General features: G+C 31.8%; 2 protein-coding genes, 1 long non-coding RNA gene and 1 pseudogene across 4 annotated transcripts; 3 read left to right on the top strand and 1 right to left on the bottom strand.

Moving 5' to 3' along the window:
• Nucleotides 1–7,549: 7,549 nt before the first annotated feature.
• Nucleotides 7,550–31,757, top strand: LOC128177505 (uncharacterized). Of its 2 annotated transcripts, XM_052844227.1 has the most exons (25): nt 7,550–7,669; nt 8,094–8,174; nt 10,148–10,233; nt 10,322–10,411; nt 10,587–10,679; nt 10,917–11,012; nt 11,729–11,824; nt 12,461–12,556; nt 12,814–12,924; nt 24,388–24,681; nt 24,788–24,929; nt 25,175–25,373; nt 25,491–26,329; nt 26,866–26,983; nt 27,893–28,075; nt 28,188–28,224; nt 28,345–28,665; nt 28,846–28,988; nt 29,334–29,532; nt 29,637–29,756; nt 29,884–30,038; nt 30,265–30,399; nt 30,679–30,793; nt 30,929–31,022; nt 31,178–31,757. In XM_052844227.1, the coding sequence occupies exons 1-25, from the start codon at nt 7,611–7,613 to the stop codon at nt 31,311–31,313; spliced, it is 4,038 nt and encodes a 1,345-aa protein (XP_052700187.1). In that variant the 5' UTR covers nt 7,550–7,610; the 3' UTR covers nt 31,314–31,757. The 2 variants fall into 2 exon arrangements, with proteins under 2 accessions (XP_052700187.1, XP_052700188.1); XM_052844228.1 differs by lacking the exon at nt 8,094–8,174 and having other exon boundaries at nt 7,602–7,669.
• LOC128177506 (uncharacterized) lies at nt 13,028–24,160 on the bottom strand. Its single transcript, XR_008242840.1, has 4 exons — nt 23,817–24,160; nt 15,592–16,034; nt 14,793–15,011; nt 13,028–14,663 (listed from the first exon to the last, which is right to left on the bottom strand). It is a non-coding gene; the product is annotated as an uncharacterized LOC128177506 (long non-coding RNA).
• A 4,087-nt stretch (nt 31,758–35,844) lies between the features above and the next one.
• LOC128179086 (uncharacterized) lies at nt 35,845–39,234 on the top strand. The gene is made up of 4 exons (XM_052846580.1): nt 35,845–35,987; nt 36,213–36,293; nt 36,703–36,788; nt 39,110–39,234. Exons 1-4 carry the CDS (start codon nt 35,845–35,847, stop codon nt 39,139–39,141), a joined length of 342 nt encoding a protein of 113 aa, XP_052702540.1. The 3' UTR covers nt 39,142–39,234.
• An 8,212-nt stretch (nt 39,235–47,446) lies between these two features.
• On the top strand, nt 47,447–48,947 carry LOC128175782 (uncharacterized; annotated as a pseudogene).
• The last annotated feature ends 4,796 nt before the right edge of the window (nt 48,948–53,743 follow it).

Genomic DNA, 53,743 nt, shown 5'->3' with positions numbered 1-53,743 from the left:
GACGCAGTGATAAGTCAACTGCGCGTGCACGGAGACCTCTCGGGGTCCTTCGGGATCTCACTGCGTGTCTATCGCGCTCACACTGCGCATTCACAGCGTTTGAACAAGTTGTTTTTCATTTGGCTGCGTTCACACAGCGACCCAAAAGAGCTGTTGCTGCGTTCATAGCGCTCTCTTGACGTTTCTTCTGCGTTCATTAGCGTTTGTACGGCGCTCCAACGGCGTTTCTAGTGCGTTGTCTTCCAGACCACGAAAACCCAAACAATGGCTGTTGTACAATAGCAAGCGATGTAGTAATTATCAAACGGGATGTGGATGACTCTGTAAAAAGTAATATTCAAGGACCTATCAAAGAACATAGATGAAATTCATGCCATTTGGTTCTGATGTTTTCACATCTTTTGTATGTTGTCTAACAACTTATAACGGATCTTTTTGTAGACCTGAGTACTAAGAGTTCTGTCCTATTCCTTCACAAATTATTTAGAAGTTACGTTTCAATTGCAATGTACTTATTCATTATAATTATTGAAAATAAAAGTTTGAAAAAAATCAAACTTTATCTGATTTAAAATGTGTATCCCTTGTATAAAGCTTTATCTATTTTAGGAAAAAAGTTTGCTTACTTTTTTACCTAATGAAATAAATATTCAGAGAAGTTTTAATTTAATCTTTGATTCACTGTAGTGTGAAAATAACCTGTTAGAATTTATAAGAGTAATCGATGTTTAAATATGAAAATCTTTTGACAACGACTTGTCAATATAAAATCCTGTTCAAATGATATTTTTTCGTAATCACACAAAAATCCAATAATATATCATTAAGTGACAAATATAATCCAGACATGAAAAAAAAAAGAAAATTAAAAATTGGGACGTTAGATGATCTCTTCCTCGTTCAGACAAATACATGTGATTACTAGGGTATCTCAGTGTGCTAAATTAAAAAAGAAAATCCCATCGCAAATACTTTTCATAATATACCATATCCCCTGTCGTCGCAAACCACGGTCAATATGTACATGTATGATCCCCTTCCAACGGAGAGCTTTGTGGACTCCAGACCGTTCTTTGAGACTATGCATATACCCATATGTTGATCACAACACTGTTCGACTGCAGATATTCATCGATAAGAAAAGCTCCGCTTTGCGGACGCCCTATAGTGAACAGTCTGTCCCCAACCGTCGTGTCGTTGATCAAAGGGTGTAAGGTTACATTGAATAAAGTTTCTAGGTCAAGGTCAAATGAGACACGGACATTTTTTAAGTGTGTATATACTCTTCCTTTAGCCCTATCTGGTTTATACTTCACGTCAACAGAGCTTTTTTAAAGGGTTTGCAGAGACCTTGAAACTTTGTTCAAAGGCTTTCAATGTTAAATGTGAAGGTCATAGCAGATCTCTTTAAAATTCATTGTAAACTATAATTTGTTTCACATTGATTTAGTCCTGCTCAGATTAGCCCAAAAGAATGCTTTAAGGTAAGGTTGGATGGGCTTGAATTAAAATTCTATGCCAACTGGAAATTTCTAAGTCATAGGCCAAGGTCAAATCAAAATTCTATAAAATATATTTGATCATATTGTCCAAAATTTCAGCGGGACATTCGAGATGGTCACCATCGCAATTATGACTTGTACATTTAACATTTTCTATTCAACATGTAATTAATGTTCTAATTATATTGGCAAACACTAATAAAATTTATTAAGTTATTTAAGTGGGTCATTGGTGATTGATGCAAAATTCCAAAGTTTATTTATATAGCTTGAAATTAATTACTTTAACTCTTGGTGGGCTTTCATTTGAGCCAATGAACACGTTATGTTGTAGGATTCAGATAACATCATTATTTATAAAGCGTTAAAGTTTTAAACAGACGATCACGATTCAGACACCTAAACACGGGTATTCCCCGTCAGGTTTCTTTAAAATGTTTGCAAACACTCCAAATTGGCATGTTAGCAAGAGAAAGACAAGGACCAGGAAAAACCGTGTTATAGAGTAAGAAAACCATGCAGTGTTAATATTTTCCGCAAAAATTAAAAATGCCGTTTAAAAATATGGTTTTATCATTCATAAATAATAGGCTGTTATGTTGAATTTCATGTAACAATTCTGCTTTTTCTTAGAACCACTGAGCTGTGCAAGAACGTAAATTTATATTTGAGAACTCGTAAAATGTCATTTTCCAAAAATAATAATAACAAATACAATCGCTAATAAGCACATTTAAATTATTATTTCTTATGTGTAAAAATTTAAAATTTATTTTTAAAAAGAGTAAAAGGTTCATACAGGGTAATTTATCATAAATAGCTTTTAACAATTGATTTGCTTAGAGATACACTTACATAAAAATATAGCATCACGTTTTTGAATTTGTTTTAAATATTTCTAATATTCTATAGATATTAAATTTTAAAATACGATAACATTATCTAAAGACCTCAGAAATTGTGCAATTAAAAACTGGCAACGTAGCAGAGAGAACTTTATGGAGAAGACTAGTTCATGAAAGTCAACATATTGCTTATTAAATTAAAACAACATGTGTCCTTTCCGACATATTTCATTTTATCAAATGAAATATATCTTGAATATTTTATTTGTTAAAATGAAATATATCGAAAAGGACAATTGTTTCGTGTCCACTCTGACAAGGCCATTTGTGAAAATTTGTTGCATGCAGGCGATTTTGTCAAGAAGCTTTAACAGAAAAGTACAACAACTCTCGAAATATACTTCAGGTATTCAACGTTTCAAAATAAAAACCAGCAATTTCCCAAAAAGTATTGTTCATGCGTTACTTTGGTGTTGACATAGGTCGATCATTCTTTAAATCTGGTAAAATAACTTACATCATTTTATGTAACCTGGGTTCATTGTCATGCGTTGTCCATTACACGTCGTCCATTAACAATTTTACCTTCCTCTTGAAAACTATCAGTCCATTTTTTTGGTTTGAAGCATCTCTCGGATATGAGTTTAGATTGTTAAACAGATGACCATGTCATCCCCAGGACCCCATTGGCGGAGCCAAAGAAGTAAAAAGTCGCCAAATCTTCTTTTCTACTCCCACTTGTGCTGGAAAAAAACTGAATGCATGGTTAATGACCTATACTACAATTATGAATTCATGGCCCTTGGTACAGGGAGTCATTCCCTATGTTAGAACCAATATGAACATATAGTGAATATGTATTAAATTTTAGATAAATCTCTCTCTAATCCCATATGTTTAAAAACAATAAATGCATGATTACTCGTCCATGAGGCCGTATACTAATATTTTGAAATTCTTGGTCATGTGTCAAGGATCAGGCCCTAATATTTATACGTAAAATTTGAAATTCATGTATCTTGGGTCAGAGGTTATTTTCATTTGGCCATGGTGCGGGGGTTGGTGCTTTTTTATTGCCCGGGGGGGGGGGGGGGGGGGTTGTTGTGTTACAAGTTTGGCCGTATCGTTAATTTGCAAGGTATTTTCGATTACTCGAGTCAATTAGTTAATCTATTGCGGTCATTTTTTTTTAATGGAAATGTTCTTTAATTTCCTATGCATCGGATGCTTTAAAAATAAAATGTATGCATATTTGTGCATTATATTAAAAAAAAAAATTAATATAAAAGACTGGCCATTGAAGGCCTGTAGGTTTTTTTTTTTTACCAAAACCTTTTGCACCTGAAATTATCCGAGATTCTTTTGACCCCCCCCCCCCCTTTTTAGAGCTGAACACCGCTCGTAAGTAGGCATCGTCACTCAGATACCTGGTATATAAACCCTTCAATTCCGTTACACCCGATTTCATATCTGATACTCGTGGCCGACGTGTAGTTGTATTCCTTTCGTGGTTTTTCGGTTTTATGCATTTTATTTTATTCTATGTGCATATTTTGTTTGTACATAATGCATTGACCAACTTATTTGATGTTAGTATTCTCTTGGCTTGAAAAAAAGTGCGTAAAATTTGATAATTTCATCGCTACCGAGTAACACAGCGAGGCGAGATGTACGTCCACACAGGTGAGACCTTTACATCAAAGCACTTTGAACTGTTTAGAGTTAATATTTTCCGCGGTACGGAGATTAGCGGAAAATAATTGTCTTGTTGATTCGAGTAGAAAATTGTAGCCAATGAAATTCATAGTTACGAGTCCCGTGGTGACGAGTGTATGATTGGTGTTCGATTAGCACGAGAAATCAGTTCTAGCCCGTCTTCTTACAAAGACGCATCAAATTTTCATCAATTAATTTTTTTATTTTTTATTATACTATAATTTAGAAGCTTAAAATTTTCATATTTTTGTTGCAAAGTCCCTGCACTACCCTGGAGACGGCGCGCATTTGCGACTTTAACATGGTTTGGGACACAGGTTTCCAGAGATTTTTCTATTTAATAGTTTTTTATTTCTGTTTTTTTCTGGCACGTCACGTCGTCGATGAAAGGTTCAAATATTTGTTAAAAAAGTGTGAGGCAGTTATTTTTTTTATATTGTATGTACATGATACTTTTTTACATTGTTTACAGTTTAATATAAACTTCCGGCTCCCCTGTATGCATTCTGGGCTAGTCGGCAAATATATATTTGCTTGTCATTTTTGTAAGAATAGATAGGACTTCTGCCTTATATAGGGGTTGTAGGGACAGCAGTGATGGAAGAGAAATATGGCGGACAGTGCCTGCTTACGAGCGGTGTTCAGCTTTAATGAATGTTTTTAACAACACATTTGGATAGGGGCTTAGACTTCAAATGAAGCTTAAAATGCAAAAATGAGACTCTCTAACAGGCCAATCTAAGGGCTATGGTAATCAGGTTACCATCAATGCATGTAGGCCTCACTTTTATATACAATTTGATTATTAAATTTAAAAAAAAATGAATTGAATTGTATCAATTTTATATACAGCATTATCTATTACATCCAAAAAATATTGTTGATTTGAGGCATTCGTGTTATAAAATGAATCTAAATTGTGAAATTTATCAACTAACCATCCCGTGAGTAATTTATTTTTCTTTTCCCACACTTGGAGGAAAAAAACCTTTTAAAACTGCTGTCTTTTAAAAAAAGGACTGCAATACGTGGACCATATGCATTTTTTTCAAACGGAAAACATGAAAACCTTTAAATGATCAGAGATTCCACCGACTCTTGCCTCCTGCTTTTATATGAAGACATCTACAGAGGAGACCTCTAACTGCAAATTAAAGTGTTATGATACATATTATAGTAGCAAGCCTGGATTAAGTGCCTTTAAGCACTAAATTTGTATATTGTATATTTCACGTATAACGCTGACTTTTACTTCAGAATTGAACATAATAATGAACTATATTAATGAAGAATGCATGTTTAGTATTTTAGCATTCGGCAAAAATACTATTTGCACACAGATTACGCTTCGCACTACCTTAACTACATGTATGCAGCTTCTTTAAATTGATTTCATTTTTCAGTGCATTTCTCTTGAAATGTACACTTTTATACAGTGAAATAAATAATTATTTTTCAATGATGTGTTATATAAAGTAACATAATAATTTAATCATGCTTAAATGCGTTAAAAGTTAAATCGGGAGGTACACAAAGTACAGTAACTATAAAATTTAGGTAAGCAAATTCGGAAAACAACAAAACAACACAAATATAAGCTATTTGATGCATGAAGTGCAGGACATTAACGTATTCCATGAAGCTGTCAGCCCATATCACGTGCCGATCATTTCTTTAAAAGGAATATTTTTTTTTTCTGCACTGTTCACCTACAATTTTACAAGTACAGCGCCTTTGAACATGTGCATATGTCATGGAATCACAATTAAGATTAGCGTGTGCTAGTCTGGTTCTCTTAGCTATCCGGAGGAATAAGTCCAGCTCATGTGCAAGCTGAATTTCCCCCCACAGCATCCGGTTTAACCTTGCTTATATATTTCCTACGTGAACCCCAGTGTCCACACAAATAAATCGGCATAAAGTCCATTAAACACTCAATCAAAAAAGTGAACTCCATGGCCTATGGACAAGAGATTCATGTCCTAATACAAGAGTTTACAGTCAGAAGAGTCTTAAATTGAGATTAAGACTCCAAAATGAAGATTAAAATACAATGCAATCATGAGATTCCCTGCCATGCCCATTTCTGGGAATGGTACATAGGTGACTAAAAAGGCACGTGGGCCTCTTGTAAAGTAGAGGTACTGTGAGCGAGTTCTGAAATGATACCCCCGCTAAAAATATAAAAACTTGCGTATTTCTCTATTGGAAAGTAACGGACGCACCATTTTTTAAAGACCTTGAACTTGCAAAAATGACCAAAGCTCACGATCATGACATATTTACAAGCCACAAGCAATCTTTGTGTCAGAATTTAGCTTCTAATAATTTTTCATTACAAGTTATAGCCTAGACAGGAATAATGCATTATTTTCATGATGGTATTGAATTTGCACAACTTAACCTGGGTCAAGTTCATGAAACGCTCTCAGGACATAAGCGATCTTTATGTGAAGCAGGAACTCCAATGTCTCTCAATAAGAACGGTATAGACCGGGCACAAATTTTTGCACTTTTCCTGCCTGTGACCTTGAACATTCGCAAATGACCCTCGGTCAAAATCATCACACACCCTCAGGTTATAAGCGATCTTTGTGTGAAGTAAGATTTTATAATGTTTCTCTATAAGAAAGATATAGATTGGACAAGAATTTTTCACTTCTTCTTCTACTTACCTTGAACTTGCCCAAATTGCCAAAACAACGACACATCCTTAGGTCATAATATATGTTTCTCCATAAAAAATGTAGACCTGACAAGATTGCACAGACAGACGGACGGACAGACAGAAAAAGATGATTCCTATATACCCCTAAACTTTTTTTTCGGGTTGTGGGGGTGGGGTGTAATAAAACCTCGGTATTTTACAGAAATCAAAGAAACTACATATATTAAAAAATAAAAAGGTGACAGTGACTCACTAGAACTGCATTTATAAAATCTTTATTTATTCAAAATATTTTTGTTACTGCAAAACAAGATTTTGTTTCTTATGTTGTTTTTTCGTATTATTTAGTTGCTTTTACCCTTAATAATTCTTTTTTATATTTTTCGTGTGGCCTAAAATCATTGATATTGTTATACTAAGAACACTGAAATAATAAATAAATATATAATCATTTCGATTGTAATGTTTTATTTGAAATGGGTTTTCCGTTTACAAATTTCCAAAAAACTCGTGAACCATAAAATGTTTTCTTAAACTTACAGGATATTATGCCTTACTTAAAGTTAGATATATTACAATAAGATGCATCAAAATGATTCGTGTCTTGTTGATGAATGCTCCAAGAGTTCTCGTGGTTCCATTTGAGGATCCTTGTCACGTCGTGAGGGAGCTCTGTGCGTGAATACATTACTATTTATTTTCAAATTTCATATCAATGCATATATAGGTTACATTGTTAAACAACAACTGATAAGATTGTTTTCGCTTATCTCATTGGGTCCAAATTTAAACTTCCTCTTTGGTTAAGCAATATAAATATTCAACCAAAATGTTTTGCTTCAATTCTGATTTTTTTGGAGGTAGTTCTGATTTTTAAAAATGACATCACTTTTATTGTTCTATATATTTGGGTTTGTCTGCTTATTAGAAAACCGATAGTAAGTATTTTTAAGTATACTTTAGTACCTAAATAAACTATTTTTAAAGTGTGTTATAATCCATTCTGAATTTTACGCACATGAAGAATGAATAACTCAGTGAATATCTTAAATCAAAATTTTCATTTTTTTAGAGATCGAAAAAATATTTGCTTTATCAAATGATGTGGTTAGACCAATGTTTTATTTTTCATTTCATTATATAAGTATATTTCGTTGTAAAAGGCAAATAAGTAGTTATTATTTTGTGCAATCCTGATTTAAACGGTTGTCAACATTAGTGATAAATGTTATATGTTTTAATTCAAATTAAATATAAGATGCAAATTAATCACGTTTGAGCGGTTTAAGTTGAGAATATTATTCCTTTTGATTTCTGTATGGCTATTAATGTACTGACGATAAATATGTATACAATTTTTAGTGTTTCTCCATGCTCTACTGAAGTGACATCCGTCTCTTACACACAACAAAGCAGATGTATTTGCAGAATTTGGGGCCATTGGTAAGTGTCGACATTTATTTATTTTAACATAACTATCTAGAAACAAAAGTGTTTAATTTTTGTAAATTATTGGGTAGGAGCGATATTATGTGAAAATACATACTAATATGATCTATATAAATATGTTCTTTTTCTACACCAAAATGCCGTATTATGTCTTTAAACATTACAGCGGTGTCATATACCTATACATGTTCTTAACCGTTTCACCAGTGTGCATGTTCTATGATGCTAATAACGTTAACGAAAAAAAAAACCAAAAACGTAGCACATGTATTTGTACAATACATTGTATATACATGTATCAGAATTATTTAAAAGCTATTAATGAAAATGTATTATATTTAAGTACATTTTACAGTAACATTTAGACGATCAGTAAGTGATAACGAGATGTTTTAAATGATAAATTCATTTTCACCATCAGACCTAACAACCCTCCTATCACCAAAACATTTGACCCTGTGATAAGAGATTTACATTCCAGTAGAGTCCCCCTGCTTATCTTTCTTGTATACTCAATTTATCTGCGGCTAGAATTTCAGAATAAGGGAAAAGATATGGGGGATTTTTTAACCGGGTTTTCCAACGGAAAAATTCGGTTATTTGAAATAATGATAATGGCGGGCGGGCGGGCGGCTGCCAGAGGAGTACCTCTATTGTACGGATAACTCCTCCTACAGTTTTCAAAGTAGGAAGTTGTTCTTTTACAGATCAATTGTACATTTATCAGAGGTGTGGATACTGCTAGGATTTTGATTTCTGATAAGTTATATTAAAAAAATACTAGCTGTTGAACGTTTTTGCAAAATTTTACTTATGCATGCAGGATACCCCTATTGTACGGATAATCCTCAAAAAAGCTTTCAAGATAGGAACTTTTTCTTTTGCAAATCAATTGTACATATATCAAAGGTTTGCGTATTACTAGAAATTTGATTTCAATTTATTTATGGAAAAAATATCCGACCTTTGAACTTTGCCATTTTTTGGCAGAATATTGCATATAGGTTGCAGCTGTTGTACTAAAAATTCCTTCTACAGTTTTCAAAAAAGAAATTTGTGCTTTTGTAGATCAATTGTACAGATATCGTAGGTGTGTATATTGCTATGAATTTGATTTCTAATCATTCATGAAAAAATACCAGCTGTTGAACCTAGTTATTATTTGGCAAAATATTACTTATGGCGTACTTCAATTTTCTCTATAGGTAGTGTTCATCAATTCAAGGTTGACAAACAGATTATGGATATTGTTCACCAAAAAAAAACCCACAAAAAACCCCCGGTTTGCTGTCACATTGACAGCTTTTCTCTTATATAGAAATTCAAACCCTTAAGAGGAGTTATATCTTAAATTAAATAAATTTTACAAAATTAAAACCTTTAATGGGGTTATAATGACGACAAAAGGTGGCGGAAATAAAACGGGGGCGAATATTAAAGGGGCATGGTCACGATTTTAGTCAATTTCTATTTTTTTTTTTTATTATTTACAATGCTTTAGAAATGCTTTTCTAATGATAATATGAAATTTGAGAGCCATTTGTGGAGTTATAAGCAATATATAGCGCTCTTAATTCTTTGTCATGTAAACAAGGCTCGTGCCAAGTTTTTGTTTACATAGGTTCAATATACCAGTAAAAAATCTTTTTCAACCTGATTTGTCTATCTTTTTATTCATTATAAGCATAATTAAACAGTTCCTTATGATTAACGCATCTATTTTAGGTCTAAAATTAGAATTTTCACTTTAAAATTCAAATTGTAAACAAACGCTTTGTTTACATAGCAAAGAATTTCAAGCTGTGTAATTTGCTTATAACTCAACGAATAACACTAAAATTGTGGATGCCTATTAAGAATGCCTTACTGAAGCATGGTAAAAATTAAAATCGGAAATACTAGCTTTGACCAAAATCGTAACCATGCCCCTTTAACCTGTATACAGTAAATTGTTGTTGATATCATAGTACAATGTGGAGAAGTTGGACCGTCAGCACTTACTACCGGTCTAAACGATGCTGCTCAGGATATCACGGCTGGGACTGCTCAACGCGTAAGTACCGGGTCACTTCTTAATATATCGTTGTATAGAACAGTGGGAATATTTGGTAAAGTAACTCTTCATTTTGTTCTTGATTTAGCAATATGCAACTGCCAACATGGTGGGACCTGTGTAGCACCAGGTGTGTGTAGATGTCCTAACGGTTACTCAGGAAATAGCTGTGAAAAACGTAAGTGTCGATCGAAGTTTTTTTTCAAAGATATATTTTCCTAAGACTACGATTTGATTATATTATGCATATTAGAATTCTTTTGAGCTAAAATCAATGTTGTAAAACAAAAATAGGAATTTAATCAGATGCTTGTATTCATATTTAATTTAATTGTCTCTGTTTTTAAATGAAGCAATTTGTTTCCCGCCATGTCAACATGGATACTGTCGCCGACCACAACAATGCTCCTGTTACAGAGGTTACTCGGGAGGTCGATGTGAAACACGTTAGTATGTTTGGGAGTATTTGATAACCTTTATATTAAACCTTATTTATTTATGAAAAATTTCACGACGTGTTTCATGCCATTGGTTAAAATGCATTTCACTGAATGGGAAAGCCTTTCTTGTTTTTGTTCTGAAATGTTCTTTGAATTATCGTTTGAAATAGATAATTGAAATGAATAAACGCTATTTTATATACAAAGATGAAAATCAGGTTGTGGAACTGCTTTCTGTTACAGCTGTCTGTAACCCATCTTGTCAGCACGGCGGGAGGTGCGTGAGTCCTAACACCTGTCACTGTCCCAATGGCTACTCTGGACACAGTTGTAATATACGTATGTTAATCAATACCATCATATACTTCTACTCTAAATTGTTACAAGTATTCTAATGCATTCACAAAATTTTGTACAGGTTGAAATTAATTATTCATTTGGATATTAAAAGTAAGCTTGTTAATATTTAGATAAAAAAACATTGTAGCAACTTACGTATGTAGTTAACACAAACTACATTCAGATGGTATTTTTAAGTACAAACTTCATTATACTAATGTAGGCATAAGTGTTTACTAATCAATATACACGTAGAACTATGGACATTGTATACCATAAATCATAATGCATAGCTCCATGAATTCTATATCAAATAATTAAAATGCTAAATAATAAAAACATGTACGACGGGTCTTGAAAAAGAGAAATAAGCGGCATTACTTGAAGTACCTTTTCCTTATCGAATGACAATGATCAGCTGTGGTACCGCCAAATAGTTATTGATTCCTTATTATCTCAATTATATCTGCTCTAAACATCGTTCATTAACCAGTATTGTACACCATATGAAACTAATTGATTTTCAACCTATTGCGATTTTCAAAATATAAAAATAAATTTTTTTTATTAATATAATTATCTAATTGTAAGCTATAAGCCAAACTACATAACTACATAACTTTGTGAACATGCAGACCCTTATGCTGTGGTCAAAAAGATATAATTACGCTAGAGTATAAAGTGTTTCATTTTGATTTATTGTTTCATCTGTGAAGCTATTTGTCGACCCTCCTGCATGAATGGAGGAACTTGTGATGGAAACCGAAGATGTCAATGTACTCCTCAATACACAGGTTCAACATGCACAATACGTATGTATAATATTATACAATAAATTCACGGAATGTCAAAACTTGTATATTTCTTATTCTAATAGTTCAATAAATGAAAACAAAAGCCGATGTTCCCGTCTTCTTAAGTTCAAGTATTTTCAAAAACAGACTTTTTATTTCAATTAATAACATGATGAGACATAATTATGAAATGTATTCAATTTGGTGTTTTGATTCAGTGTGCACAATTAAAACTAATATATTTCGCTTCTTATCAAATGAAAAGGTACTTATAATTATATTGCATATTAAAGAGCAAATTCATATCCTTAATTTTGGATGGTAGTAAATCAAAATCAACTAAGAAATATTAATTTCAATATTGATTCATTTTTTGTGCAAAATATCAATTTTGAAAAATGAGGGAAAATGATTATTGTCGAGAAAACCCATACTACTAATAGAATCTCAACTAATATTTCTGTACTTTTATTTCTTGAATTCTTGAAGTTTCTCCAACTCATTCTCTATCTAAGGTTCGTAGTCGTTACCACGCATTCAGTTGTCGGAATAAAATATGTACCATGATACATATGTTTTAGACAATTTAGATGTTAATAATCCTTTTAATTCTTTTCTAAATTCTATTAGATAATAAAAAATTGTTTTTTTCAGCGGTTTGCCAACCTAGTTGTCAGAATGGCGGTACATGTATAGCACCAAATCAATGTGTTTGTGACGTAACATACACTGGTCCAACTTGTGCAGTTCGTGAGTTTTCTATACAAATCTGTTAATTGTGATATAACATAAACAATAAGAAACATATTGGCTATCATCTAATATCATTTAAAACTGGTTTTATGCTCCAAAAATACATACATTTTTTATTGTGGTATATTTCTGCCCCTAAATGCAAGTTATTGCTACTGAATATGTCCACATGCTAATTATGATAATGAAATTTATCATACATGTTACACAATTTTCCCTATTCATCAACAAATAATTTTCAAATTATTTTTCAGCGCTTTGTTCCTACCATTCGCCGTGTTTCCCTGGTAGCTGTTCTGATTTTATACATTGTCAATGCAATTCTGGATTCACTGGATCATACGGACTAAATCGTTGCAAAACAAGTATGTTTGTGAATACCAGCATATGTGCATTTAAAATCAAAGTACTGAAAGTACTGAAAGCCGGGCTTTAAGGTTACAAATTACACTTCAATGAAATGTTTAATTTGTAGAGGGTATCAAAACGGTTGTAAAAGAGACTTTTAACAATAATGTGTGCTTGGTGCAACACAAGGGAAATAAATATTAAGAGACTTTTTGTTCAAGTAGAGAACACACTTAGCTACAGCTGTAGATCTTGTACTAATTATTCAACTTGACATACTGCATTTAATAATTGCCAAGAGAGGTAAGTTTTCCATATTATTACTTTTAACCTTGCAACAAGGAGAAAAACTACAACAAAGGATTTTTTAAACAGTTTATTTACAAAATTATCTTCATAGTAATCTTTGGTCTCCTCATTATCAATACTGAGCAAAATTCATCTGGCACCATACAAAAGACACTGTATACTCAAAGAGCCAAGTAACTAAATTTTAAAAATGTTCACTAAAATGACATTAGAAAACCAAAACTAATGTTTGTCTTTCTTCAACATCTGAGCTATGTATCTACTCAATGACCCCCTCCTCCCAAAAAAATGACATAAAAAAAAAATAAAACACATATACAAGAACAAATATATACAGATAATGACTGTGGTCTCATCATTAGCAATACCGGTAGCACCATACAAAACACATTGTACAAATTTACCATCTAAAAAAATTAAAAAAATTATTGAAAATTTTTACCAAAATTCCACAGTCATTAAACAAAAATCCAATAAAAGCAAGATGAAAAGCATTTCAATACAAGGAAACATTAATGGTAGTTTCAATATCTCGAATCTAAGAAAGGGTTACTAAGTTATCCTTGTTGAATGTACAAAGAATGTCTAAATTCTAACAAATACATAATTATCATGAAAAGGCACATGCATTGTATTGTTATGAAAAAACAATGCTTAGTTCAAAATACAAGGACTTAAATGTTGGTTTTTTTCCAAATGCACACCACATGTACAAATCTTACACAATCAGTTTAGGTTGGGCATTGAAAAGTTAATGTTTTAGCAATTGTTACAAGAATTTTAAGTATTTCAATTAAATGAAATGAAAACTTCAACACAGATCAAAATAATATTCAATGTTTGGCACATTAATATTATGCAAAAATGATTTGAATAGAGAACATGTAAAAAAAAAATTAGCATCATTAGAATAAAAATACAATGTTAATCATTGAAAGGGTGTTGACAATAATCTGAAAAAATGAGAAACAAGTTAAGGCTTGAAAATAGTGCCAAAACATTTCATCAAGACATGCAAAAGAAAATGTGTCTGAAAAACAAGTGAACACAAAGCAAAATACAAAACAGACCTCTTGTATAAACAAACAAGATGGGATGTTGTGATGATACAAGCAGTAACATGAATTGTTGCAAATAGTATGGGAATGTATGGCACATTCTGAACACACAAAAAAATAAAATCCCATGTATATTCATGAACCTAAAATTTCATGGCAATCAAATCACTGCCCTTAAATGTACACTGTACTACTAAAGTTGGGCTACAAAGGGAAAGTAGATACTTTTCAAGGTCCTTTTCTTCACACTCAGGAAAGGCATCCAGGAGGGACTTCACCGGTGCTGTCACAACTCTGTCATCTTTCAGCAACAGGGTGGCAGTGTTCTTGTCCTCAATGCACACAGATTCTATCTCCCATTTAACATTTTCTTCTGGGCACTCTGTTTTCTGTTTGAAAAATGAAATAATTTTTATTGAACTTTATTATTTACTACAGATTTAAAGATTTGTAGGACATCAGGCAACATTTATATAATGAAAAGTAACATAAATGTATAGAAAGAGAGGCAAACTTACAGTGATTGTTGTCCTGGACGTGGTAGATAAGGATACCTCATTTCTGAAGGTGTTTGTAATGCAGTCAGAGACCTCCACGTAGTCACCTGGTCTGATGGTCTGATCAGCTAGATTTCTCCACAATGCTATCTTGCATTTTTTGGTGGAATCCTCCAAGAAGATGTTTTTCACCTTTACATTTTCTTCATTTTTGACTGTTACCAAACGTGTAGCTTCCTCCTATAATACATTACAAACAGATATTGAACAATTGAATTTATTGCAAGCTTAAAATTTTTAATGCTTTTAAGCATATTTAATAATAATTATGTGAATGTATTTTATACATAATTGAATAATTATATCCTTTTATAAGAGTTTACATCTCAAGAAAATGCATCAAAATATGATATTTACATGTAAGCTGTCATTGCATAATTAACAAAGAAGTGTGGAATGTGTGCACATAAAGTAAAATGCTAATACTGTACATGAAATCCTAATTAGTATAATTCATAGGTTTGTCAGAAGTATGAAGCCTTTAAATTCGGAGTTAGGTTAGAAAATTAAGGCTATTACACATGCATATGGTTTAAGTATTGTACAGTAGTCCTTTTTAAAATGACAGCAATTTGTCACATTATATATGTATTTCATGGGCAATGTTAGATGATAGTGTGAATACAGGTTATTATTAAGAAATGGATGCAACATTGAATATTTATGCATAAAACTCTGAACCATTACTAGGAAATAATTCGAGAAGGTAAAGTTATTGAAAAAACACAGGTGTCTTTCTTACTACTGTTTCGATACAAACCTGAATGATTTTCCCACGGACGGACACTTTGGTTTTGGTGGGAGATGCCAAAGCTTCTTCCACAGTTTTCACATCAGCAGGGGGGGATGCAAAATAGCCATCCCTTCCTTCTCCATATATGGTGGGAGGTTGAGGGTTTTTGGTGCAGGAAATATAACTGTCGCACTTGTTACAGCTATCCCATCTGGCTTGCGAATGATGTTTCTCAGAATAATGGTGGTGCCAGCTTTAAACCTGTGAAATTTTTTAGCATCATAAACCACACATTTGACCACTTTGGAACTGTCTGCAATAACAGTGTTCATCAGCTCTCTCTTTTCCTTCTTGTCATTGATATAAGTTGTTGCTGGGTCACTACAAAGGACTTTCACAGTCAATTTCTTTGGATAGGGAGAGTGTCCCACAACTGCTTTCATTATTGTAGCAAGGTCTGTGTCAGAACTCTGTTGATGTAAAAAAAAATGTACTATGCAAGTTTAAGTTATATGCACAAATATCAATGAGTTAGCTTTGAATATATATAAAAAGATTAAGTAAACACAAGTATTGACATATTTCTTTTTAAAAATGATTTGAATATATTACATGCAGTATTGAAAGTTGATTTTTTACCATATTATAATATCATATCTAATATTTAACACTGAATGAAGATGATAAATTAGTAATACTGTTTCATAATTTCAGTCTTATTGCAATAAAAAAAATATTATTGATAATGTGAAAGGTAAGGTATAAAACATACTATCTATAATTCACTATTTTAAAATACCGGTAGATTAACAACACATGGTAAGTACCACATCAGATGTAATATTTTTGTTTGCTAGTGTATAACTTATGCTTATAATGTAATTGCATTTTCATTAATTATGGCATAAACTGGCTTGTGATCAGAGAAGTAAGACTCTAATGTACCATATGCAAGAAGATCTGACTTTGAAAAATTGATGTAAATATGGTCAAGACAAGAGTCATAGTCTGTTGTAACAGAATTCAAAAGCTGAATGAAGCCAAAGGACTCACAAATATATTGTGCAATTTGACTACCTTCCAAAACATTTTGATTGAAATCTCCCATAATAACTGTGCAGTCTTTCAAACACACTTTTTTTACTATTTCTTGGAAAAGCTCTTTGCAAACTTTGAGAGTAGAAGATTTGGGGGGAAAGTAAATAAAAATGATATTGATATGCTGTACTTGCATTAAAATCAACTCAACCCCAGCTATACAATGACCTGAGAGACTTGCAACATTGCATTTGCTGTAGACTGCCATTCCATGGGGACATTTTTCAGAAACAAAGAAGGAATTGTACATATCTAAATTGTATAAATCTTTGTTTTGTAAAACTCGTGTTTCACACAATCCCAATATATCAGCCTTGGTGATATATCTGTCTTTTCGTATGTCTTCAATATGCTTCTGTAGAGATCTGCAGTTTTGAAAACAGATGGTAATACTTCTTGATATTCCGAGTTGTTCTACATTAGGGATGCTTAATTTTGTTCCACATTTTTGTCTAAGACGAACCATTTCCTCTTGTACTTCGCTTGAAACACAGATTTTTTTTTCATTCAAGTTGAGAATATATGCAGAATTCAGGTTTTGCACTCTACTCAAACCAACATAATGAATATGTTCTGTTTTTCTGCCTTCAAAGTTTATCACAACTCCCTTTAAAGTTGAGCCTTGTGATTTGTGAATTGTCTTCCCTGCAGCAACTTGAAGTGGAAATTGGCGTCGAGTAACATAGTAAGTTTTATAGTGCTGTAAGGTAAAACTTCTTGTTGTTTCTAAAATAGGTGTCCAATGTGAAGGAATGCATTCAATAAATAAATGAGCATATTTTTCACGCCAAAGCTTTCCAGTTGATTTGTTTTCAAACTTAACCCAAATGATACTGCATCTTGTGGAGTTTTCAACTCTGAAATCTAATAATTGAACAATACAAGGAGAACCGTTTGTCATTCCATCTTCAACATTTATATTTACACATAATTCATATTGTATACCAACACCCACTTGCAAATTTTTTTTTAGTCCCATTGTTTTTGATGGATCATCAGGCACTTTATCTAGAATTTTTCTTCTAAGGTCTGTAGAAATTTCACCAGAAATACTGTCTATGGCATCAACTGATGTTTTCTGTGCTTCTGAAACACTTGCAAGTACTTCCATGTTATGTTCTGTTGATGCAGCACGGGTAGTATATAAATGAGGCAATTTCTGAGCAGATGCAGAGAGATTCTCTTTTACAGTAATTCTTGTTTTGAGTTTATCTATGTCTTCTGGAATCAAATGATTTCCTTCCCTAAGTCTGTTCAAGAGCTGTGCAAATTCTAAATCATCCCTCTGTCTCATTATTTTTTCAAGTTCATAGAAAGAAAACAGGTCTTTCCATAAATTTGTTCCAAGAACTTGAAGTCCATCACACCTTTGTTTAAATATCCAAGAATCCATCACTGGTTTCAGTTGGAAAAGATCTCCAACAGCTACTACACTAATCCCTCCAAATGGTTTTGTACATCCTCTAATTTCTTGAAGTCTTAAATTAATAAAATTGAACATACCACTACCAACCATAGAAATCTCATCAATGAAAATCACCTTGACATAATGGTATTTACATCTCATTGTGTCCAATTGCTGCATATCTAAAGGTTTAAATTTAAATCCCCTACCAACTGGAATGCTAAATGTGTTGTGTATTGTGTTTCCTCCAATGTTATGAGCAGCTTTTCCTGTTGGAGCACAAAGTAAAATTTTAAGATGGTCAGGGTTTTCTCCTGGGCGATGATTGTAATATTTTAGTAAAGCCTGATACAAAGCTCGCAGTACTACACTTTTTCCTACTCCTGCGCCTCCAGAGAGGAAAATGTACAAAGGATCAGTCTCTGTCTTCAACCAATGATATACATGGTAGAAAAATTCTTTTTGTTGAAGATTTAGATTTTGAGCAAGTGTTCTAAATGCATCATCACTCATTTCATTCAAGGGTAAACAGGAATCATCTAATTGCTTTCTTGTGATACCAATGTCTTGACCAAGATCATATGAACACGGTTGCTCACAGGAATTGGAAACCTCATTTACAGATGGATCAAAACAACCATACATCCTTGATGGATGGTGGCCTTCAATATTATCAATGAGTTCTTGGTGATCAATTTGAGGCAAAACAGGATCTCTTATAGAATTTTCAAAATCCTCAGAATATTCGGTAATTGCTGTTTCTAGCAATTGTTGGTCAATTTTTTCATATTTCTGTTGATTTAGCAATATAACATCTTCCATTTTATGATAACTTTCATAAAAAGAATTGCATTTATTCATTAAGTCACACTCCTCATTTCTCCATGATGTAAACAACATTAACAGCTGTCTATAATGTTCTTCATTGTTTTCATTTTCTGATACCTTGTTGTAACGCAGAACCTTTTGCTTACTTCTTTTTCTTAATAATGTCCCATCTTTAAATTCTATAATTTCTGTTTTATTTTCTTCTTCACTTTCACTTTCACTAATAGTGTCATCATTATTTTCAACATCATCTTCAGGCAATTCACTCTCTGCAGATGCATATTTATTTTGTCTAGCAGAATAAATTGTGTCAAACCAGGACACAAAATCAGCATATATACAGTCATTCAATTTTTTAGGTCTTCGCTTGTATTTCTTCAAAACACTATCTGCCTCAATGTTGGTTGAATTCTTTGGTAAATGTTGCAAGTCTGTGAAAGATTTTAATAAAGCAACTCTCTTTTCTGCTGAATTTGTGTCTATGAATACAACAGACCTTGTGCATTTCCTTAAAGGCATTTGCAGGACTAGATATACAGCTTCTTGAGCTCCAATTTCTACATGAGAAAGAAACTGATTTCCTATTTTTCTAACCTGTTGCCTGATATCACTCTCACTTGATCTAGCCTCTTTACATGCTTGATGTAATAAATTTGACAATCCCCTTTGTCCTTTTGAGATGTATGACACTATGTAAGATACGCATGCATATGGATCAAGAATAAATTGAATATCCATGTTTGCTTCCCAACATTTTAATGCAATAGTGTTATAATTGTTGACTCTTGTTTCACAAGGTAAGCGTTTGAGAAAAATTTTGGGACTACATAATGATGACCTCACAGCCAATAAATAAGTATGAAGATCCATTTCTAATTCTTTCAAGAAGTCGGAGAAACTCATAACATCAACATTATTCATTTCGTTCATTAAAGTAGCTACCTTCATAAAATTTTTCTCTGCAAGCTTCTTGTCATCATCATTCAATGGCTCTAAAATAACAGTTGATGGCATAGGAGGGATAGGGAAATTGAACCTGCAAATTGCTTTACCTTTTTTCCTACAAGTTCTTGCATGTCTGTGTGTCTGATAATTAACAAGACTTGGAATTGTTATGTCTTTTTTGCAGGTGACATATTTATCAATGAAACTGATAACATCTGATAAATGAGACTGACCATATACAGGAGCATCTTTTATCCATATGAGAAGGTGGATGTGAGGTGATCCTCTTTGCTGAAACTCTATTCTACCAAAATAGTCAGCAATTTCTCCAATTGGTTGAGAGTGGCTTTTCAAGACAGAATTTAAGAAACACTGGATTCTATTGTCAAAGTATCTGGCACAGGTTACAGGATCAGACTTTATTAATTCACACTTCTCTTGCCATGTCATTTCAATGGTCTCTTGTTCTGTCAATTCTTTTTGTTTAACTAGTTTAGCCAAACACTGAAGTAAAGGTACCCATCTAGTCTCCGCAGCTGAGAAAGAACAGAACCAAGTTGGTACACCAAGTTGTTTGATCATTGCAAAAACATCTTTTTTTGCACTCTCCCAGTATGGTGGGGAACCTCGAAGTTTTCGTAACACTCTAAATCCTTCATCATGCATAGCAACATCATCAATGAAACCTGGGGACAAGACCTGTTCAACTGTAATTCTTTTCCCATTTGTTTTGCATTTTCTCATTGCCAAAGAAACTTTGTCCTTTATCTGCTTGATTTGTAATTTCTTTAACTTGTAGAATATATTTGGGAGATTCATAGCAACTCTTCTGTCAACATTTCTTAACTCCCATTTACAAATTGTGCTGTAGTGCAATGGTACAGTCCTACAAGTGTTATCTTGTCTAGATGTGCCACAGTAAATTGTTGGGAAAGCCAAGAATTCTGAAAAAATGTCCTGAAATAGTCCCAAGGGAGTTTTGCCTTCTCCAGGTGCTAAAGAAAGAATTTGGTTAAATTCTCTAAAATCTGCTGGATGAAGCAAAGTGTCAAAATTTCCAGTTGGTCTGTTATCAAAATGTTCATCCTCTGTCCACTGATCTGTTTCATCTTCACCAGGACTATCCTCTTTCTGTATTCCAGCATCTACTCTTAACAAATTATCATCCTCAGTTAATTGTTGGTAGTTGTTCATCCAATTCTCATCAACTTGTATTCCTTCATTTCTGAACAACAAGCTGTTGTTAACCAACCACTTTGCTGCTTCAAAAACCTTGTTAGGTCTGATCTTTTCAAATGACATATGATGTTTATAAGACATTTTCCGTTTAAATTTCAGAAGAATGGTATCTTCATCACACTGCATCCTTGGTAATATTTTAACAGTGGTGTTTACATCTGCTGGAACATTAACAACATTTCCTTTTAAACTCAACTGTCCTCCACGTGGCATTTCTCTGATTTGCATAAATGCCAATCTAGGAGCAACTAATCGCTCTTCCAATTGAGTTAGCTTAAGTTCATCAGGAATTTCAGGAAATTTTAAACCATTTGCAACTGAACATGCTGGAATTTTCCCAGATGCAAGAGCACCAACACAAGTCTTACAAACCCATTCTTTATTACCAACACTTTTGTAACCTGTAAGGCAAGCTAGCATTAGATCTTTATGTTTGAATTTTGTCCTATCTACTCTCTGAACAGAGTGTTTGAAGTAAGTCTGTGTGCATGATGAACAAATGTATAAAGGACCATCTTTAATACTATCATGAAAGCTATTTCTAATAGCATTTGGATTGCACACTTGATCATTAAGATGCATTCTTTGATTTATGACAGTGCTAAGATTTTCCAGAATTCCTGTCTTAAATTGCTTTGTCTTTGTGTGATCATCCATGTTTGTATTAGCTGAAGATCTTTTTCTTTTGAAAGTATGTGATAACTTAAAAACATGCAAATCAAACTGCAGCTCCTCAAATGGCAAAGAACATGAAGACTTTACTACATCTCGTAAGTGAAAACATAAATCTGCAAGACAGGAACTTTCGCCTAAAATGCATGATCCATCTGAACAACTTCTGCCATTTTCATCTCTGGCATGAGAATCAAACACAAAAAACTTTTGCCCATTATAAAATATGCCTATTGCACTTCCTTGAACAAGCAAAATGTAATATGCAAAGCCACTGCCACTATACGAAGAGAGTATGGCATTTTCAAGAGAAAAAACTGACATATTCCCCACAAATTGTCCGCAAATTACACCACTAAAAGTTTGCAACACTTTCACTCGAAATTCATAATTAAAATTATGATCTTCAAACACGACCTTCTCTGGTAGTTCACTTGGATGCAAATATTCATTTGGACTTAAAGTTTCCTTCTGTATTTTCCTATACAGTCCATCCCCTTGCTTCAACACATCATATAAATCCTGTTTAGTCCAATCATAAACATCTAATGTACGAGTTTTTAATAAAAATATCAAGCAAATGGAAACGCATTGTTTACCTCTTGATAGCAATGGGAAAATATTGGAACCTTGATGTAAATCACCTTTGCACAGGATTTTAAACTCCATTGTATTTCAATCAATCTCAAACTAATATTTCAAACAATTCTCTTTAAATTTTAAATAAATTCATTTCACTTTTTCCAGTCTTACAATATTACAGAAAATCTTCAGACATTGGATGTTATTAAAAAATATTTTTCTTTACGATGGCATTTTTTTAAAAAAATAATTAACTCTACTAATACATTGGACAGTATATAAATTGTTTTTTATGTAATTTACAAGAACTTCTGATATGCTTTAGCCTCAAACACTTTGAATATTTTGAACATAGTTTTCTCATACATACAAGTATATTCAAGCTTGAATGTTCAACTCCAAGAATACTGACAATCTGAGAAATCTTGCATCTTTTAAATTGTTCAACTCCAAGAATATTCACACTCTGAGAAATCTAACATCTTTCAAATTGTTCAACTCCAAGAATATTCATTCTCCAAGATTTTTTACATCTTTCAAATTGTTCAACTCCAAGAAAATTCATTCTTCAAGAAATATTACATCTTTCAAATTGTTCAACTCCAAGAATATTCATTCTCCAAGAAATTGTACCTCGTTCAAATTGTTTGACTCCCAAGAACATTCAATTTCAAGTTGTAATTTCAATTCAAACTCCAATATTTCTCACAATATAAGTTTGTTCACCTCCAACTCTATTCAGTTACCTTGTTCATTTATGAAATGTTCAAACCAACCCCACTTCTCAGAACACATTCACATGAAGACATGCCATTTCTTATAGCTGTGAAATTTTATAGCATTCTATGATCCGTGTCATTTCAAAATAAACTATACACAATGCTGATATTTTCTTCACTCTGATTTTTTTTTTAAATACGAAACAAATTAAGATAATTAATTTCAATCATTGTCATGGCGAATTTTTGATTTACAAGCATTTCAGCATGGCGGTAGGCGCTCACTTATAGCGTCAATGGTTCTAAATATTTTCGCTTACAGAAAACAAATTTAATACATAAAATTTTTACTGGATGAAACTGATGGTAGTCAAATATCAATACTACAGTTCACGACTGACAGATAAACGGGAACTCATTATGGCGGTACGTGCCCACTAGTCGAAGCGCACAGTCGTTTCGTTCACAGAAAGAGTATCAATGTGTTATGAACGAAAGAATAAGAATAAAATTAATAACACTATATGAACAACATAACTTCGTTACATTAAAATTGTGAAAATTATGGTTATAATCATGTTCAGCTAATAAACACTATAATTTACGAATGAGGGATTGACGGGTTCTAAATTGACCTATAGCCTATATATTCATGCAATCGGTAAAAAAACATACATTTTTCTGCACTCTGTCAAATTTCCTATCAGCTTTGGAGAAACAATATATCAAGTATTTACATAAATAGCTAATTACATGATACTTACCATGTTTAGTATTTCTTTCTCAATCGAATATGCCGCTGTTTGTTTTGTTTTTCTTCTTCCCACGCTTCGGAAAGTAGTTCGCGATATCCCTGCGCAGAATGTTTATGTGTCCAAATATTCAATCTCGTGTGTATAGCGTTGATAAAGATTTGGCAATTATAAATAAAACGATTTTTGCTTGATTTCTCAAAAATAAAACAAAATAGCACTTTTATTACATAGCTTGGAGAATATAAGGATAACTATTTTGTATATCGGAGGTTTTCTTCTTGAAGGCTATTAGGTTTTTTGTTTACTTTGCTATTTATAGTAAGAACGGCGATTGGGACGCCTACAGCCAGGGCTTTTAGCAAAGCCCGGCTAAAAACCATTCCTCCTTATGTTTATGAATTCAATGCCTTTTTAAGCATTAATATGATACATAATAATAAGATATTTAATTATACTCATAATTAACTTTACCTTGTAATTGAAGCATCTTTGTTGCCTCATGAAATAGCAATCTTGGCCGGTGCATTTTTAACACAATATTACTCGTGATCTGATTTCTGAGAGGATACTTTTTTTAAAGTGACAACAGACATGGTACCTATCATTACAAAATGTTCATCATATCTGGCATTCATAGAAAGGACTGGAAAAAGGAGAGAAATGTACAGGTTTGCAACAGATTCCTCGAAACCGAACTCTACCGAGATCGACACGCTGTGGATTAACCAAAAAAGATACAACTTTTTCAACGTTCGTTTTTCTGCAATGTTTACTCCACCTGGAAATATGATGCGTCCAAATTATGTTCAGGAGTTCAAATTAGGCATTGTCTCGGGCCAGATTCAAGTAGATTTAACAAAAGTGGACAGAAATGGTACGGCTTTTTGACCGTTATTTTTACTTTAACGAAATGAATTATTATCTAGTCTCATTTTAATTCATTATACATGTACAGTTAATGAGTAACTTATAATTTGTAGATCCATCAAAGCAGTTTGTGAGTATAAACAAAACGACACTCAATTGTCCTTACAACCCTGGATCGTTAAACCCAGACACATCTGTGTATTGGTGTAATTTTACAGACAGCAACTTTGACAGACTTTTAGAGCACGGAGATAAGTAAGTATTGTTCGATTTACAATTTATTATGCATACGCTAATTTAAAAACAAACCTAGAAGTAGATTTCATCTGACTAATCAAATATCGGAGGCATTTTTTAAATGACCCATTCTTTTGATACCATGGATTTCTTTAATTTCATTTCGAACCTTTGAAACATCGTTTGAAATTAAATGGTTTTATTAACAAATGAAAGCAATAGTGAATGAAATTCTTAGAATACTTTGTTTATTGTATTTGAAGTTTAACTATATCTGTGATTGCAACAAATGGAGGCTTCCGAAAACTAAATAAACCAAACTCGCCAGTGCAAGACACATTTATTGGACAAAAATCAACAAAGGCTACAAGGTTTAGGTTTGATTTTGTGAAACCTCAGCATTGTATAACTGACGGTAAATGTAACCAGACACCATTCACAGTTCTGCAGGATATCACAAAGGTACATGTATTTTATAATTATTGAAATCTGTTATATTCATTTCTATGTTTAGGTATTATTTAAACAGCGAAATATGATTTTACTCTTTACTATCAATTTTTAAAAACCTTTATGCAGAGTCAGCTATCTTTCTCCTGGGATGGATGGTCAGATGATATGTCTGGTGTCCATGGTTTTTCCATTCAAGAGTTTTTATTAAAACCTAATGGAAATGTACAACCTAATCTAACTGAGCCTGACCCATGGCATGCCAAAAACACGTTCCAACTAGACGTGGACGCTAGATCGTTTCATCACACTCCTTCAGAACCAGGAATGTATTCATACATTTTAAATGTGATGGACACTGCAAATAATACTGAATTCGCTAGAAGTCTTGTTTTATACGACCCGGACTCAACAATTACACTTGCCAATAATTCATCAAGTTTTACGGTTGCAAGTGGGGTTAAAGAAACAAACTACACGTGGCAAGATAACCTTGACAGAAGCATAAATGCTGTATGGAATGGCCATTTTAGAAATAAATTCCAAGAAGACAATAAGCTCTTGATCCCTGTAAGCACTTATATGAACTATGATTTCTATACAATGAAGGCTAGATACGTTTTACCTTTACTGGATGATATGGACGGTAATAGGACTTTAAAAGGAATCAAAAACGTCCATGGCATCGTACGTTTTGAATATGCTCACAGAAACGCTAACCAGGGAACAAACAACCCGTCTGTTTGGTCTGCCGTCGACGACATTTTTTCTGAGACGCAAACGTTTAACTTGAGCCGAAGAGATGGAGATGGCATTAACATTTGGGTTAAGGCAACTGATGTAATGGGAAACACAAAAATAGATAAAACCCAAATTTATTTCGATTCAACGCCTCCACGGCCTTTGACTAAAACGGATGTTTTATTTACTCCAAATACAAATGTTTCGAAGTACCCGTTTTCAAGTCGGTAAGTGTTTAAAAGCTAATCCACTCATAAGTGGGGTTTTGCGGAAATGTCGACGGTTATTTTGTTATAAAATTTTATAAACAACATGTACATACCGTAGTAGAAAATTAATCGAAAAGTAATCCATTTATTTCCATTAAAATCCATATTATACCAGTACTTTACAAGCATGGATATCTACTAAAAATGAATATACTTTGTATTATGCAACTTATATCATTTAAATTTCTTTCATAATCAATTGCTGATGAAATTTCATGTTTATAGATGTTAAAAAATTGACTTAAATGTTGACTTACTATGGCATGAAAGACCCAATACGTATTATTATACATTTAAACAAATCCTTTGATCGTAGAATGATTTCTAAAATCTATTTTTTACATCCCAAAAGAAGAGTGTTCTCCCTCAGTTGTCTAAATGATCGTCGTTGATAGTTAAAGTCAGACATTGTTTGCAAAAATTCAAAATCATTGAATAATTGGAACTTCTTATGATATACATGTACAATTGCATACTTTATTTTGATGATATAGTCTTAAAGTGTTGACCCGTGACGAAGATAGTGGAATATATAGAGTGCACTGGAGGCTGATCTCAAACAACAGCGGAGTTGTGTTTAAATCAGGATACATTGAAGGAAACAAATCTAAGGTTTGTCTAAAATTATAAATGCTTCACCAATTCTACAACCAGTTTAATATTGCACTAAGCAAATGTTTTGTTTTGACGAAAACCGAACCTACCCACAAATTTACATCCCCACGAGCTATATATACAAGGATTTGTTTAATATTTTTTAAAATTATCCCAATTACACTAGTTCTTTGTGTCGTAAAATGACTGATACATTTTAATCTGTCTTTTCAAGTTTAAAAGAGACAATCGATGTACTTATTTGAACAGAAAAATAAATAACTTTATTAACTAGTATCAAAAGATAACTATTACTATATACAATGAATTGTAACGTATTGAATATTTGAGCAGTAACAAACTGTTAATTAAGCTTTTGACTGTATACATTGTCCGGATATCACAATCCAACACGATGAAATGCTCCTTTAATTAAGTCATGTTCCTGGGCGATTTTGGTGTTTGTTAATTGGCTTGTTAATTAGCCAAGTGGGCACTTATCACTATCGCTAGCAGCAGATCTGTAGCATTTGAGTTCCAAAGTTATGTATCTCGTGTTAAGTAAAGTTGGTGGAGGTATCCTTTTTTGTTGTAACTTTAAAAAAAACAAAATAGAACTTGCTACCAACGAAATTACGTCCCCACGAACCAGGAAAATTTTGGCGAAAATTGACCCTTATGAATGAAAATGATTCCACAGTAATAGGTTTTGCAATCTAAATAAATTCATTTTATACTAACGAAGAAAATAGGTAAATATTGTGTGAAATCTATGTTTTTAAGAGTTTAAGAGTGTAAATTTTTTTCAATTATTTCTTACTTTAACGTAGCATGATGCTATATAATAATCTTTGGAATGAATATGCAATTTTTAACAGACTTGTCATGGAGTGCTCTAATTTTACATACCCTTATCTCATTATTTAGTCTGATCCAGGCTACTCAAATGGTTACCAAATTCCTAAGGGAGAATTCTTTTACAACAGTCATATCTTGGATATTAACAACTGTTGGATGGTTGTTACTAAAAAAGAATTCCAGACGGAATTTGTGATGTTGGAGTTGACTGTTTATAACATGGCAATGAAAGCTACGCATTACAATCATACAGTAAGTTTGTTTGTCTAACAAAACCAAACACAAAATGAAGAAACAAAACATAGCTATTTATGCACAGAAAAACGCAATAAGATTCAATTTATCATTGTTTTTTTTATTGAAGATCACAGACTTGGCATCGCTTTATGGAATGGACCAATGTGTGTATATTTTTTCTGACAACGGAAATCCAATGCAAACACAATTATTAACTTCATAAAACATTTTTCTGTATGGTTCACCTTATTTTTTTAATTTCTCATGATTTCTTTCAACGAAAGATTCCGGACCGATGCATTTACACGTAGCCGCAACGTATGACAATGGAGTACGTTTAAAATGGACTATAGCCCCAAGCTGCTACAACCGAAAGAAAACAATCCTTCAGTATCAATCATCTAACGGACAGAAATTTTCTTTTAATATTTCAAATGACGCCGATTGGGTGGACTTAACTGGACTGGATTCAGATACTAGTTACAATCTATCCTTTGTCACAAAATATAACGGAGGTGAAGTCAGCGATCCAGTTCTGTTATCTTTTAAAACAAATGAATCGCCTCCCACTTTAACAGGAGGAGCAATTGCTGGAATAGTTATAGGTAAAATTGAGATATTCTTCGAACGCTCTGCTTTGAATCTCTGTGAAAAGAATTTATTTTTAATATCCCCTACCCACTTGTCAACCAACTAATTGATTAATATCTAAAATGTAACGAAATGCTGACATATTCGGGAAACGTAGATTTAACTGTTATATGAGTACGTTCTTTTTTCTGTAGTTATTCTACTATTACTTGGTGGTGTGATTTTCATGGTAACAATGTGGCGTATGGGGCGGCTGTCGAGGATGAAACAGGGAGTACAAAGACGCGTTACAGTGGTTAGGACAAGGATCAATAACCGTTTCTCCTCGGCACACACCGTATGTTATTCATGTGAATAATCTAATTCTGGTTGTAACGCCTCACTTGATTGGCTTAACAAAATTCATTTATATTATAGAACATAATTGATTTTTTTAATTGGTTCCTTTCTAATTTTAGTTGTACAAAATTAAATTATTCGGAATGATTTTAATTTCTATCTATGTAATAAGAGTTTACATAACTTGGAATAGTTTACAACTTTTATTTAACTGCTTTGCGTTTTATAAAGTTTAAAATGATATATACAAAATCACCATCAGTATGCTGATAATTCATTCGTAAAATGTGATATAGTGCATTTAAATACTAAATGTGCATTGTTTTAAATGAATTTTGATTAGAACCCAGCGTATGAAGATGATATTTACATATATGGTAACATGGCAATTAATGAAACCAATAGATGGGTTCTACCTTCATCAACGATCGGCATTGAATCTCTTATAACAAGTGGTAGATTTGCAGACATATACAAAGCTATGTACAGACCTAAAGGCAACAATGAACGGAAAGGAATAGTGGTTGCTAAGATATTGAAAAGTAAGTACAATTTAGACGCCTTATCATTAAAATTATTCATGTAATTATTGTGTGCTCTATGTTCAAGTTTTAAAGCAAACATTTGAAGAAAAAAAATCTTACAGGCGGCTATTCTGAGGAAAATGCCCTAACGATGAGAGCTAAAATAAATTTCTTTGGAACGGAAGTTGGAGAACATCAAAACATCCTCTTGTTTATTGGGGCTGTTATTGACAACAATGCAAGTAAGCTAGTTAGGAATAACTTCGTTTAGAAATTAAATACGTAAAGATTATATTCAGTATATATCGGAACATGAACCATCAAACTATTAAACCGGTTTGTAGTGGTTTCTTTTTTTTTTTTACAAAGTGGGGCCATATATGATCCTGGAATATTGTGAAAAGGGTCAGTTACGCAACTGGCTAATGCAACAGAAAAATTCAACTTCAGAAGACACGATAGAGCAGCTGTATCGCATTATTTATGGCATATCTAAGGGAATGTGCCATCTAGAGACCAAGAAGGTTTATACTTTTTACTTCCGCATACCTCGCATTACCCTTGTATAATCTTTCATACATGTAACATGGAATACCTTCTCTTGGGAGAGAGAGAGAGAGAGAGAGAGAGAGAGAGAGAGAGAGAGAGAGAGAGAGAGAGAGAGAGAGAGGAAAAGATTGGCAACTTAATTTTAATATTCACCCAATCGCATGATGAACATTTCGATATTCGATACAATTTACTTTTTAGATTGTACATAAGAAGTTAGCAGCCAGAAATATTTTGCTAACTGATGAACTCGAGCCAAAGATTTGCGGATTTGGACCTGAGCCAAATCAGAAAGAAAACAATGACGCCGACGGGAATGTTAAATCTGATGACAAGGTAAAGCTTCTGTTTAATCTTTAGTTACAAGTCTTAGTATAGGGTAATTGTAACCTAAACTGTTATGTTGCATATGCTGATATATATGCATTATCTAAGAATCAATTATACAGAGTTACATTTATTTCTTTTGTCATTAATTGGATGAAATTATACATATTTTCAATCATTTGAATTTAGTATTTGTATCTAGATTAAATGTTTTTGTTTTCTTTTTTGAATTCTAATTTTATTTTTGAAATCTCTGTCAAAATATCCATCCTATTATTTTTTTATTAGGAGCGTATTCCTCTAAAATGGACAGCCCCTGAGTGCCTGACAACCATGAGAGATGCCACCACCAAAAGCGATGTGTGGTCTTTTGGTATCGTTGTCTGGGAAATCTTTAGCTTTGGTATTAAAACAAATCTATAAGATAAATGACAAATAGCATGGAAATAAAAACTTGTTTTATTATCCAATTTATACTTGAAAAATGGATTTTCAATAAATAACTCTTAGATTTATTTGTCTATAATTGTTTGTACAGGAGAAAGTCCATATCCAGGTATACGAAGTCGGCAAATAAAAGAGGAAATCAAAAACGGATATAGGATGAAAAGACCCGAATTTGCAAATGATTTGTATGTAATGCAATACAATTTGGTATTGATTTATGATTAAATTACGCATGATTACATTCGGTGTCGTATAGTTAAATAATAATTTTGTGATTATTATATATTTTGTTAACTTAAATATTTTAAATGCAATAAACAATTATGTATTTATGTTTCAGTTATTACAAACTGATGCAACACTGTTGGCAAGCCAAACCGAAGCAGAGACCAACATTTAAAGAAATCATGGGAGACATTGGGAAAACCTTCAGTTCTGCCCCATCAGACGAATACTATTATTACTCTGAAAAGTAAAACAAGTCCCTTGATTTTCGCCTTGCAATCATGGAAAGGATTTATTTTTAAGATGACTTCTTAATGACTCCTTTTTTAAGAAACACGAAAATATTGAATTTATAAATCGATACTCCAGACACTGTTTTGGAAAAAAAACCCATTTTTTTTTTAAAAACGATATATAGAATTTAAACTGTGATGCAAGAATAACAAACAAATACATTTCGAGAGCTTGATAAAAAATACATGTTAGTCTTCCATAACTTCTCAAATTTGTTTTGAAAGAAATATATACTTAGACAAAAAACCGCATGGTGTTATCAATTTATCAATTGTTGATAATTGCGTCAAAAAATAAACTTTAAATTGATGATTAAATATTAAGGAATATACATACATTCTCATAAGCACAGTAGTTGAATATGATGATTTCTTAGATAAAGCTGGGCACAAGAAATAAAACTGTTTTTCTTCATCATCATTACCAGCCGGTATATCATGAAAACCACTAAATATATGTCATGTATGGATTAAAACTTGCATATGCCGTTATTAAGTCCAGTTGTGTTTTGCTTGAAATAAAGCACATATTTTTAGAACAAGGAATAAATTTTTATCCTTTTCCTTCATACCCCCTCTAGATCTGATTTTGATATTACCCAATTTGTTTATGATAAATGCAATTATCAAAATATTTACAGTAGAAATACGGAGTTTTCATGAACAATTATGTAACCATTTTCATCATCTTATAGTTTCCATGGACAGCAAAACCTAGTTCATTCCGTGTCCCAATCCATACTAGGGATGTTTGTCGCTTTCATTTTTAATAGGGCATGGTCACGATTTTAATCGTTTAATTTTTCTTATTTTAATGTTTACACTGCTATAGGAATGCATATCAAATGCTCAAATGAAATTTGAGAGTCGGACGTAAAGTTATTAGAAAGATGCAGGGCTCACAATTCTGTCATGTAAACAAGGCTCGTGTTCTGTTTTTGTTTACATATGTTCAAAATACCAGTAAAAGTCTTTATCAAGGTGAATTGTCTATCTAATTATTTTCAAGCATAAATTGAAAATTCCCAACGTCAAAGACATTCATTTTAGGTCTTAAACTGGAGTGTTCTCTTCAACATGAAAAGCTTTGTTTACATAGCAAAGAATTGTAAGTTCTGTAACTCGTTTATAACTCGACGAATGACACTCAAGTTTTGGTTGTCTACTAAAAATGTCCTATTACAACATTATAAACATTAACATCGGAAAAATAATTTTTGACGAAAAACTTGACCATGTCCCTTTAAACTTGCTACATATTTCGCTTTTTACTAGAATATGAACTATTTGATTCTTGAGTAGATAAATTATTATTTAACATTTTTGCAAAGGATTTGTTTAAATGTACTAAAATGTGAACAATCATTTGTTATGCTATAAATAAAAAATGACATATATGAGGTCGATTGTCTTTTTTTGTGAGTAATATAGAATAAATTATCTACAAAAATCGTGTTGCATTGCAGCCTCCGATTCATTTACATACAGTTTAATGCCCTTCGATAAATAAAAAATAATATCAAGACTAAACATAACGCATATGAAGCCACCGTCATCATATTAAGAATTGCTAGCCTTGACCCGTGCGTGCACGGGTTGACATTGCATATCGGAATTTACGAAATACATGTATAGATACATCGATACACCGTATCCAGACCAAATGTGATATTGTGAAAACATAAACTCAAGAGCCTCCCCTGATTCCGCGTGAATGTAATGCACATGTGCAAGATTATAAAATCCCCAAAATCCAGATAGTTTCTGAAATTTTTGGATGAATTTTCATTGATTATCAATCAGCGAAGCTTATCGAGAGAAAAAACAAATTAATAATCTTTGAGTACCAATGATGTTTAAAATATATAAAACAAAAGACAGTACCTTTAAGCTTCCGATTTATCGATACTAAAGGCAAAAAATTCGAATCTATTATTTGAACATAATGGTAAAGATAAGTTGAATTTTGTTATATAATATGATGTTATCATATATTATCAAATCATATTTTTGTTTTTTATATCTTATAACACATGAAAAATGTAATACATTTAACTGTAATAAATATCAAACAGGACATTTATATTATATATCATACAAATGTTATACTATATAATAATATTCATACAGTAATGACTATTTGTACAATAATGACTATTTTGCTGATACATGCAACAACAATAACTGATTAACTTAAAAATCGTGGCTCAAGACGACGGCCCATACTCCTCGCGATTATTTATGATATGATTGATCATGTTTAAACCTACATTTTAAATTCAAAAATGCATTGAAAATATTGCTTAAAAGTATTTTTCTTCTGCTACTCGCCGTTGTTCTGCATGAGCTTTGGAACTTTGACGGAAATTGAATGTTGTCTGCCTCTACTAATACGACGTCATCAGGTAAACTTAACGGGCTACCTTTAGCGTAAAGAACGAAGATATTGGCGAATCAAACTTTGCGCGTTTAAAATAAATTGTGTTTTTGGTTTCCCCCTCCTTAAACATATTATGACATAATTTAGAAAAAAAACCCAGACGAACACATGACCATCTGAAAGATTACTTTTTTTAAAGGTAATTTAATATGCATACTTCTTGAATGAATCCACAGAGAGTCAGAAGTTACAGCAAAAGTTCAATACAAAAAGATATATGTTGTTTGAAATATACACAAGACATTAGGATAGGTTATTTGAATGAAAGATATTTGTAATAAGGCGTAATGAACTCGATTTTCAAAGTATTTGGAAGTAATTTGAAATAAAGTATGCTTTTGATTGCGAGTATTGAATGTACTTTAAAAAATATCATCTATTTCACTACTTTAAAAATACATTTCTATTCCTTTTCTTCTCAGTTGAAACTTTGAAAAGGCGTCTAATTATAATGTACTTTTTATATTGATGATTAAACGAAAGGCAAAACTGTAAATAAAACATAATTCCTTGTTTACTTCCATGCTGTTTGTAAATCTATTTGTTCTAAAATGAAATATTAAACTAAAGTGTTTGGATTGTATCTAATTACATTTTTCAAAGTAATAAGTAACTAATCAACTTTGAAAAAACTTTAATGTAATTGGAATTGCAAGTAATTAAAAAGATAATCGATGCATTTGATAATATTAAACTACATTTCAAAGTAATTGACCATAACACCGTGCTTGACGTCTGCATTGACAGAAATCTCGTGGTTTTAATTTCTCGCTATTATTCATCAAAATTCTTAACTGGTCATGACTGACGCTGTGTCATCACAGAACCAATATTTTCCGAATATATTTTTTTCTTTTTAGCCACGTCCATGTATTGAAAGCTTTGGAGATTTTTTGCGATTGTGTTTGTGACGTTCATTTGCATAGAACAGTGCAAAACAAGACACAAAAACCAAAAGACATAAATACATATCTCTATCTCCAATGACAAATTAAAAGCTCTGTGTTCTCAGCTTTACTATCAAGCGACACATTTTCAGACAGAGATTAAACCTCACACCTAAAAATATGACTATATTACAATACACTAGCGTACTAGGTTTTTTATTGAAATATAAAAAGAAATAGTTTGTTACCAAAAACCATGTTCTTCTTAAGAATCGAAACTTAAAGATTTGAATTTCATAAATTGGTTTCTGGGTTTTCAGTTTTGAGAACAGACGAGAGTTTCCCCCTACGTTGCTTAACTCATAATACACACTTTAATTGTTTTCTTTGTGCTTTATGCACAAATTATCAAATATTACACATAAAAGAGTGCACGATTTATTTTCAAACAGCATTCAGATATGTTCGTATCCCGGCAAATTATAATGTTTCTTAAATGAAAAGCTTCAAATTTTACATTTCTTCTTATGTAAAGTCGAGTATCCTACTTCACACCTACATGTATGATTGCTTAAGAAGGCTTAGGAACAACAACTGACGACCAAATGTAAAATTCTGATCCTTGTCACGTCGCCATGTAGAAAAGATTATTTATTGCAACCCACAGCGACATATTAAAAAAATACATTCTAACATGATAGTAAAGAGTATGCTGAATAAGCAGTTGGACGATGAACAATTTTTAGGAGTTGGTGTTTTGCATCCCCATATTTTCCCATAAACAGCAAGTTTCCAAAATTGCTTGAAAAGTTTTAAAATATAAAAATGTTCAATCTGATTTTGTTATTTAAAGGTAAATATCTCACTTTTAACGTTAGACACACGAACAATAAAGGTATTGATATTTTTTAGGTGATAGTCAATTATTTGTGTATAATTATGTTTTTGATAGAAATTATTGCCTTACGTAGGTGCAGAAGTGCTAATGCCACATTGACACTTGCGTAACCATCAGGCACAGTGTTAAAAATTGTGAATCAAAAACAGGACACGTTGTATTATAATCATATGAAAATAAATGAAAAGAGATACGATTTATTGATTCCAATGAAAGTAGAAGTGTTTGGATCACGGGGAAAATATATCCACACCTACTCCTTATATGATTTTTAAACAAACGATACAATCGCCGGCTAAAGAGAGAAACGCCTGCTGTGTCTTGAATTTCTCTCCGACAATGGGCTTAGTTCATTTCTTTCTGCTTTTCAACCTAGGTATTGTGTTGTGTTACACTAGATTAGACAGGTACGTGTTTCATTTGTTTAAAGAACAAATTCTTTAATCAAATTTACAGCATTAGTTTTTTTTCTTATTTTTGGCGTAGTGCATGTAAAATCTAAGGAGATCTTTTTGTTAAGTTCCAGATAATATGTTCATTTTGATGGGAAAAAACGCAATAAATACTGGTGAGAAATATCAGTCTATGCAAAATCTATACGAAAGATTATTTAAAACCACTTATTTTTTTAGACGACCTCAATGCTATAATACCCTACCTAAACTGGTGTACAAGAATGGCCATTTATGTATCAGAAGGTTCTTTGGTGTCTGGTACGTTACAAATTAGATGAACAATGCTCAAAATAATCTATAATTAAGGAATCTTAATACTTACTCAAAATAATCTATAATTAAGGAATCTTAAAACTTATGAAAAACTTATTTTCTTTCTTAATCTACATCCATGTATATGTATTATATTTACATTTAAAAAAAACCACTCATTTGTTTCTTAAATTTAAATTCACGCGGTTTTTTTAACGAATCTATGCTAAAAATATAGATTTACGTGTATAATTGATGACTGCATTTTCTTTTTATGCTTCTGTTTTCTACTAGAAATTTGAATAAAAAATGTTACAAGATGATATATATGGTCACAAATGGAAAGGAATCGATTAGTCTTTAAAGATGGATGATGTGTTAACATATTTCATTTTTTATTTAAATTTCTTTTCAGCACCCGTAAACTGTCTGTCGTTGTAAGGGCCTATAGGAATGTTAGAAAATGCTGCCCGGGTTATCACGGTCCAATATGTGAACTTGGTAGGTACATTTTTATAATGGCGAAATTAACACCAAATTGAGAAAGACACCCTGGCAATTCCTAGTAACTGTTATGGGGTATTAATAATTAGATGTTTGAAATAATGTAAAGTTTAATTTTATTCTGTACGACACAACCATCACGACACGTTTGTCATTTAATCATGATCATACTGGAAAAAAAAACAAGTCACCTGAATTTAAATAGAATTAGAATAAAATAAGCAATGAAAAAGTTAAACTGATATGAGTACCTATTAAATCAGACAGAAATAAGAATATATAAAACGGCTCAAAACTTAAATACAGTCGTATCTTGAATGAACTAATACACTATCAACCCCGTTTTAGAACGTTATCGTCTTATGAAAACAAAAATGATAAAAACATTTTATGTCTGTCGTTCTTGCTGTAAATACCAAACATTATTGTCTCTGAAACTTTTTGAAAGGCAACATTTCCTAATAACTGTTTTTAATTGAAAACATCTGATTCATATATAATATATCCATGTATTCTAGACGAGAAATAAAATATTATAAAAAGATTTACATAATACCAAATGATTTATACATACATGTACTACATTTATATAATAGCAGAGTATATTTGATACCTTTCAAATTTTAAACAATATTCAAAATTCAAGAAAAAAATATTAAAATGGAACATGGCTTTGTAACTGAGTGTGTATAAAAATTTTAAGGTAACACAAATAATATATCATTTTAATATCTGAACGATTTCATTTACATTCCTTCGATTATTGGAATTTTGAAATTGGTCAAAAACAGCACAATTTCTTAAAGTTTCTAATTCATATGTATAGCCAACCTTAATTGCATTAATAAGGATAATGCAGGTCATGTATATGATAAGATACAACGAAGGCGTTCTACGATGCACGTATACTATGTTCAGTATTTTTTTCTGACGATGATATTCCTTTTTATTCCTTGGTAAAAAAATGTGTTTCGAATGTTGATCAAGCCTAATGTCACGAAATGAATTGCACTTACAAATAAGAGGGGGCTATGAACAGGAATAGTTGGGGTAGATGGGGGGGGGAGGGGTAATATACATATATACAAAAATAAAATTTTAAGAATTTAGATTTGAACTCAATAAGCGACAGCGCAACATAATATGTTGATTACTTTAAGTGGTTTGTTATGATTTAATTTCAAATGCGCACAATATTCACAGTTTGGCATTAAAATCACTCTTCTACTGAAGCTGTGGTGGTTTATTAGATTTGCCTGTCCTTCTGAATCAATATGGTATAAGTATATATTGCTGTGATTTCGCACCGAACGTTCTCATATGACAAATAGTGAGATAAACAATATATCTGTTGATGTACTGCAACAAGATTATAAAATGCAAAACCCTAGTTCGCTTCAATTTAGATTTGATTGATAAGAAATGCCTGAAATCAAATATATTTCCTAATTACATGTACCTAACATTTTTTGTACGCCCTATTATGAATTAAAATAACATGTCAATATTTATGTTTCTTTCGTCTTTAAAACAGTAAAATTCATGTTCAAAAAAGCTTGGTTAAATTCATATCTTATTTATTAAAAAGTGTTCGAGTTCCTTTTTCTAATCCAATACGTTTATATTCTAAATCAATTGGCTGCATAAATTTAATGGTATTTGAAAGACATATTAATTCGTTTAAACTGGCAGTCTTTCAACATAAATACACTTGAATATGGCAGTATAAATATATAATATATGTTTACATTCACTGAGTGTTTTCACTTTAATTTTTTAAGCGAACCTATTGTATTTTCCATCGATATATATATATATATATATATATATATATATATATATATATATATATATATATATATATATATATATATATATATATATATATATATACTGACAGGGCTAAAATTGATACGGTCCAGTATATCGATCAAGCAACCTAAAAACACACGGATGCACGAAACGAAACATTCATGATGTATCAGTTTTAAATTCCCATATTATATAGACTTGGCTATTTTATTTTATCTTACGCACTTGTTTACATTAACAATAATTTAGTTACTTTAACCTAGTCTTTAATATTAACTCAAGGATTTATCAGAAGAAAGATGTAGATAACAAAATGCTATCTTTGATGACTCATGCGGGCTATGAAGGTAGGATCATTGCAAAAAAATAAATAATAATATAACCCCCTTAAGCTGGGAATGTATTTTTTCTGCAATTTCCATCTTGCATGAATCACCAGAGAAATCATTTTATTGTATAAATGATATACACCATATTCAAATCAATTTGTTTACCATATTTTTCAGAATTCCGTGCCAATAAGTTTTCGGTATATTAAAACATCGTTTTACCACAGAGAGGAAAACTCAATACAGACCAGTGAGATGAGCTTTGTAAAATTTCATATATCACAGAAAATGGTCAAGACAGCTAGAGTGTATTCCTTTGCTTTGTTTTCAGTAGTAAGCTTGGGAAAAAATAACATTGCGTTCTATAATATTAAAGTTTATAATTTTATTATATGCCTTGTTATTTCAAAGCTCAAATCAGTTACATAGTAAAATAAGCAAATGTGTGCCTATTACATTGAAAGAATAGTATTCGTTGATATATATAACTGTTTTTTTCCTGGCTTAATCGAGAGACAGTGAACTGAATTCGGAGAAGCACGATTTTTAATGAAAGGAGGAATGTATCATTATTTCATATAGATGATTAAGCTTAATTATACAAAAAAAAAATACTAAAAAAAAAGTTAGTTGCGAACCGAGATATCTGTACCCATCTTATATTTCATAAATCACGACAAGAAAGTCGTGGCAGTGGGGCCGATCAAAAAGAAGATTCAAAATGGCGACCGTAACAAACCTTGTTATTCTTTTGGTACAAGGAATATAATTCGATTACAATGAAAAAAAAATTAACGTCAAGCGTCTGTGACGATGCACAGGTTTCAATGGTTTTTAAGATCTCATGTTTCACAATTACGTCAATTAAGTTAAGGTTTCATTAATTACGTTTTAAAAGTTTGCGTATCAACATTGCTCAAATAATAATTAACATGCAAAAGCTAAGTTATCTGAAATGGCTACTTACATTTTAGGAAATGTCCATCCTAAACAGAAAGCGACAGAAGATCTTAATACGTTCATTTAACGTTCATTTTAAAAAAGATTATTTATTTAATACAGAAATTTCGATAAAAAAAATTAAGATACTTTATACACATGTTTCATCTGTCTGCATTAAACAATGGGTCAAGATGAACTCTGGGTTGGCCTCAGTGTCTACACTGGAAATGATTGAACAGAAATCTAATTTTCAATGCATAACATCCAATGTTTTATTGTACGGTGATTCTTATTGTTTTAATTTTTGTTAAACATGATTGCAAATATGTTCTATATGTATACGTTACATAATTAATTTTTGAGGTAATATATGAAGTCCTTAACTGTTATCAGCCTTCTGATATTTTAATATAAAAGAAATGAAACATCATAATTCTACTACACAGAAATTCACAGATAGTTTTACAAGAAGCCATCTATTAAAGGTACATGTATCTAATACTGAAGTGTACACCAAGTGAACCTTTGTGAAAAAAAAATTTCCACGTTTAAAGTGAACGTATCAAAGGCTTTTTTACAAAATTTCCGTACGAAGGAAATATATCCGAGTTAGCATTGTTTTCACTGGTTATTGACATACGATGGTTTGCAGTTTCCTCATATCAGAGACAAAAGATAATAACTGCGAATATTATTACATTTTTATTTGATTGTTTAGTGCTGCTAAAATTATCAATATTTCTCTTATAAATGCAAAGTTAACAGGATGAATATTTTACGCAGAAATCCTTGACTTTTTGGGGTTTTCCAGTTATGTAATTTCAAAGAAAAACCTTCTTTTATTGTAAGTCAAGTTTTAAAAAATCTTTGTCATAAGAATATGCCTGTTATCACCTAACAAAAACAGAGTTAACTTGATATGAGAGAATTGAGAAACAGTACACAAGGTGTTTGAAACTGGTTAAAAATACAAAGTAATACACGTACAGTATGTATATCTTAAGGTACTGTCATTATATATGAAAACAACGGAGCGGTTAAACGTAAGACATACTGTATCTTTTTAGTTTTTATTATAAGGCACTTTGTGTTTTTTAAGGTGGCTCTAAACACCCACAGTTTATTCCAATGTTCAATAGAAGACCACAAAACATATACTTATCAAATATTAAAATGATGATATGGATACTATAGGTATTTTAAAAGAATTTTTAAATGTTTTTTCATGTTTTTAGTAAAGTAATTTTTAAAAAGTTAACTATTAACAAATTGAGAGAAATTTTTTTGTTATATGATGGATATTTTCTTCGGACACCTAAAAATGAATATAATACTTCTTAACATTCAAAAATGTTATTTTTGCAATTTATTTAGTATTTGCCCAAAACATAATTATGCATATTTTCTTACTCTGTTGACAAATCATCTGAAAAAGCTGCTTGATGTTATAAGAAAATGTATTTTAATAACTGTGACATAAAAAATTTGAATGAAAATCATTGCAAATAAACACAAAAAATATTTTAAATTTTATTTGGTATGAAAGTTCCTCAGGTAAAAGTTATCGTTCCTAAGTCCCAAGGCCCAAACATCTTGGGGACTTTTCATTTCTGAGTTGAAGAAAATTTCCTAAATATCATGATGGAATGATAAATACATACATATTTCATTATAGGCCTACATGTATATAAGTGAATTTATTCGCTTTTATGCAAAACTAATTCACATAAATAAAGGGGAACATTAACTAATAGGATTTATATATTCCAACCTGAGAAAAATTCAAAGCCACCCTCCCATCCCCTTATGGTGGTAAGGAACATCTGTCAATATTAATGTGGATTAAAGTATATTATAATTGAAATACTTTCACCGGTTTAGAATTTTCTTTCACAGTATTCGACCAAAAAATACGTTTTAGAAAATTTTGGAAAGTTAACAATTTTATTGTTCGCAACGGGAATCGAACCCATGACCTACAGGTTTCTAACGATCCCACTAACCCACTGCGCTACGCTGTAAGATGTAGGAAATTGGAAAGAAACTATTTTAAAAATTATACTTGATTTTATTGTTTATTTCGATAAATAATACGACACAACGTGAAGGTGTCACATTACTTGTGACAATCAACAAATTAAATCTAAGACAATTCATTTAACAAATTTTTTAAAAGAGTGGTCCCCATACAATTCGCCTCAGTTTAAATCAGCCAGTACTTGAATTGCATGCTTCCAGATTTACTTTTTTGCACACTGCGTCATCAAAAAGTGGTGTATAGAGCCACCTTAAGTTTAATCTGTTCGATAATGAAATATTTCATAACCATTTGGCGATAAATGCGGAAGTATTTTGCAAATTGATATTGTTTAGCACACTTTCAGTTAAGGTTGGAAGATAATTAAATGACGTTAGCTTACCGTTGCTGTTACATAATATTTCACCTAACGATGGCAATCTGCTCTGCAAAATAGCAATGCCGAAGTTGCTTTAAAGGAGTTGCTTGTGTACTTTCTCATTATTTTTTAACATGAATAATCCACTCATTTGAACAAAGGTGTACGTGTACATCAGCCTATTGTTTTTGAAAATAATTTTTGCAAAGAAACACATTAACGTTTATTTCATTATTACATTTTACCTTAATAATAACATTATTTTCACGTAAAAGATTTTTGTACAAGTAATATGTCAATCACAAGCTATTCCTATCTCTGTCTGAGCAAAGCTGCGAAGCGTAGTCAAATTCTTTTGTATGCTTTGCGATGGTAAACTATCCTGACCTAATGCAAATGAGAATCAAATGATGTGCTATTGTGTTGTTATGCAACACAATAAGACCCCAATGATATTATTAAATATTTTATGAGATTTAAATGGTATGATATGGTGTAGGCTATAAAAGAAATGCTTGAATAGAAACTATCAAAAAAAACGTTAAAGAGTATCGCTTCATAGTTTTACTGAAGTAAAATACAGTGTCATTCTCCTGTCTGTCCTTCTTTTATTTCTGTCCAACAGAATTAAATAATGATTAAAAATTTCTTATATAACACATTTGTTTCCATGTGCATGTTTGTAGGGCGTCTCTCTGACGCTAAGAAATATTATATAAAAAATGCATTTTTTAATACTGGCCGTTCATCAATATACCAAAACCTAGCAGTTAACCTGAAAAAGTCTTGACAACAACGATAGCTATAGAATAGTTTCTACGCAAACATAAAATAGGCGTTGCAAACATAGTAGGATATAAATTTATATTTTACTGTCTTGTTTAGGAGCTTTATGACGGTGGTAAATCGATTAAAATATGTGAGGAGTTTTGCAAAAAAGCAGTAACAAATAAACTTCATTCAATGACAGAAAGAATTGACTGAGACCCACAAGGTGAAAAAATATGAACAAACGAAATTATACCTCTACTGATTTTCAAGCGTTACATTACCAGGTTTTATAGCAACCCCCGTCAACCAAATCTACAAGCTGCAGCCACATCTACTGCAGATTAAAGAAGGTAATTGTATAATTCCTTTACAGTCTTTTCATGCAAGTGAATAGCTTAACCAAACAAAACATTGTTCAAAGCATATTTATTTTGGGGGTCTGCTGTGCTATTGCAAGTCACAAAACTGTCCAACAAGTCGTATCCATTGAAAAATGAACTAATAGAATCCATATTTTCACCTCTATATTGGTTGGTATGAGATGATTTACAGTTATGGCTATCTTACATGTCTCCCAAGGTTTATAATCCATCCTAAAAAAACCTCAATCAACCATATCTAGGTACAAGTGTTTAAGTTGTAACTTTAAAGGAAATTGCACTGTCATGAACCCAATATAAGTATACACACTCTTGCACTTTATGTGAAGGCATTTACTTCTTCTTGGCTGTAATAAAAGCAGAATGGGCAAGGATTATGATCTAAATCACCTTTCCGTCAAACACTAAAGATGCAAGCATGTCAGACACATCATTATTTTGGTCCAAGAACCTATTTAAAAATCCGTAGATTAGTTTCGGCACAAATAGGAGACATTGAATAAAATTACTATGTACATGAGCAGTAAGGTCAAATTTTGAAGAACTGGGTTTTTTTTATAAATATATTGCCAATCTAAGAGTATCACCAATAGGTTTTTTTCAATTGTGACTATTCAGGGTGGCTTTGAGATATACACCTCACATTCCCTGCTGGCAATAGTATAAGGCTATCCATTGGTCACTCAGTCTACAGAACATTGTTCATCATTCAAGTAAGTTGTCGAAACGTTAGCAAAAGAATATATAAATAAATGGGCTTGTATCTACAAGATAGATATGAAAGATGGATCAATATGACATCAGTGTCCCTGTTAACCTTTTTATGCAGGGAATTTCGACCTCCTGTGGATTAAAATTTCTGTAAAGTAACATAGACAAGTAACTCACCATTGGGTTGTTCAGCACGATGAAAGTTGATTTCAAAGAGTTTGCTACATATCCACATTTGTAATGGATTGTGGAACAGAAGACTGGTCTTTCTACCATCGACCATCCAAAGGACTCAATTCTGTAAAGGGAAGCACTTGCACAAAATTAATGAATTCACTTAAACACCAATCAATAATTAGGGGCTCAATTGTTGGGAAAATCAATTATTGGTCTAAATTAATCTCAGATTTCTTGGAAAAAGATACCGTATATACGATGCTTAAAGTTGTTCAAAAGAAAAAATATTCAACTAGCTGCAATACTACAGAACATTGAAGACAGAAATACAATTACATTTACACAATTAAAAAGTGTAGTTAAGGAAGTTTAACTTATTTACCCAAGCTATTACATTAGGCAGGGCTATTGTTAAACAAATTCATGCATTGTGAACCTTTGGTATACTGCATAATTTAGAGCAAGAATAACATGCATTTATGGCTCATTGTTTAACGCCTTACGGTATTCAAATTATAATGAAAGGATATTGAAAAATATCGAATCATTTTAAACCAGTAAAATACCGTATGTATTATTTGATAACAATGAAATTGTAATGAACCAAAATATTGACTGATAACATAAGAAACCGGTCATTTAGCACCTTAATCATTTTTGAAAAGTTATTTATGAAAAGAAGAAAATTTAATGAAACAATTCATTATATTTTAATGAAAAGAGAGTTTATGCATATTGTAAAAATTTTTAATTACTTTTTATAATATCTTAATAAGACACGCGCTGTCCATAGACTTCACTTTGAAATCAAGGTGCAGTTGATTTGACAGCGATCAAAATTTTGTAAATTACTACGGTGGACTATTTTCGTTTTTATAACACCTTCAAAAAGCTATAATGTTTAAAAATATCAAAACATTAATTTATCTGGTACAAAATACGGTCATTATATATTAATGCCTTAATTTTAAAGTGTATATTTGTAAGACTGAACGGTCCCCTACTCAGATAGTGCAGGGGCAGATAATCTCGGTTGTAGGACATATTTTTTAACTGAATTGTGTGGTCTGCAGATTGAGATGTCTGGTAGACATGACAACTTTAAAGTTGATTCTAAAGGCATTTAGTTATATAACATTTTTAAGAAGTTTTCTCGTTATGTCACAAATGAGATAATTTTATTACTATGCCCTAGCAATAGCTGAATTACACCGGGAATATAGTAACACTGCCATCCCGGAAACAGTTATATTTCACAGAAAATAGTTAATTTCCCCTTCCAAAACTGTTATATCACCCCCGCGTGTAATAATTCTGCATATCAATTACGTCGGGTCCGAAATTTAGCTAAGCAAACGTAAACAGTTCCTCGACAATAAAAATGCCAGGACAGCGTCAGACTCTGCTATTCAAAGAAACGTACTATAATTTGTTAATTTGTAAAAAAAAATATTACTTTGAGGTCAAAACAAAACTTTTAAATAGCTTAATTGTCTTTTTTTCTGGTTTCGTCCTCCATAAACATATCATGACCAAAACAAAAACAAAAAACAATAGACGAACACATGACCCTCTGAAAGATTACTTATTTTAAAGGTATTTTAATGTGAATACCTCTTGAATGAACCAAAAAAAATTAAAAAAAAATTATTAAACTAATTAAAAGTGATAAGAATGTATTCAAATACATTTTTCAAAGTAATGAGTTACTAATCACATTTGTAAACACTTCAATGTAATTGTAATAGCAAGTAAATAAAAAGATAATCGATGCATTTGATAGTATTCAATTACATTTCAAAGTAATTGACCATAACACTATACTTGACATCTGCATTGATAGAAATCTCGTGGTTTTAATTTCTCACTATTATTCATCAGAATTCTTAACTTGTCATGACTAACGCTGTGCCATTACAAAACCAATATTTTCCAAATCTATATTTTTCTTTCTAGCCACGTCCTTGCATTGAAAGCTTTTAAAGATTTTTTTCGATTGTGTTTGTGACGTTCATTTGCATAGAAAAGTGCAAAACAAGACACAAAAACCAGAAAACATATATCCATATCTCCAGTGACAAAATCTTTGTGTTCTCAGCTTTACTATCAAGCAACACATTTTCAGACAAAGATTAAACCTCACACCTAAGAATATGACTATATTACAATATACTAGCGTATTACGTTCATTATTGAAATATAAAAAAAAATGGTTTGTTACCAAGAAATCATGTTCTTCTTAAGAATCGAAACTTAAAGATTTGAATTTCATAAATTGGTTTCTTGGTTTTTAGTTTTGAGAACAGACGAGAGTTTCCCCCTCCGCTGCTTAACTCATAATACACACTTTAATTGTTTTCTTTGAGCTTTATGCACAAATTATCAAATATTACACATAAAAGAGTTGACAATTTATTTCCAAACAGCATTTAGATATTTTCGTATTCCGACAAATTATAATGTTTCTCAAATGAAAAGCTTCAAATTTTACATTTCTTCTTATGTAAAGTCGAGTATCCTACTTCACATCTACATGTACGATTGCTTAGGAAGGCTTAGGAACAACAACTGACGACCAAATGTAAAATTCTGATCCTTGTCACGTCGCGATGTAGGAAAGATTTTTTTGTTGCAACCCATAGCGACAGATAAAAAAAAATACATTCTTACATGATGGTATAGAGTATGGCTGAATAAGCAGTTGGATGAACAATTTTTAGGAGTCGGTGTTTTGCATCCCCATATCTCCCTTAAAACAGCAATTTTCCAAAATTGCTTGAAAAGCTTCAAAATATATAAATGTTCAATCTGATTTTGATATTTATCGGTAAATATCTCACTTTTAACATTAGACACACGAACAATAAAAGTATTGATATTTTCTAGGTAATAGGTAATTATTTGTGTATAATTATGTTTTTGATAGAAATTATTGCCTTACGTAGGTGCAAAAGAGCTAATGCCACATTGACACTTGCGTAACCATTACGCACAGTGTTACATATTGTGGATCAAAAAACAGGACACGTTGTATTACAATCATATGAAAATAAATGAAAAGAGGTACGATTTATTGATTCCAATGAAAGTAGGAGTGTTTGGATCACAGAGAAAATATATCCACACCTACTCCTTATATGATACAATCGCCGGTTAAAGAGAGAAACGCCTGCTGTGTCTTGAACTTCTCTTCGACAATGGGCTTAGTTCATTTCTTTCTGCTTTTCAACCTAGTTATTGTGTTGTGTTACACTAGATTAGACAGGTACGTGTTTCATTTGTTTAAAGAACAAATTCTTTAATCAAATTTACATCATTAATTTTATTCTTATTTTTGGCGTAGTGCATGTAAAATGTAAGGAGATCTTTTTGTTAAGTTCCAGATAATATGTTCATTTTGATGGGAAAAACGCAATAAATACTGGTTTGAAATATCAGTCTATGAAAAATCTATACGAAAGATTATTTAAAACCACTTTGAGTATTTTTTTAGACGACCTCAATGCTATAATACCCTACCTAAACTGGTGTACAAGAATGGCCAGAAGGTTCTTTGGTGTCTGGTACGTTACAAATTAGATGAACAATGCTCAAAATAATCCATAATTAAGGAATCTTCATACTTATGAAAAACTTATTTTCTTTCTTATTATACATGCATGTATATGTATAATATTTACATTATTTTAAATACACTCATTTGTTTCTTAAATTTAGATTCACGCGGTTTTTTTTTAACGAATCTATTCTAAAAATAAAGTTTTACGTGTATAATTGATGACTTCTGATTTATGCGTGTGTTTTCTATTAGAAATTTGAATAAAAAAAGTTACAAGATAATATAGATGGTCAAAAATGGAAAGGACTCGATGAGTCTTTTAAAGCATGGATGATGCGTTAACATATTTCATTTTTTATTTAAATTTCTTGTCAGCACCCGTAAACTGTCTGTCGTTGTAAGGGCCTATAAGAATGTTAGAAAATGCTGCCCGAATTATCACGGTCCAATATGTGAGCTTGGTAAGTGCATGTTTATAATTTTTATAATGGCGAAATTCACACCAAATTGAGAAAGACAATTTCTAGTAACTGTTATGGAGGATTCATAATTAGATGTGTGAAATAATGTAAAGTTTAATTTTATTCTGTACGACACTGCCATCACGACACGTTCGTCATTTAATCATGATCATACTGTAAAAAAACACGCCAGCTGAATTTAAATAGAATTAGAATAAAATAAGCAATGAAAACGTTGAACTGATATGAGTACCAATTAAATCAAACAGAAATAAGAATATATAAAACGGCTCAAAACTTAAATACAGTCGTATCTTGAAAAACTATTACACCATCAACCCCGTTTTAGAACGTTATGTTCATATGAAAACAAAGATGATTAAAACATTTTATATACTATCTTTGATGACTCAAGCGGGCTATGAAGGTAGCGATCATTGAAAAAAAAAATTAATAACATAACCCCTAACGCTGGGAATGTATTTTTTTCTGCAATTTCCATCCTGTATGAATCACCAGAGAAATCATTTTATTGTATTAATGATATACGCAATATTCAAAACAATTTGTTTACCATATTTTTCAGAATTCCGTTCCAATAAGTTTTCAGTATATTAAAACATCGTTTTACAACAGAGAGGAAAGGAAAACCTAATACAGACCAATGAGATGAGCTTTGTAAAATTACAAATAACACAGAAAATGGATTGAAAATGGTCAAGACAGCTACAGTGTATTTCTTTGCTTTGTTTTCAGTAGTAAGCTGGGAAAAAAATAACATTGCGTTCAATGATATTAAAGTTTATAATTTCATTATATGTCTTGTTATTTCAAAGCTCAAATCAGTTACATAGTGAAATAAGCAAACGTGTGCCTATTACATTGCATGAATAATATTTTTTGATATATTAATGTTTTTTCCTGGCTTATTGAGAGACTGTCGACTGAAATCGGAGAAGCAAGATTTTTAATGAAAGGGGGAATGTATCGTTATTTCAAATAGATGAACCTTAAATATACCAAAACAAATTTAAAATAATAATAATAAACTAGAGCAAATCTCGTTGCAAAGCAACGAGTGGGTCTTCCGTTAAAGTCGGAAGTAAAGCCGGAAGTTCCTGTAAGAAGCAGAGCTCTTAAACCAATAACAAGAGTAACTAAAATAAAAAGATGAAAAAATCGAATTATTCCTTGTACGACTTAACAAAATCCGAATGATTTTAAGTACGAATTAACAAACACCTTTCCGATTTCAAGAACAACTTAACAAAAAAATCCGAATTGCTCAAGTACGACTTAATAATTATTTTTTGGTACGTGTTAATTTTACTTTGAACATTACGCTATTTTTTAAACCAAGGACACGGAAACAAAATTTCCGGAAAATTCAATTTTTCAACCCTGTTATCTCTTTAATGAATCGTCCGATTTTAAAACGGCTTTCAGTGTTAGATTCAGCTTAATAAGCTCTATAAAACACATATTCGTTTTTGATTTGATCAGAAAATTCATTTTTTCGAAAAATTTGTTTTACTTCCGGTTTCGACCGGAAGTGACAGATTTTCATTTCAAGCCTTATTACATAGGTAAATCGACCAAATCATAATCATTGAAATTTTCAAGCCTCTATCTTAAAGCGTTTTTGAGAAAAGTCCGGGACAAAATGACTTTTCGAAATTTTTAAAAATGACGTCACGTCAAAACGGAGGTGACGTTCTCTTTAAAACTTTTACATTTTTTAGGGACGCCAACTTGCAAAAATCTCTGAAAATTTCAACAAAATCGGTTAAAAACCTTTTGAGTTATGAGGCAAAAAAAGAGTCAGAAGAAAAGAAAAAGAATAATAATAATAACTAGAGCAAAGCTCGTTGCAAAGCAACGAGTGGGTCTTCCGTTAATGTCGAAAGTAAAACTGGAAGTTCCTGTAAGAAGCAGAGCTCTTAAACCAATAACAAGAGTACCTAAAATAAAAAGATGAAAAAATCGAATTATTCCTGGAACGACTTAACAAAATCCAAATGATTTTACGTACGACTTAACAAAAACCTTTCCGATTTCAAGAACGACTTAACAAAAAAAATCCGAATGTGTTACAGTACGACTTAACAATTAATTTTAAGGTACAAGTTAATTTAACCAAGAACTTGATACTACTTTCTTAACCAAAAACGCGGAATCAAAATTTCCGGAAAAATCATTTTTTGAACTCGTATATTTCTATAATGCATCGTCCGATTTTAAAACGGCCTCCAGTGTTAGATTCAGCTAAAAAAGCTCTATAAAACACAATATTGTTTTTGATTGGATCAGAAAATTCATTTTTTCGAAAAATTTGTTTCACTTCCGGTTTCGACCGGAAGTGACAGATTTTCATTTCGAGCCTTATTACAGAGGTAAATCGATTAAATCATTACCATTGAAAATTTCAAGCCTCTAGCTTAAAGCGTTTTTCAGAAACGCCGCGGACAAAATGACTTTTTGAAAATTTTAAAAATGACGTAACGCAAGAACGGAAGTGACGTTTACAAAGAAACTTCACAAACTTTTAGGTATTATAGTTGAACACAACCTCTCAAAATTTCATTAAAATCGGTTGTAAACTTTTTGAGTTATAAAGCCGAAAAGGAGTCAGAAAAAAAGAATAAAAAGAATAATAATAATAATAGAAAGAAACCGAAGAATAACAAGAGGGTCTTCCGTTGGAAACGGAAGACCCTAACTAGAGCAAAGCTCGTTGCAAAGCAACGAGTGGGTCTTCCGTCAATGTTGGAAGTAAAGCTGGAAGTTCCTGTAAGAAGCAGAGCTCTAAAACCAACAACAAGAGTAACTAAAAGAAAAAAATGAAAAAAAATCGAATTATTCCTGGTACGACTTAACAAAATACGAATGATTTTAAGTACGACTTAACAAAAACTTATCCGATTTCAAGTACGACTTAACAAAAAATTCCGAATGTGTTACAGTGCGACTTAACAAATATTTTTGGTACGAGTTAATTTTACTTTGAACATTACGCTATTTTTTAAATTAAGGACGTGGAATAAAAATTTCCGGGAAAATCAATTTTTAAACCCTGATATCTCTGTAATGCATCGTCCGATTTTAAAACGACTTTCAGTGTTAGATTCAGCTTAATGAGCTCTACAAAATACATATTCATTTTTGATTTGATCAGAAAATTCATTTTTTCGAAAAATTTGTTTCACTTCCAGTTTTGACCGGAAGTGACAGATTTTCATTTCGAGCCTTATTACAGAGATAAATCGACCAATAAATAACCATTGAAAATTTCAAGCCTCTATCTTAAAGCGTTTTTGAGAAACGCCGCGGACAAAATGACTTTTTGAAAATTTTAAAAATGACGTAACGTTAAAACGGAAGTGACGTTTTCAAAGAAACTTCATAAACATTGAGGTTTTATAATTGCACATAATCTCTGAAAGTTTCATTAAAATCGGTTGTTAACTTTTTGAGTTATAAAGCCGAAAAGGAGTCAGAAAAAAAATAAAAAGAATAATAATAACTAGAGCAAAGCTCGTTGCAAAGCAACGAGTGGGTCTTCCGTTAATGTCGAAAGTAAAGCTGGAAGTTCCTGTAAGAAGCAGAGCTCTTAAACCAATAACAAGAGTAACTAAAATAAAAAGATGAAAAAAAAATCGAATTATTCCCGGTACGACTTAACAAAATCCGAATGATTTTAAGTACGACTTAACAAAAACATTTCTGATTTCAAGGACGACTTAACAAAAAAATCCGAATGTGTCGAAGTACGACTTAACAATTATTTTTGGAACGAGTTAATATTACTTTGAACATTACGCTATTTTTTAAACCAAGGACGCGGAATCAAAATTTCCGGAAAAATAAATTTTTAAACCCCGATATCTCTGTAATGCATCGTTCGATTTTAAAACGGCTTTCAGTGTTTGATTCAGCTTAATAAGCTCTACAAAACACATATACATTTTTGATTAAATCAGAAAATTCATTTTTTCAAAAAAATTGTTCTACTTCCGGTTTCGACCGGAAGTGATAGATTTTCATTTCCAGCCTTATTACAGAGGTAAATCGATCAAATCATAACCATTCAAAATTTCAAGCCTCTATCTTAAAGCGTTTTTGACAAACGCCGCGGACAAAATGACTTTTTGAAAATTTTAAAAATGACGTTACGTCAAAACGGAAGTGACGTTGTAAAGAAAACTTCAACATCTTTAAGGGATAATAGTTACACATTATCTCTGAAAATTTAATTAAAATCGGTTGGAAACTTTTTGAGTTATAAAGCCGAGAAGGAGTCAGAAAAAAAAAGAAAAAGTATAATAACTAGAGCAAAGCTCGTTGCAAAGCAACGAGTGGGTCTTCCGTTAATGTCGAAAGTAAAGCTGGAAGTTCCTGTAAGAAGCAGAGCTCTTAAACCAATAACAAGAGTACCTTAAATAAAAACATGAAAAAATCGAATTATTCCTGGTACGACTTAACAAAAACCGAATAATTTTACGTACGACTTAACAAAAACCTTTCCGATTTCAAGAACGACTTAACAAAAAAAATCCGAATTTGTTACAGTATGACTTAACAATTAATTTTTAGGTACAAGTTAATTTAACCAAGAACTTGATACTAATTTCTTAACCAAAAACGCGGAATCAAAATTTCCGGAAAAATCATTTTTTGAACTCGTATATCTCTGTAATGCATCGTCCGATTTTAAAACGACTTTCAGTGTTAGATTCAGCTTAATAAGCTCTATAAAACACATATTCATTTTTGATTTGATCAGAAAATTTATTTTTTCGAAAAATTTGATTCCCTTCCGGTTTCGACCGGAAGTGACAGATTTTCATTTCCAGCCTTATTACATAGGTAAATCGATTAAATGATAACCATTGAAAATTTCAAGCCTCTATCTTAAAGCATTTTTGAGAAACGCCGCGGACAAAATGACTTTTTGAAAATTTTAAAAATGACGTAACGTAAAAACGGAAGTGATGTTTTCTAAGAAACTTCAAAAACTTTGAGGTATTATAGTTGCACACAACCTCTGAAAATTTCATCAAAATCGGTTGTAAACTTTTTGAGTTATAAAGTCGAAAAGGAGTCAGAAAAAAAATAAAAAGAATAATAATAATAATAGAAAGAAACCGAAGAATAACAAGAGGGTCTTCCGTTGAAAACGGAAGACCCTAATAATAGAAAGAAACAATAGAATAACAAGAGGGTAGACCCTAATGATAAAAAGAAACCGAAGAATAACAAGAGGGTCTTCCGTTGGAAACGGAAGACCCTAATAATAAAAAGAAACCGAAGAATAACAAGAGGGTCTTCCGTTGAAAACGGAAGATCCTAATAAAAAGAAACCGAAGAAAAACTTGAGCAAAGCTCGTTGCAAAGCAACGAGTGGGGCTTCCGTT

The sequence above is a fragment of the Crassostrea angulata genome, chromosome 3 (genome assembly GCF_025612915.1).
Source record: "Crassostrea angulata isolate pt1a10 chromosome 3, ASM2561291v2, whole genome shotgun sequence".
In the NCBI taxonomy this organism is placed as follows: domain Eukaryota; kingdom Metazoa; phylum Mollusca; class Bivalvia; order Ostreida; family Ostreidae; genus Magallana; species Magallana angulata.
The sequence above is the reverse complement of the archived record's forward strand: the minus strand, read 5'-3'. Positions and strand labels throughout refer to the sequence as shown.

Coding starts and splice junctions, on each gene's coding strand:
- LOC128179086 (XM_052846580.1), top strand. CDS start 35,845: ATGATTTTTAAACAAACGATACAATCGCCGGCTAAAGAGAGAAACGCC. Junction 35,988..36,212: donor TGTTACACTAGATTAGACAG/GTACGTGTTTCA, acceptor TTATTTTTTTAG/ACGACCTCAATGCTATAATA. Junction 36,789..39,109: donor CGGTCCAATATGTGAACTTG/GTAGGTACATTT, acceptor CATATTTTTCAG/AATTCCGTGCCAATAAGTTT.
- LOC128177505 (XM_052844227.1), top strand. CDS start 7,611: ATGACATCACTTTTATTGTTCTATATATTTGGGTTTGTCTGCTTATTA. Junction 11,825..12,460: donor AGGTTCAACATGCACAATAC/GTATGTATAATA, acceptor TGTTTTTTTCAG/CGGTTTGCCAACCTAGTTGT. Junction 25,374..25,490: donor TTCTGCAGGATATCACAAAG/GTACATGTATTT, acceptor ACCTTTATGCAG/AGTCAGCTATCTTTCTCCTG.